The sequence below is a fragment of the Phyllobates terribilis genome, unplaced genomic scaffold (genome assembly GCF_046119375.1).
Source record: "Phyllobates terribilis strain yellow unplaced genomic scaffold, ASM4611937v1 Scaffold_5__5_contigs__length_657084704, whole genome shotgun sequence".
NCBI classification, from domain to species: domain Eukaryota; kingdom Metazoa; phylum Chordata; class Amphibia; order Anura; family Dendrobatidae; genus Phyllobates; species Phyllobates terribilis.
Window position 1 is genome coordinate 119,589,700 of NW_027362765.1, and position 72,089 is coordinate 119,661,788.

Here is a 72,089-nt window from a genome sequence, read left to right on the forward strand (position 1 = left end):
TCCCCTCCCAGGACTGGGCAGGAGGTGTGGCATGCATAGGATGTCTGACCAGGAAACCTCCCACCTGCTCACAGACGTAATATTGCTATTACTGTGGGAACCAGACCCCTGGGGTGCCACATTCCCCCCTAGTGAAATTTAGTACTCCGGGACTAAACATATTTTTGTAAAACATAACAAGTAAAAACAGAAACAGTACAATAAAGAAAAACACATTAAGATGGTCACGGCATGTCCGCAACCGGGTGCAGTCTTTGAAGAAAACAAAGGTGTCCATTTCACCATGAGTCCGGGAGCCGTAACCAGGTAGGGGTCTGTCCTACCCCGAGTCCTTAACAGTCTTAGTCCTTTCCTGGGTTACGCTCCAACATATGCACAAAGGATTCCGGATAATCCCTAAACGACACCTATAAACTAACTAGAAATACACAATTATTTACAAGTAACAGAAAACAGGTAAATACAAATAAACAGTCTAACCACTTAGATCCTCCAACGTACGGGTAACTGGCCTCTAGTGGCTCTAGTGGACCTACGGAGCTGACTGACTGGTCCTGAGCTACGGGGTGTAGGAGCTGTCAAAGGTAAACTGGGCAGCTGTCTACGGGCTCTTTGGCTCACTAGGGGTACGGCAGGCTCACTATAAGCAGAGGGTTGATCCTCCTGGTCTGCTTGTGTGGGGTCTCCTGCCTCCTGGACCGGCTGCTCTTCCAGCTCTACCTGTTTCTCCGTAGGTACTTGAGATGCTGGTTGGAGGAAGGTGAGGACGGGTACCACAACTGCGCCATTGACTTGAGTCCAAGACCGAGGGAAGTCTCCGAGCACAGTACTAACCATATCTTCCCTTTCCTCTGCGGGTTGAGGGTCTTCTTGTTCTTCTTCGGGGCTTCGTAGCTGTTCGGGACACTTCTTCAGGTGATCTCGGGATACAATGGCTGTGGTTTCTCCTCCATCCTTACTGATTATGCAGACTTTCGGGTTCTCATGGCTTGAGGGCAGTATGGTGTACGGGTCCTTCTCCCACTGGTCATCCAACTTGTGGAGGCGTCTCTTCCTCTTCAAGACCTGCTCTCCAGGTACCAGGTGAACAGCGGGAGCATACTGGTTGTAAGTCTTCTCCTGTCTTTCTCTAGCTTGACAGAGACTTCGCTCCACGCTCTCCTGTACTTTCCGGTACTGCTGCTGCCTTTCTGTGTCCCAGTCTGCTTCTGGTGAAGTGTCCTCGGGTGTCAGGACTCCCATCTCCAGATCAACAGGAAGCTTACCAGGTCTTGCTCTCATTAGGTAAGCCGGGGTACAGTTGGTAGAACCTACCGGGATGTGGTTGTATAGGTCCACCAGATCAGGCAGTTTCTCAGGCCACAGACTGCGTTCCTCCAGGGGCAATGTCTTCAGAAGATCTATCACCACCTGGTTCATTTTCTCGCAGAGCCCATTGGTTTGCGGATGATAGGGTGTTGTTCTTATCTTCCGGCAGCCATACAGAGTACAGAACTCCTGGAAGACTTCCGCTTCAAAGGCAGGTCCCTAGTCCGTCAGCACCTGCTCCGGGTATCCGTGTGGACGGCAGAAGTGCTGCTGGAAGGCTCTAGCTGCTGTTTGAGCCATTAAGTCCTTGACCGGGACCACCACCAGGAACCGGGAGTAATGATCTACGATTGTGAGGGCGTAGACATACCCAGATCTGCTTGGAGCCAGTTTCACATGGTCCAGGGCTACCAGTTCCAGTGGCTGTCGGGTGATGATGGGCTGCAAGGGAGTCTTCTGGCTGGCACGGTCCTTCCTTCTTAGGTGGCACGGTCCACAGTCTCTGCACCACTTCTCGATGGTTCCCCTCATGCCTACCCAGTGGAACCGCCCGCGCAGCAGGAACTCCAGCTTCTTCCACCCGAAGTGCCCAGCTCCGTCGTGGTATGCCTCCAGTACCATAGCCGCGTCTCTTCTTGGCACCACTACTTGCCAGATCAGTTCATGCGTCCGGGAGTTAACCATTCTGCGGCACAACTTCCCCTTGTAAAGGAACAGTCGACTCTTCTCAGCCCACAGTTGCTTGGTCTCCTCCGGAGCGTCTGGGTCAAGGCGGGCATCTGGCTGAGTCAGCATCTCCTTCACCAGTCGGACGGCGGGGTCACTGTCTTGCGTTTCCGCCCAGTTGTAATGAGGTAAGGGGTTGAACGTAGCGGATTGCTTACTCCTTACACGGTGGGAATACTGGATAGTCCCATGCCGGTGGAACGCGGGAAGTTCAACCTCCTCCAGTTCCTCTGGATCTTCCCCCACGTCCGGTAGGTTTGGCATTCTGGACAAGGCATCCGCGTTGGTATTGGATCGTCCTGCCCGGTATTTGATTGTGAACTCAAAGTTGGACAGGCGGGCCATCCATCTCTGCTCCAGGGCACCGAGTCTTGCTGTGTCCAGGTGTGTCAACGGGTTGTTATCCGTGTACACGGTGAACCGGGAAGAGGCGAGGTAGTGCTTAAAGCGTTCGGTGACTGCCCACACCACTGCCAGGAATTCTAGCTTGAATGAGCTGTAATTCTCAGGGTTTCTTTCGGTGGGTCGCAGTTTTCGGCTGGCGTAAGCAATTACTCGTTCTTTCCCCTGCTGGATCTGGGACAGTACGGCTCCTAGCCCGATGTTACTTGCGTCGGTGTAGAGGATAAAGGGCTGGCTGTAATCCGGGTACGCCAGGATTTCATCCCCCGTGAGGGCCATCTTCAGCTGGCGGAAGGACTCTTCTTCCAGCTTCTCCCATCTGAAGGGCGGCTTCTGGTTCTTGGCCTTCCTGGACTGGCCTATCAGGAGGTCCTGCATAGGAGCTGCCTTTTTGGTGAAACCGGGAATGAATCTTCGGTAGTAGCCTACCAACCCGAGGAACTGCCGCACTTCCTTTACGCTGGAGGGGCTTGGCCATTCCTTAATTGCGGTGATCTTATCAGGGTCGGGAGCCACTCCGTCAGCACTCACCACGTGTCCCAGGTACTGCACCTTTGGTTTCAGGAGGTGACACTTGGAGGGTTTCACCTTTAGGCCGTAGTTTGCCAGGGCTTCGAACACTTCTGCCAGGTGTTTCAGGTGGTCCTCGTAGGTCTTGGAGTAGACGATGACATCGTCCAGGTATAACAGGACCGTCTCGAAGTTTCGGTGTCCCAGACAGCATTCCATCAACCGTTGGAAGGTTCCTGGTGCGTTGCAGAGTCCGAACGGCATGCAGGTAAACTCGCTAAGTCCCATCGGGGTGGTGAATGCGGTCTTCTCCCGGTCCGCCTCTGCTACAGGAACCTGCCAGTACCCGCTAGTGAGATCCAAAGTAGAGAAGAAGTTAGCAGATTTTAAAGCAGCCAAAGACTCCTCTATCCTTGGTAAGGGGTACGCATATTTGTGTGTGATACGGTTGATTCTCCGGTAATCTACACACATTCTCATAGTGTTGTCTTTTTTTTTAACCAAGACTAGTGGAGCTGCCCAGGGGCTACAGCTATCCCTGATTACCCCAGCCTCCTTCATGTCTCTAAGCATCCCCTTGGCGTGTTGGTAGTGTGCAGGGGGTACGGGTCGGTATCTCTCCTTTATGGGAGGATGGTCTCCCGTGGGGATGTGGTGTTCTACCCCCTTTACTCGCCCGAAGTCTAACGGGTGTTTACTAAACACTCTCTCGTACTCTTGAACCACCCGATAGACTCCTTGTTTCTGGTGTGAGGGAGTGGAGTCAGTACCCAGATGTAGTTGCTGACACCAGTCCTCCATTGGTTTCTTAGAGCCGTTACCTTCCTCTGGTTGAGATGGAGGCAAGGGTTCCACGGCCTGTACAGAATTCTGATTGATGGTATACAATTTGGCTAGCGTAGCATACCGGGGCAGGTACACTTCCCTCTTCCCGATATTTATTATGCGAACGGGCACCCTCCCATGGCGTACATCAACCACCCCCCGTGCTGTCAAAATGGTGGGCCTACTGTCTGAGTAGACGGGTTCTACCATTGCTTGGTAGTCTCTACCTCTTAGACCAATAGCTGCCCGGCACCAAATCATCATTTCACTTTTTGGGGGCATGGCAATAGGGAAAGGGTCACACATTCTCACGCTTCCAATCTCACCACCGGAGAGTTCCACCTGTTGCCGCCGCATCAGTGCCCGGATCTCTTTTTGGAGCACTCGCTGCTGGCCGGAGCTGGCGTTCTTGGCAACCTGCTGTAAAATGAAAATCACCTCTGCAAGACAATTTTCAATCACATTAGTTCCTAGCGTTATCTTTGGGTGACTCTCGCGCTTGTCAATGTCTACAATGATCAGTCCCTGTGCTGCCAGTTCGACTCTACCGATTTTAATGGTCATCTCTTTGAATCCGATCTGTGGCACGGGTTGACCATTGCTGGCGATGATACTCAAGTCGTCGTCAGGGTAGCGGGTTATATCCGAGTCATTCCAGTACTGCTTGAAGAGCACGTACGGGATGGTGGTGACCTGTGACCCGGTGTCAAGTAGGGCACTCATAGGAATGCCATCCAGTACCACAGGCAAGACTGGACGTCCTCCCACATATTTGTCACGCCAGTTCGATGGGCCTGGTGATCTTATTCCTGGGGGTTGGCCCTCTACCCCAGGTTGTGCCAGTTTAAAGGACAGTACCTTGCCATATGTCCGGGTTGATTGCAGCGGCGGCAGATGGGTTGTCCGTCCTCGTTGTATCGGTCGCTGGGTCTTCCTCTGGCCGGTGGGGTCCTCCTTGGTCGACGCCACGGGATGTCCTCCGGTCCGGATGCCAGCTGGATCTTCCCTGGAGCAGAAACCTGTAACGACTGCACAGTTCGGGTTAGCGCAGCAACGCTTTTAGCTAGCTCTTGGACCTGATGGTGCAGGTCTGGAGCCGGGTCATTGTTCAAAGCCTGCGCATCAGCCCCCACAGGCCCTGCCGACAAGGGCGCCGCCTCCTGGTGGTAAGCGGTAGTAGGGCGCCTGTGGGTCACAACGCCACCCGGTGCCGGTTCTCGGAGCACCCGGATGGCTCTGTCCTTGAACTGTGCAAAGTCCAGATGAGGATCCTGTAAGGCCATTGCCCGCAACTGGGTTCGGTGGGCATTGCAATATAGTCCCTCTATAAATTGTTCGGTCAACAGCCTGTCCTCGTTTCCCACGCCGTCAGGGTCGGTCTGCTTAATGGCTCTCAGGGCCTCTTGTAGGTTTAAAGCATAGTCTCTTATACTCTCATGTGCTCGCTGTTTGCACCCGTAGAATCTAAGCCTAATCGCAGCTGAGGTGCGGGTATCAAAGGTGTCCTTCAGCCGGGTTAATATCCCTGCGACAGTCCTCCTCCCAGGTGGCCAGGACTTTACCTCCCTTTGGGCTGCCCCGGTTAGTTGGGCCACCAGGATGCTCACTTTTTGCTCTTCTGTGAGGGGGTACACCTGGAAGAGGCTATCCAGCTTTTCTCTAAAGTCATTCAGGGTATGTGACTCCCCTGAGTACTGGGGTAGCCAGGCTGCCCCCGGGATATAGGGCATCGTGAAAGGCATGACCGCAGCAGCGGTGGCGCTGGCGGTGGCTGCGGCAGTGAAGCTCTCCTCCGTATCCGATATCTTCCTCCCCCCTAGTGGACCGTGGCCTACCTTGCGATGATCCTCTTCCGTAGGCCGCGGCTCCGCAGTGGATCGTCAGGGTCGAGGACCTTCCGTCGCGCTCCTGTGACGTCGGCGTCTGCTGGGCTCCTTCCAGGACCTTACGCAACGTCCGGACGTGAGGCGGGGCTTCAGTTCTCACGGGCTTTTCGGAGTCCACGCCCCTCTTCTTCCCGCGCGGCGTCTTCAAGATGGCGTCCAACGGCGGGAAAACTCCACGGATGGCGGGAAGAAGGCAGAAGATGGCGTCCAACGGCGGGAAAACTCCATGGATGGCGGGAAGAAGGTAGAAGATGGCGTCGGATGGCGGGAATCTTCACCACAGGTAAGTTGAAAAGTCTCTTTTTCAGGCACGCAGTACCCGGTGGTTGCGGGCACGAAATCCTGCCGACTACGCCAAAGTTGACGCGCCCCTGGGCCTGAGTCGCGCAGCGTTGCGCACGCGGGAGCCTACCCGGAGCCGGATCTGATAGGGGTAGTAGTCTCGTGGCGGTGACCCGGTCCGTGCCCAGGGAGTCAAGCTGAGTGGCAGTCTTTAGCAGTAGATGTTAGAATGTTCGACTACGCCACCCGTTGAATGCGGTCAGGAGACCGCCGCTGCAGGGCAGACCGCTGAGGCCGGTGATACGGTTGTGCAGCGGGGATGGTATAACCCCCAACGGGAGGGGTATGGCCTCAGGGCAGCGGACGTGGATGATGAAACACTCAGAGACGGTGCGGTGTAGTTCAGGGTCTTTACTGGTGGCAAAGGTAGACCCTCCCGGAGTACTAGCGATCGGGGCCTGGTCAGTCCGCGAGCATATGGGATCTCCCCTGGCCAGGCGGAGTTGTAGGCCTCCCCAACTAATCGTACTCTTCTGGCTACCTTGCTAGAGGCTGATAAAAGTAGCCCACGTCCCTGAGTGTACCATGTGGTGCTCACCCGTATGGCCGGTGACTCGGGGCCTTTTGGTAGCTTCCGCTCCACGTCGCGGTGCTGGTCCCTTGCGTGTGACCGTGCCTTCGGGTTTCTTGGCCAGAGGACCTGAAATCCCCTGCCGGGCGGTTTCTGCTGCTGGGTAAGGATTAGTCCCCACAGCCTCGGACTCCGAGTCCGGTAAGAACTCTTTAATCAGGGCGAGCTCTACAGCTTCCAGCCCCTGATCTCTTTTTAGCACTGCTCCCACTGAGCTCCTGATCTTTCTTTCCTATTGCTGCTCCTCTCCAGACCAGACTGTGTCTCTGTCTGTGTTCTCTGCTCTTTCTCTCTCTAACCCTGCCTCAGCCCTAGTTTTATATAGGGGAAGTTCTTCCCCTGCCAGGACTGGGCAGGAGGTGTGGCATGCATAGGATGTCTGACCAGGAAACCTCCCACCTGCTCACAGACGTAATATTGCTATTACTGTGGGAACCAGACCCCTGGGGTGCCACATTATGTAAAATGTTCCCAATAAAAGCTTCAACTCAATCCACAAAAAAAGCCACCACTCAGGTTTGTCATCTGTTATCGGAAATATAGGGGGCTTCCACGTTACTGGTAGTACAAAAACTCTGGAAAAGCGCTATGGCTCCTTGCCCCCCCCCCCCCAAAAGAAATCCAGTGAATTCTGCGCTCCCAAATCAAAATGTTGCTCTTCCTTCTGAGCCCCAGTGTGCCTAAACCACATTTAGCGTCCACATGTTTGGCATTTCTGTAGCGATGAGAGCCCGACTGATTTACGGGTGCGTGTCCCCAGAAGCATGAGCTGGGCACTACAATGTACTGGTCAGTATAAAGTACCGGTTACAACAATGTACAGGTCACTACAATGACAGTTTGCAATTTTCACCCAGCAACATCCACTGCTGCTTGTTTCTGGAAAACACCCATGGTGTCATCGTCATTACACCTGTAGATAAGGTCCTAAAGGGGTATAATTTCCAAACTGGGGTCACTTGAGGGGGGATTCTGCTCGTCTAGCACTCATAGCGCTCATGTCCTCCCGAGTCTCGCAGTGTGGCTAAGCAGTACTGTATAGCCACAGATGGGTATTTCTACATTCAGCAGTAATTGGGGGACAGGTTTTGGTGCAATCTTTACCCATCTCCCGTGTGAAAATGTAAAATCTGGGGCTAAAACTAAATTTTGATAAAAATGTAATTATTTTTTCTTCACTGCCCAATGGTATAACATGCTGTGACACACCTGTGGTGTCAATATGATCACTATATCTTTAGATGAATTCATTGAGAGGTGCAGTTTGTAAAATAGGGTCATTTATGGGGGGGTTCGGCTGTTCTGGCACCTCAGGGGCTCTACCAATGTGACATGGCACCCTCATACCAGTCCAACAAAATCTGAACTCCAATATGGCGCTTCTTCCCTTCTGAGCTTTGCACTGTGCCTCAAAAGTAGTTTTCGACCACATATGGGGTATCTGCATACTCAGGATGAATTGCACAACAATTTTTGGGGTCCATTTTCTCATGTTACCCTTATGAAAATGCAAAATTTGAGGGCTAAAAAACATTTTTGTGATAAAAATTAGATTTTTTTTATTTTCACGGCAAAATGTTCTAAACTTCTGTGAAGCACCTGGGGGTCTAGATAAGTTCCCTGAGGGGACTAGTTTCCAAAATGGTGTCACTTGTGGGGGGTTTCCACTGTTTAGGCACATCAGGGGCTCTCCAAACGCGACATGGTGTACGCTAATTATTCCAGCAAATTTTGCATTCAAAAAGTCAAATGGCGCTCCTTGCCTTCCAAGCCCTAGCCGTGTGCCCAAACAGTGGGTTTCCTCCACATATTAGGTATCTGCATACTTAGGAGTAATTGCACAACAAATTGCATGGTGCAATTTCTCCTGTTACGCTAGTGAAAATGCAAAATTTAAAAAAAAAAAAACATCTTTGTGGAAAAATGTGATTTATTTATTTTCACAGCTCAACGTTCTAAACTTCTGTGAAGCACCTGGGGGTTCAAGGTGCTCACCACACATCTATACAAGTTTCCTGAGGGGTCTAGTTTCCAGAATGGTGTCACTTGTGGGGGGTTTCCACTGTTTAAGCACATGAGGGGCTCTCCAAACACTACATGGCGTCTGCTAATTATGCCAGAAAATTTTACATTCAAAAAGTCAAATGGCACTCCTTCCCTTCTGAGCCCTGCCGTGCACCAAAACAGCGGTTTTCCCCCACATATGGGGTATCGGTGTGCTCAGGAGAAATTGCACAACTAATTTTGTGGTCCATTTTCTCCTGTTACCCTTGTGAATGTAAAAAATTGGGTCTAAAGGAAAATTTGTGTGAAAAAAAGTTAAATGTTTATTTTTTCCTTCCACATTCCCTTAATTCCTGTGAAGCACCTGAAGGGTTAATAAACTTCTTGAATGTGGTTTTGAGCACCTTGAGTGGTTAAATTTTTAGAATGGTGTCACTTTTCGGTATTTTCTCTCATATAGACCCCTCAAAGTCACTTAAAATGTGATGTCGTCCCTAAAAAATGGTTTTGTAAATTTTGTTGTAAACATGAAAAATCGTTGGTGAACTTTCAGGCTGCGTGCCCACTATGCATTTTTCAAGTGTTTTTGCTGCGGAATTTCCGCAGCGGAAATGCTTTTAAAACGCTTGGTAATACGTGCCCCATGGTCCCCAATGAAAATCCGCATGTTCTGTGCACATGCTGTGGAATTTTCCGCTGCGGATTATCATTGCGGAAAAATCCGCAGCATGTCCATTATTTGTGCGTTTCCACATGAGGATTTGACTTCACAATGCATTTGAAAAACGCATGTCAAATCCGCATGTGAAAACGCTGCAAAAACGCTTAAAAACGCGTGTAAAATCTGCATGCGTTTTTACTGGCAAGGACAAACAGAAATGCTGCAGAAATTTTCTGCTTCAATTCTGCATCGTGGGCACATAGCCTAAATCAGAGAGTTATGTCACACAAAATACTTAATAAATAACATTTCCCACATGTTTACTTTACATTGCACAATTTTTGAAACATTCTTTTTTTTGTTAGAAAGTTTGAAGGGTTAAGGGTATGTGCCCACGATGCAGAATTGAAACAGAAAATTTCCGCAGCGTTTCTGCATGTCCTTGGCAGTAAAAACGCTTGCGGATTTTACATGCGTTTTTTAAGTGTTTATGCAGCGTTTTTACATGCGGATCAGAAAATCCGCATGTAAAAACGCTGCAAAAACGCTTAAAAAATAATCCGTAGCAGAAAATTCCGCAGCATGTGCACAGCACATGCAGATTATCATTGGGGACCATGGGGCTTGTATTACCAAGCGTTTTTAAAGCGTTTCCGCTGCGGAAATTCCGCATCAAAAACACTTAAAAAACGCATAGTGGGCACGCAGCTTTAAGGGCATAAAAATTAAAAGTTTGAAAATTGAAAAATTTTCTCAAAATTTCTGATTTTTTAGCAAATAAACGCAACTCATATCAAAGAAATTTTACCAACATCATGAAGTGCAATATGTCATGAAAAAAACAATCTCAAAATCACTGGTATCCGTTGAAGCGTTCCAGAGTTATTACCTCATAAAGTGACACTGGTCAGAATTCAAAAAATTGACCTGATCAGGAAGGTGAAAACTGGCTTCGGGGTGAAGGGGTTAATGATGTCACTTTTTTTCTAGTGAATGAATAGGCTGTATTCTCAGTGATATCTGTTTTCTCTAGTAGATGGACAGGCTGCATTTTTAGTGATGACACTGATCCCTGAGGAATGGGTAGGCAAAATTCTTAGCTATGTCTTTACTATTTATTGCATGGATAAGATGCATTCTCAGGGATATCACTGCTTCTTAGTGAATGGATTGCATTTTCGTTTATTTTACTACTCTTATTAAACAAGATAGTCTGCATTCTTGGTGATGTCACTGCTTTCTAGTGAATGGATAGTCTGCATTCTTGGTGATGTCACTGCTCTCTAGTGAATGGATAGTCTGCATTCTTGGTGATGTCACTGCTTTCTAGTGAATGGATAGTCTGCATTCTTGGTGATGTCACTGCTCTCTAGTGAATGGATAGTCTGCATTCTTGGTGATGTCACTGCTTTCTAGTGAAGGGATAGTCTGCATTCTTGGTGATGTCACTGCCCTCTAGTGAATGGATAGTCTGCATTCTTGGTGATGTCACTGCTTTCTAGTGAATGGATAGTCTGCATTCTTGGTGATGTCACTGCTCTCTAGTGAATGGATAGTCTGCATTCTTGGTGATGTCACTGCTCTCTAGTGAATGGATAGTCTGCATTCTTGGTGATGTCACTGCTTTCTAGTGAATGGATAGTCTGCATTCTTGATGATGTCACTCCTCTCTAGTGAAGGGATAGTCTGCATTCTTGGTGATGTCACTGCTCTCTAGTGAAGGGATAGTCCGCATTCTTGGTGATGTCACTGCTTTCTAGTGAATGGATAGTCTGCATTCTTGGTGATGTCACTGCTTTCTAGTGAATGGATAGTCTGCATTCTTGGTGATGTCACTGCTTTCTAGTGAATGGATAGTCTGCATTCTTGGTGATGTCACTGCTTTCTAGTGAATGGATAGTCTGCATTCTTGGTGATGTCACTGCTCTCTAGTGAATGGATAGTCTGCATTCTTGGTGATGTCACTGCTTTCTAGTGAATGGATAGTCTGCATTCTTGGTGATGTCACTGCTTTCTAGTGAATGGATAGTCTGCATTCTTGGTGATGTCACTGCTTTCTAGTGAATGGATAGTCTGCATTCTTGGTGATATCATTGCTCTCTAGTGAAGGGATAGTCTGCATTCTTGGTGATATCACTGCTCTCTAGTGAATGGATAGTCTGCATTCTTGGTGATGTCACTGCTCTCTAGTGAAGGGATAGTCTGCATTCTTGGTGATGTCGCTCCTCTCTAGTGAAGGGATAGTCTGCATTCTTGGTGATGTCACTCCTCTCTAGTGAAGGCATAGTCTGCATTCTTGGTGATGTCACTGCTCTCTAGTGAATGGATAGTCTGCATTCTTGGTGATGTCACTGCTCTCTAGTGAATGGATAGTCTGTATTCTTGGTGATGTCACTGCTCTCTAGTGAATGGATAGTCTGCATTCTTGGTGATGTCACTGCCCTCTAGTGAATGGATAGTCTGCATTCTTGGTGATGTCACTGCTTTCTAGTGAATGGATAGTCTGCATTCTTGGTGATGTCACTGCTTTCTAGTGAATGGATAGTCTGCATTCTTGGTGATATCATTGCTCTCTAGTGAAGGGATAGTCTGCATTCTTGGTGATATCACTGCTCTCTAGTGAATGGATAGTCTGCATTCTTGGTGATGTCACTGCTCTCTAGTGAAGGGATAGTCTGCATTCTTGGTGATGTCGCTCCTCTCTAGTGAAGGGATAGTCTGCATTCTTGGTGATGTCACTCCTCTCTAGTGAAGGCATAGTCTGCATTCTTGGTGATGTCACTGCTCTCTAGTGAATGGATAGTCTGCATTCTTGGTGATGTCACTGCTCTCTAGTGAATGGATAGTCTGTATTCTTGGTGATGTCACTGCTTTCTAGTGAAGGGATAGTCCGCATTCTTGGTGATGTCACTGCTTTCTAGTGAATGGATAGTCTGCATTCTTGGTGATGTCACTGCTCTCTAGTGAATGGATAGTCTGCATTCTTGGTGATGTCACTGCTTTCTAGTGAATGGATAGTCTGCATTCTTGGTGATGTCACTGCTCTCTAGTGAATGGATAGTCTGCATTCTTGGTGATGTCACTGCTCTCTAGTGAATGGATAGTCTGCATTCTTGGTGATGTCACTGCCCTCTAGTGAATGGATAGTCTGCATTCTTGGTGATGTCACTGCTCTCTAGTGAATGGATAGTCTGCATTCTTGGTGATGTCACTGCTTTCTAGTGAAGGGATAGTCTGCATTCTTGGTGATGTCACTGCCCTCTAGTGAATGGATAGTCTGCATTCTTGGTGATGTCACTGCTTTCTAGTGAATGGATAGTCTGCATTCTTGGTGATGTCACTGCTCTCTAGTGAATGGATAGTCTGCATTCTTGGTGATGTCACTGCTTTCTAGTGAATGGATAGTCTGCATTCTTGGTGATGTCACTGCTCTCTAGTGAATGGATAGTCTGCATTCTTGGTGATGTCACTGCTTTCTAGTGAAGGGATAGTCTGCATTCTTGGTGATGTCACTGCCCTCTAGTGAATGGATAGTCTGCATTCTTGGTGATGTCACTGCTTTCTAGTGAATGGATAGTCTGCATTCTTGGTGATGTCACTGCTCTCTAGTGAATGGATAGTCTGCATTCTTGGTGATGTCACTGCTCTCTAGTGAATGGATAGTCTGCATTCTTGGTGATGTCACTGCTTTCTAGTGAATGGATAGTCTGCATTCTTGATGATGTCACTCCTCTCTAGTGAAGGGATAGTCTGCATTCTTGGTGATGTCACTGCTCTCTAGTGAAGGGATAGTCCGCATTCTTGGTGATGTCACTGCTTTCTAGTGAATGGATAGTCTGCATTCTTGGTGATGTCACTGCTTTCTAGTGAATGGATAGTCTGCATTCTTGGTGATGTCACTGCTTTCTAGTGAATGGATAGTCTGCATTCTTGGTGATGTCACTGCTTTCTAGTGAATGGATAGTCTGCATTCTTGGTGATGTCACTGCTCTCTAGTGAATGGATAGTCTGCATTCTTGGTGATGTCACTGCTTTCTAGTGAATGGATAGTCTGCATTCTTGGTGATGTCACTGCTTTCTAGTGAATGGATAGTCTGCATTCTTGGTGATGTCACTGCTTTCTAGTGAATGGATAGTCTGCATTCTTGGTGATATCATTGCTCTCTAGTGAAGGGATAGTCTGCATTCTTGGTGATATCACTGCTCTCTAGTGAATGGATAGTCTGCATTCTTGGTGATGTCACTGCTCTCTAGTGAAGGGATAGTCTGCATTCTTGGTGATGTCGCTCCTCTCTAGTGAAGGGATAGTCTGCATTCTTGGTGATGTCACTCCTCTCTAGTGAAGGCATAGTCTGCATTCTTGGTGATGTCACTGCTCTCTAGTGAATGGATAGTCTGCATTCTTGGTGATGTCACTGCTCTCTAGTGAATGGATAGTCTGTATTCTTGGTGATGTCACTGCTCTCTAGTGAATGGATAGTCTGCATTCTTGGTGATGTCACTGCCCTCTAGTGAATGGATAGTCTGCATTCTTGGTGATGTCACTGCTTTCTAGTGAATGGATAGTCTGCATTCTTGGTGATGTCACTGCTTTCTAGTGAATGGATAGTCTGCATTCTTGGTGATATCATTGCTCTCTAGTGAAGGGATAGTCTGCATTCTTGGTGATATCACTGCTCTCTAGTGAATGGATAGTCTGCATTCTTGGTGATGTCACTGCTCTCTAGTGAAGGGATAGTCTGCATTCTTGGTGATGTCGCTCCTCTCTAGTGAAGGGATAGTCTGCATTCTTGGTGATGTCACTCCTCTCTAGTGAAGGCATAGTCTGCATTCTTGGTGATGTCACTGCTCTCTAGTGAATGGATAGTCTGCATTCTTGGTGATGTCACTGCTCTCTAGTGAATGGATAGTCTGTATTCTTGGTGATGTCACTGCTTTCTAGTGAAGGGATAGTCCGCATTCTTGGTGATGTCACTGCTTTCTAGTGAATGGATAGTCTGCATTCTTGGTGATGTCACTGCTCTCTAGTGAATGGATAGTCTGCATTCTTGGTGATGTCACTGCTTTCTAGTGAATGGATAGTCTGCATTCTTGGTGATGTCACTGCTCTCTAGTGAATGGATAGTCTGCATTCTTGGTGATGTCACTGCTCTCTAGTGAATGGATAGTCTGCATTCTTGGTGATGTCACTGCCCTCTAGTGAATGGATAGTCTGCATTCTTGGTGATGTCACTGCTTTCTAGTGAATGGATAGTCTGCATTCTTGGTGATGTCACTGCTCTCTAGTGAATGGATAGTCTGCATTCTTGGTGATGTCACTGCTTTCTAGTGAATGGATAGTCTGCATTCTTGATGATGTCACTCCTCTCTAGTGAAGGGATAGTCTGCATTCTTGGTGATGTCACTGCTCTCTAGTGAAGGGATAGTCCGCATTCTTGGTGATGTCACTGCTTTCTAGTGAATGGATAGTCTGCATTCTTGGTGATGTCACTGCTTTCTAGTGAATGGATAGTCTGCATTCTTGGTGATGTCACTGCTTTCTAGTGAATGGATAGTCTGCATTCTTGGTGATGTCACTGCTTTCTAGTGAATGGATAGTCTGCATTCTTGGTGATGTCACTGCTTTCTAGTGAATGTATAGTCTGCATTCTTGGTGATATCATTGCTCTCTAGTGAAGGGATAGTCTGCATTCTTGGTGATATCACTGCTCTCTAGTGAATGGATAGTCTGCATTCTTGGTGATGTCACTGCTCTCTAGTGAAGGGATAGTCTGCATTCTTGGTGATGTCGCTCCTCTCTAGTGAAGGGATAGTCTGCATTCTTGGTGATGTCACTCCTCTCTAGTGAAGGCATAGTCTGCATTCTTGGTGATGTCACTGCTCTCTAGTGAATGGATAGTCTGCATTCTTGGTGATGTCACTGCTCTCTAGTGAATGGATAGTCTGTATTCTTGGTGATGTCACTGCTTTCTAGTGAAGGGATAGTCCGCATTCTTGGTGATGTCACTGCTTTCTAGTGAATGGATAGTCTGCATTCTTGGTGATGTCACTGCTCTCTAGTGAATGGATAGTCTGCATTCTTGGTGATGTCACTGCTTTCTAGTGAATGGATAGTCTGCATTCTTGGTGATGTCACTGCTCTCTAGTGAATGGATAGTCTGCATTCTTGGTGATGTCACTGCCCTCTAGTGAATGGATAGTCTGCATTCTTGGTGATGTCACTGCTTTCTAGTGAATGGATAGTCTGCATTCTTGGTGATGTCACTGCTCTCTAGTGAATGGATAGTCTGCATTCTTGGTGATGTCACTGCTTTCTAGTGAATGGATAGTCTGCATTCTTGATGATGTCACTGCTCTCTAGTGAATGGATAGTCTGCATTCTTGGTGATGTCACTGCTTTCTAGTGAAGGGATAGTCTGCATTCTTGATGATGTCACTCCTCTCTAGTGAAGGGATAGTCTGCATTCTTGGTGATGTCACTGCTCTCTAGTGAAGGGATAGTCCGCATTCTTGGTGATGTCACTGCTTTCTAGTGAATGGATAGTCTGCATTCTTGGTGATGTCACTGCTTTCTAGTGAATGGATAGTCTGCATTCTTGGTGATGTCACTGCTTTCTAGTGAATGGATAGTCTGCATTCTTGGTGATGTCACTGCTTTCTAGTGAATGGATAGTCTGCATTCTTGGTGATGTCACTGCTCTCTAGTGAATGGATAGTCTGCATTCTTGGTGATGTCACTGCTCTCTAGTGAATGGATAGTCTGCATTCTTGGTGATGTCACTGCTTTCTAGTGAATGGATAGTCTGCATTCTTGATGATGTCACTCCTCTCTAGTGAAGGGATAGTCTGCATTCTTGGTGATGTCACTGCTTTCTAGTGAATGGATAGTCTGCATTCTTGATGATGTCACTCCTCTCTAGTGAAGGGATAGTCTGCATTCTTGGTGATGTCACTGCTCTCTAGTGAAGGGATAGTCCGCATTCTTGGTGATGTCACTGCTTTCTAGTGAATGGATAGTCTGCATTCTTGGTGATGTCACTGCTTTCTAGTGAATGGATAGTCTGCATTCTTGGTGATGTCACTGCTCTCTAGTGAATGGATAGTCTGCATTCTTGGTGATGTCACTGCTTTCTAGTGAATGGATAGTCTGCATTCTTGGTGATGTCACTGCTCTCTAGTGAATGGATAGTCTGCATTCTTGGTGATGTCACTGCTCTCTAGTGAATGGATAGTCTGTATTCTTGGTGATGTCACTGCTTTCTAGTGAAGGGATAGTCCGCATTCTTGGTGATGTCACTGCTTTCTAGTGAATGGATAGTCTGCATTCTTGGTGATGTCACTGCTCTCTAGTGAATGGATAGTCTGCATTCTTGGTGATGTCACTGCTCTCTAGTGAATGGATAGTCTGCATTCTTGGTGATGTCACTGCCCTCTAGTGAATGGATAGTCTGCATTCTTGGTGATGTCACTGCTTTCTAGTGAATGGATAGTCTGCATTCTTGGTGATGTCACTGCTCTCTAGTGAATGGATAGTCTGCATTCTTGGTGATGTCACTGCTTTCTAGTGAATGGATAGTCTGCATTCTTGGTGATGTCACTGCTTTCTAGTGAATGTATAGTCTGCATTCTTGGTGATATCATTGCTCTCTAGTGAAGGGATAGTCTGCATTCTTGGTGATATCACTGCTCTCTAGTGAATGGATAGTCTGCATTCTTGGTGATGTCACTGCTCTCTAGTGAAGGGATAGTCTGCATTCTTGGTGATGTCGCTCCTCTCTAGTGAAGGGATAGTCTGCATTCTTGGTGATGTCACTCCTCTCTAGTGAAGGCATAGTCTGCATTCTTGGTGATGTCACTCCTCTCTAGTGAAGGGATAGTCAGCATTCTTGGTGATGTCACTCCTCTCTAGTGAAGGGATAGTCTGCATTCTTGGTAATGTCACTGCTCTCTAGTGAAGGGATAGTCTGCATTCTTGGTAATGTCACTGCTCTCTAGTGAAGGGATAGTCTGCATTCTTGGTAATGTCACTGCTCTCTAGTGAAGGGATAGTCTGCATTCTCGGTGATGTCACTGCTCTCTAGTGAAGGGATAGTCTGCATTCTCGGTGATGTCACTGCTCTCTAGTAAATGGATAGTCTGCATTCTCGGTGACCTCATTGCTCTTTAGTGAATGGATAGTCTGCATTCTCGGTGATGTTACTGCTTTGTAGAGAATGGATAGTATGCATTCTCGGTGACCTCACTGCTCTTTAGTGAGTGGTAGGCTGCATTCTCAAGTCACGTCATCACTTTCTAATGAAAGTTCTTTCATGGGATATCTGAGCCCCTATTTGGCAGAGCTTTATAGTTACCTTGGAAAGGATTAGTTCAGCATTTTCAGACTCTTATATGTCTGAACGGACTCATCCAAGTGGTACCCATCCTCTCGAACTATGATGCTTGGATGTCCTCCACCTTCCTCTTCAAATATGGAATGCCAATATACAGCTCTTATGCCTCCTAAAGGCCATGTTTTCAAGAATTGTTTAGGAATCATTATAACGTCATAATAAAATATGAGCTGACCAAGGATGGTCTCCTTGAAGATTCCCAGGAACGAGAGCCACATCCCTTGTAGTGCACATACAATACATGGGTATGTAAGTTACTGTTCGCAGGGAGAAATAGTTTCAAGCCTCTTTGCTCTGAGAAGACAAGAATAGGATAAATGTACTACAGGACCTAGGCTCTACTGACTTCCTAGCTGAACCCAGTAACAAGGCAAACCTGCCATGATTTCTCTCATCTCATCTCATTGTAAGTGGTTTCCTGCGGGCAATGCAATGCAAGTCTCTGATTGATTCCAAGGAGAAGACAAGATCAAGCGTCAAAAGCTGTTTTGGAAACACAGCAGCTGCAGGCGAACAAAGGGGAAGGCAGATACTGGATGTACCCAGCCGCACATTTATATTTAGAGCCATGTTTTCATACTCGCACAATACATGCATGGGGATTCTCTTAACTAGATGTCTTAACAATACGAGAAGTATGTGCAGTCACAGTGATCTGCGAGGCTGCGGCAGAGCATCACTCACAAGGGATCCTATTAACTATTTGCAGACACAGCTCATTGTGTTCAGTGCAATCCTTGAGGTAGACAGCAGCTTAAATAATGATATTCTTTTACTGTCAACTTGAAGAGAGATCCTAGTTCACGGAGTATCTAGGACACAGTTTGCATTTGTCAAATCCAGACAAGACAGAATGATAACGCTCCAAACTCAAGATCCTCTGCACATTAAAGTTGACTGAATCTGCTAATTTCTTTGGTACTGGATGACCATCTAAAGTATATGGGGGTCTTCTGACCTTCACCAACAGATGATGTCGGAGGCAGTAGACGATCAGACAATTACAATGCCTTATTTCAATGAGGGATAAGCTACCTCCAAAAATGTCTGGCAGTGGCTTAAAGCCATCAAACACATTAAAGGGGTTGTCCGACCCTAGGCTACAAGTCTACAGTCACTCTATGTGACTGCAGGCTTGTGAATACAGCATGTGCACTGCGCGCTGTGATGATTCTCGTGTGTAGGGATCGGCAAGTGCGTGACCGCAAGTATGCAGTTTGCATACATGCGGTAAAATGCCGCCTAGACCTCCTTGAGCGAGGCTAGACACGTCTAGTCGGAATGTGGCTGGAAATCGCAAATCGCATACTTGCAATCACATGATCACCCGCTTCCGATGCCGGCACCAGAGAATCCTCACAGCACTCAGAGCATGTGATGTGAGGATTCTCAAGTCTGCAGTCACACAGAGAACTTCTGGCAGTGGCTTATTTCGAAAACAGAAGGATCGGGTGTTGAAATTCCAATCCTTCTCTTTCCTGTCATCACTTGTTGGAGGAGCATCATGAGGTTCCCATACAATCCCCACAGAAATCGGCAGGTTCAGCCAACTTTATTCTAATATGTATTGTGTAAGGCAGCGCTAGTCATCATACTGGGGGATACTCGCTGCACCGGGTCAATTAAAGCACACCAGCCACGTTTTCCAGTATTTCACAATCCAGCAGTTTATTACACTTCATAACTACTTATAACCGAGTCCAACTCAGTGGTTTGCCGACATATTAGACATATAATGTCCAAGAGCCTTTCCAGTGACAGATATTTTCACTTGGCTCCAGATACAGCCTTCAGCAAGGTAACAATATAAATGTCCACATAAATCAGTGTTTTTACCTTTGCCGGGTTTTAGCTGCTTCAGGTTTGTTCTGCCACAGCTGTGGCTTTACGGCTTCCCAGATGGGGGTCTCCAGCCCTCGTACCTTCAAAGGCTACTGGTATGTTTACACACCTAACATCCAGCCTCTTCCTTCCAGGACTCTTGTCTTCCAAGCCTCTTGCCCTCCAAGGCTACTGGTATGTTTACACACATAACATCCAGCGTCTGCCTTTCAGGCTTCACCAGGCCTCTCTAGGCCTCACTAAGCCTCTCCAGGCTAACGGTGTCCCACACAGGGAACAGGACTCGCGCCTTTCACACCTGTTTCAAAACTACCAGGGTTTATATATCTTCCAGTGCACACAGGACCTGTGCTGATGTCACAGTCATGTGATCAGACCTTCTGTGTGCACAGGCCCTGTGCTGATGTCACAGTCATGTGATCAGTCACCTGAGGGGGAGGTACATGGTCAGCCAAAACACACCCTGGACCATTACAGTAATGCCGCGAGCCGCTGCATTACAATTGGGACCTATAAAGTTTCCCACCCTGACAATTTTGGCTGGAGCTGCCAATAATCTGATTTATATAGAGGCTTCCCAATTGTCCCCCGACAGATGATAACAGGGTAGGGAATTGGGCATTTAGAATTTAAACATTTGATTCATTTGTTCCTTTTGCAACTTACTTTTCTCTCTTCATACAGGACACATGGCGGCTCATCCAAGAAAATATGTATATGGGGTGTTAGAATAAATTGCTGTCAGCTGAATGAGCGTTCAATTGACAGCTATTCTGGGTGTAGGGGCACATTTAAGAGCCAAGAAAGACAATATACAGAAACTTCAAGTGACTGCTTCTTTGACTTTGCCTCACTGAATTCACTTTTTTGGCTGAGTTCACACGATGCGTATTTAATGCGTTTCCGCGGCGTTTTTGCAGTTGCGGAAACGCCGCGGAAACGCATGAAAAACGCATGGTAGAAGGGCAGCAATGTTCCCCAATTGAAATCCGCATGTGCTGTGCCCATGATGCGGATTTTTCCGCAGCGTAAACGCTGCGCTCAAAAATCCGCAGCATGTCATTGACTTGCATTAGAACGCGCCAATCTGTACTTGCGTTATTGGCGCGTTCTAATGTGCGGATGGTACCCGGGGTGGAGGAGAGGAGAGTCTCCTCCACCCCCAGGTACCATTAAAAAAGCTGTAAAACAAGAATAAAATAAAAAATATATATATACTTACCATCTGTCGGCCCGCGCAGCGCTCCTGCTTGATTCCCGGCACTTGCAGTGAGTTGAAGGACCTGCGCTGATGTCAGAGTCATGTGACGCTGACGTCGGCAGGTCTTTCAATTCAAAGTTGCCGGGAGAACGGAGTGTAAAGCAGGACAGCGCGGGCCATCGGAGGTAAGTATATACACTCTCTCGGGTCACACTATATAAATCCATGCTGTTTGCATGGATTTATATAGTGTGACCTAGTTGTCAAGCACTTTCCAGGTGATGCTAAAATCGCCTGGAAAGCGCTTGTCAATCTGCATGCGGAAACGCATGTGAATCCGCATGTGGATCCGCATGTATTCTGCAGGAAAAACGCATGCACAATCTGCATGCGTTTTTTCTGCCAGGGGGATGCAGAAATGATGCAGAAATTTTCTGCTTCATTTCTGCATCGTGTGCACATACCCTTTCTGTAGTTCACAGCAGGCTTTTCAGGAATTCTAGCAAGATCTCAAGGCCTAATTAAGGGTATGTGCACACGATGCAGAAATGATTCTGCATCTCCCTGGCAGAAAAAATGCATGCAGATTGTGCATGCGTTTTTCCTGCGGAATACATGCGGATTCACATGCGTTTCCACATGCGTTTCCGCATGTGGATTGACAAGCGCTTTCCAGGCGATTTTAGCATCACCTGGAAAGTGCTTGACAACTAGGTCACACTATATAAATCCATGCAAACCGCATGGATTTATATAGTGTGACCCGAGAGAGTGTATATACTTACCTCCGATGGCCCGCGCTGTCCTGCTTTACACTCCGTTCTCCCGGCTGCCGGCAACTTTGAATTGTAAGACCTGCCGACGTCAGCGTCACGTGACCCGTCACATGACTCTGACGTCAGCGCAGGTCCTTCAACTCACTGCAAGTGCCGGGAAGCAAGCAGGAGCGGTGCGCGGGCCGACAGAAGGTAAGTATATATATATTTTTTATTTTATTCTTGTTTTACAGCTTTTTTAATGGTACCTGGGTGTGGATGAGAGTCTCCTCTCCTCCACACCCGGGTACCATCCGCACACTAGAACGCGCCAATAACGCAAGTACAGATGCAGTCTTGCGGAATTGGCGCGTTCTAATGCAAGTCAATGGCGGCGAAAACGCCGCGTTTACGCAAAATTAATTGACATGCTGCGGATTTTTGAGCGCAGCATTTACGCTGCGGAAAAATCCGCATCATGGGCACAGCACATGCGGATTTCAATTGGGGAACATTGCTGCCCTTCTACCATGCGTTTTTAATGCATTTCCGCAACTGCAAAAACGCCGCGGAAACGCATTAAATACGCATCGTGTGAGCTCAACCTTACACTTGGCCGCAGTGCTGCTTTGGGAAGCAATTAATCTTCTCCATAATCTGAGGTCATTGGTAGTTCTGTGCAGCATAGATGACCACCCACCTGGACCACCCAGAACAGAATAGTTGCAGGTTCTATAGATGTATTTACCATTTCCAAAAGTTAGATATTAGCGAAATATCAGAACCGATTTTGCCTGCACAATGGAGGACCTTTTTTTTTATGCTTTCAATCTTTTTTTTTTTAGTTAAAGCACCACTCCAGCATTTCTTTTATTGCACCTCTGGAGTGGTGCTTTAAATGTAAGTCGTCTGCCCCGTCTGATACTCACCTGCTGCCGCCTTCACCGTTTTCTAGCATCACTTCTGTTGGCGAAAAGTGACCTGCTGGGCAGCTCCAGTGTTTCATGGAGAGGTACGGAGGTCACTTTTCAATGCAAGTCTATGAGAGCCTCGTTCTAGCTTTCAAAGACTTGCATTGAGAGCTTGTGATGTAGCTTCTCATGAACAAGAACGTTTCCATTTAATGATAGCGAATAAATGGTTAGGAATTAAAAACTAAATGGTGAGCTGACTAACCTATTCATGCCCGTTTTGTGATAAAAACTTTTGCAAATTTTGGTGCACACCACAATTTGATAAAAAAATGTGTAACTTTTTGCAGTTGTAGGCTACTCTTGTCACTTTTCAAATGTGATGAGAAAAGTGTGTGGAGATTAACAGTGGGGTAGGTGCCTCCCATGGAATGACAGATTTACTACAATCGCTGATAAATGTGCAAATGCTGGGGGTCCGACCATTAGGACTGCCACCGTTCGAGCAGTATTATGCACTTGCGACCAGGGGGGTAATGATCGTGGTCACAGAGAGTGTGATAGCCACCGGGCCCGTGCATGTGGAGTGCTGCTGACATCGATATGCAAGTCACTGGAAGCACATCACAGTGACGTCATGCGTTGCCCGTCGCTTGCACACTGAAGTCAGCTGCCAGATTCTGCGCTGGCTATAGAATGGATGCTACACGTCGTGGGAGCGAAGGAAAGTAAGAAGAATCGACTAATTTTTTTCACATTTGTTGGAGAAGAGCCGCAGAACAAGGACATTATTACTGGGAGAAGCCCATGGTGGGGGACATTATACCAGGATGGGGAACATATATTACTGGAAGGGACTGTCACGCAAGGTGTGGGAAAGACTTAATGCAACACAAAGGGAAGAGGGAAAGGGAGCCCAGACTCTAGGGAAAGGGGGGAGTGGAGACCTCCTAGGCTGATCTAATATCACCCTGTCTCCACTAACGTCTCTATATTGGTTCTTCACCAATCGCCGCACGCGAAACTCGCCCTGTCTTTCCCTGGTGTTTGGCCCTGGCTAGGGAAGGGAGGGGGATGAGCGCTAGTCGATCCCCACTGACAACTAAAGACAACAAGGGGGAAGAAACAAATGAAGATAGCTTAGCTTTTAGTCAACTTCAGAGAGATGAACACCCGTTCTCATAGTTCCAGAGAGGATGAAGTAATGCACTTGCTCCAAGCCTTCACAAGGGGTACTGTGAGTATCGCCAGCACCTCCCTCTAGCAGACAGCAGTTATTTATACACCAAGGCCGCTGGGTCCTAGAGAGACAGCCTCTAAGTAGGTGTCTGTAATGCCAAACAAAGAGATCTCCTGCAATCAACTGCAGGTCAACTGTCTGTCACTTCCGACACACCTGTGACAGGGGCTCAGGAAGGGGGACATTATTACAAGAAGGGGCCAGGATGGAGAACATTATTAGAGGAAGGGGCACAGGATGGAGGACATTATTACAGGAAGGGGCACAAGATGGATGACATTATCACAGGAAGGGACACAGGATGGAGAACATTATTACAGGAAGGGGCTAAAATTGGGGACATTATTACAGGAAGGGGTCCAGGATGGAAGACATTATTACAGTAAGGGGCCAGGATTGGGGACATTATTATAGGATGGGAGACATGTTACATGGGGGGCGAACATGTATGTCTTCACAGGATCTGGAACACTACACACGCCCATACATCTGACGCACATGCAGGTGAGGGCACAGTGGACTCTAGTTGTGCCACTGTGTGCGACTACCGCATTATTCATCCATCAGCCTGATAAAAGTTATTGGAGAGGTGACCATGCATGTACGCTCTATTCACACAGGGGACTCCTTATGATTTTTGGGGGTCTCAGCGATCTTACCTCCAGTGATAATATATTTTTCATCTGTTCTATTAATAGGTGGCTAACCCCATTAACAGAGAATAAAGGTGCCGTGTCTTGTTATTCTGTGCCAAAATGTAGCAGCGACCAGCGGACCTGGCAGTTTAGAAATTGACTGTAGTAAGTGACATAAGTGATAGACAAAGTACATCAGTAGCTCCTGTCCTTTACCTTATGGTACTTTAACACACGTGCACACTCAGCCTAAGTAGTCGTGATGTGATATTAATGAGGGCGCAGCGCACTCGCCTACAGATCGCACTCATCAGCAGTGTCATTCACTCCTTGCAGTATTAATCACTTCCTGGCTTTGCTACTTTTTCAACAGCAGCAATTTGTTGCCTGCATCTGGGGAACTTTTGGAATTTGCATTTATATTGGCAACTTATGCTTTACCGTGTAGAGGGGGCAGCAGCGGCTGTTGATGCTGGAACGATGCCACCTGCTGTCACCTGTCTCTCAATATTCATAGCCCAAAACACACTGTGACTAGCCAGGAGACATGAGGTGTGTGCTGCTCTCCAGACTCCAGCACATTCCTGCACATTGCAGGGACACCACTCCCTGCTTATAAGGAACCATTAACCTGGCTAAGCAGATCCTAATAGGTGCAATAACCTTCCTTCCAGGGCAAGAGGGGTGATGGGCTAGATAAATAACCCTGACACAATAGCAATGTGTTACCCACTGATAAGTGACTATGTAATCCTTGTGAAAGGAGAGGAGCTCATTATACAAGGAGCCCAAGATTGCTATCAGTGCAGGCCACAACATGTAATCACCGCAGCTCAGAACTGCAGCACAGACCTGTACATGTTCACAATCAAATCCTCCTTCCCATGGGAGCAGAGGGGCATTTATAGACACAGACCCCCATATGTAAATGAAGCCACCATCTCCATCCAGCCTCAGTGTATAACACAAATTAGATCAATATGCAGCTGGCATTAGTTTGCCATTAGAAAATAATCTCCAGGGACTGTGTCTGCCGTATCTAAGCCTATCCTGTGTGATACCGTCTCAGAGAACCATACGACACTGCAACCCTCATTAGGTACTAACATGGAGCGTAACTACGATTTTAAGGTTCTTAGGGGCCATTAAATATCACTGCCTAATAAATATTATGGAAGATACTATTATATCAAGTTAACAGTTTTACATTGGTCAGTATTATAGTAGTTATATTCTTGTACATAGGGAGCAGTATTATAGTAGTTGTATTCTTGTACATAGAGGCAGCATTATAGTAGTTATATTCTTGTATATAGAGGCAGCATTATAGTAGTTATATTCTTGTACATAGGGAGCAGTATTATGGTAGTTATATTCTTGTACATAGGGGCAGTATTATAGTAGTTATATTCTTGTATATAGAGGCAAGTATTATGGTAGTTATATTCTTGTACATAGGGGCAGTATTATAGTAGTTATATTCTTGTACCTAGGGGGTAGTATTATAGTATTTATATTCTTGTACATAGTGGCAGTATTATAGTAGTTATATTCTTGTGCATAGAGGCAAGTATTATGGTAGTTATATTCTTGTACATAGTGGCAGTATTATAGTAGTTATATTCTTGTACGTAGGGGGTAGTATTATAGGAGTTATATGCTTGTATACAGGGGTAGTATTATAGTAGTTATATTCTTGTACATTGGATCAGTATTATAGTAGTTATATTCTTGTACATAGGGGGCAGTATTATAGTAGTTATATTCTTGTACATAGGAGCAGTATTATAGTAGTTATATTCTTGTACATAGGAGCAGTATTATAACAGGTATATTCTTGTACATAGCAGCAGTAATATATTAGTTATATTCTTGTACAAAGGGGTAGTAATATAGTGGTTATATTCTTATAAATGTGAGGCAGTATTATAGTAGTTATATTCTTGTACATTGAAGGCAGTATTATAGTAGTTATATTCGTGTACATAGAGGGCAGTATTATAGCAGTTATAGTCTTGTACAAAGGAGGCAGTATTATAGTAGTTATGTTCTTGTACATAGGAGGCAGTATTATAGTAGTTATATTCTTGTATATAGGGCATTATTAAAGTAGTTTATTTTTGTACATAGGGACAATATTATGGTAGTTATCTTCTTGTACATAGGGGGCAGTATTATAGTAGTTATATTCTTGTACATAGGAGCAGTATTATAGTAGTTATATTCTTGTACATAGGGGCAGTATTAGAGTAGTTATATTCTTGTACATAGGAGCAGTATTATAACAGGTATATTCTTGTACATAGCAGCAGTAATATAGTAGTTATATTCTTGTACAAAGGGGTAGTAATATAGTGGTTATATTCTTATAAATGTGAGGCAGTATTATAGTAGTTATATTCTTGTACATTGAAGGCAGTATTATAGTAGTTATATTCGTGTACATAGAGGGCAGTATTATAGCAGTTATAGTCTTGTACAAAGGAGGCAGTATTATAGTAGTTATATTCTTGTATATAGGGCATTATTAAAGTAGTTTATTTTTGTACATAGGGACAATATTATGGTAGCTATCTTCTTGTACATAGGGGGCAGTATTATAGTAGTTATATTCTTGTACATAGGAGCAGTATTATAGTAGTTATATTCTTGTACATAGGGGCAGTATTAAAGTAGTTATATTCTTGTACATAGGAGCAGTATTATAACAGGTATATTCTTGTACATAGCAGCAGTAATATAGTAGTTATATTCTTGTACAAAAGGTTAGTAATATAGTGGTTATATTCTTATAAATGTGAGGCAGTATTATAGTAGTTATATTCTTGTACATTGAAGGCAGTATTATAGTAGTTATATTCTTGTACATTGGATCAGTATTATAGTAGATATATTCTTGTACATGGGGCAGTATTATAGTAGTTACATTCTTGTACATAGGAGCAGTATTATAGTAGTTATATTCTTGTACATAGGGGCAGTATTATAGTAGTTATATTCTTGTACATAGGGGCAGGATTATAACAGGTATATTCTTGTACATAGCAGCAGTAATATAGTAGTTATATTCTTGTACAAAGGGGTAGTAATATAGTGGTTATATTCTTATAAATGTGAGGCAGTATTATAGTAGTTATATTCTTGTACATTGAAGGCAGTATTATAGTAGTTATATTCTTGTACATTGGATCAGTATTATAGTAGATATATTCTTGTACATGGGGCAGTATTATAGTAGTTATATTCTTGTACATAGGAGCAGTATTATAGTAGTTATATTCTTGTACATAGGGGCAGTATTATAGTAGTTATATTCTTGTACATAGTAGCAGGATTATAACAGGTATATTCTTGTACATAGCAGCAGTAATATAGTAGTTATATTCTTGTACAAAGGGGTAGTAATATAGTGGTTATATTCTTATAAATGTGAGGCAGTATTATAGTAGTTATATTCTTGTACATTGAAGGCAGTATTATAGTAGTTATATTCGTGTACATAGAGGGCAGTATTATAGTAGTTATAGTCTTGTACATAGGAGGCAGTATTATAGTAGTTATGTTCTTGTACATAGGAGGCAGTATTATAGTAGTTATATTCTTGTATATAGGGCATTATTAAAGTAGTTTATTTTTGTACATAGGGACAATATTATGGTAGTTATCTTCTTGTACATAGGGGCAGTATTATAGTAGTTATATTCTTGTACATAGCAGCAGTATTATAGTAGAGATATTCTTGTACATAGAGGGCAGTATTATAGTAGTTATAGTCTTGCACATAGGAGGCAGTATTATAGTAGTCATGTTCTTGTACATAGGAGGCAGTATTATAGTAATTATATTCTTGTACATAGGGGCAGTATTATAGTAGTTATATTCTTGTGCATAGGGGCAGTATTATAGTAGTTATATTCTTGTACATTGGATCAGTATTATAGTAGTTATATTCTTGTACATAGGGGGCAGTATTATAGTAGTTATATTCTTGTACATAGGAGCAGTATTATAGTAGTTATATTCTTGTACATAGGGGCAGCATTATAGTAGTTATATTCTTGTACATAGGAGCAGTATTATAACAGGTATATTCTTGTACATAGCAGCAGTAATATATTAGTTATATTCTTGTACAAAGGGGTAGTAATATAGTGGTTATATTCTTATAAATGTGAGGCAGTATTATAGTAGTTATATTCTTGTACATTGAAGGCAGTATTATAGTAGTTATATTCGTGTACATAGAGGGCAGTATTATAGCAGTTATAGTCTTGTACAAAGGAGGCAGTATTATAGTAGTTATGTTCTTGTACATAGGAGGCAGTATTATAGTAGTTATATTCTTGTATATAGGGCATTATTAAAGTAGTTTATTTTTGTACATAGGGACAATATTATGGTAGTTATCTTCTTGTACATAGGGGGCAGTATTATAGTAGTTATATTCTTGTACATAGGAGCAGTATTATAGTAGTTATATTCTTGTACATAGGGGCAGTATTAGAGTAGTTATATTCTTGTACATAGGAGCAGTATTATAACAGGTATATTCTTGTACATAGCAGCAGTAATATAGTAGTTATATTCTTGTACAAAAGGTTAGTAATATAGTGGTTATATTCTTATAAATGTGAGGCAGTATTATAGTAGTTATATTCTTGTATATTGAAGGCAGTATTATAGTAGTTATATTCTTGTACATTGGATCAGTATTATAGTAGATATATTCTTGTACATGGGGCAGTATTATAGTAGTTATATTCTTGTACATAGGAGCAGTATTATAGTAGTTATATTCTTGTACATAGGGGCAGTATTAGAGTAGTTATATTCTTGTACATAGCAGCAGTAATATAGTAGTTATATTCTTGTACAAAGGGGTAGTAATATAGTGGTTATATTCTTATAAATGTGAGGCAGTATTATAGTAGTTATATTCTTGTACATTGAAGGCAGTATTATAGTAGTTATATTCGTGTACATAGAGGGCAGTATTATAGTAGTTATAGTCTTGTACATAGGAGGCAGTATTATAGTAGTTATGTTCTTGTACATAGGAGGCAGTATTATAGTAGTTATATTCTTGTATATAGGGCATTATTAAAGTAGTTTATTTTTGTACATAGGGACAATATTATGGTAGTTATCTTCTTGTACATAGGGGCAGTATTATAGTAGTTATATTCTTGTACATAGCAGCAGTATTATAGTAGAGATATTCTTGTACATAGAGGGCAGTATTATAGTAGTTATAGTCTTGCACATAGGAGGCAGTATTATAGTAGTCATGTTCTTGTACATAGGAGGCAGTATTATAGTAATTATATTCTTGTACATAGGGGCAGTATTATAGTAGTTATATTCTTGTGCATAGGGGCAGTATTATAGTAGTTATATTCTTGTACATTGGATCAGTATTATAGTAGTTATATTCTTGTACATAGGGGGCAGTATTATAGTAGTTATATTCTTGTACATAGGAGCAGTATTATAGTAGTTATATTCTTGTACATAGGGGCAGCATTATAGTAGTTATATTCTTGTACATAGGAGCAGTATTATAACAGGTATATTCTTGTACATAGCAGCAGTAATATATTAGTTATATTCTTGTACAAAGGGGTAGTAATATAGTGGTTATATTCTTATAAATGTGAGGCAGTATTATAGTAGTTATATTCTTGTACATTGAAGGCAGTATTATAGTAGTTATATTCGTGTACATAGAGGGCAGTATTATAGCAGTTATAGTCTTGTACAAAGGAGGCAGTATTATAGTAGTTATGTTCTTGTACATAGGAGGCAGTATTATAGTAGTTATATTCTTGTATATAGGGCATTATTAAAGTAGTTTATTTTTGTACATAGGGACAATATTATGGTAGTTATCTTCTTGTACATAGGGGGCAGTATTATAGTAGTTATATTCTTGTACATAGGAGCAGTATTATAGTAGTTATATTCTTGTACATAGGGGCAGTATTAGAGTAGTTATATTCTTGTACATAGGAGCAGTATTATAACAGGTATATTCTTGTACATAGCAGCAGTAATATAGTAGTTATATTCTTGTACAAAAGGTTAGTAATATAGTGGTTATATTCTTATAAATGTGAGGCAGTATTATAGTAGTTATATTCTTGTATATTGAAGGCAGTATTATAGTAGTTATATTCTTGTACATTGGATCAGTATTATAGTAGATATATTCTTGTACATGGGGCAGTATTATAGTAGTTATATTCTTGTACATAGGAGCAGTATTATAGTAGTTATATTCTTGTACATAGGGGCAGTATTAGAGTAGTTATATTCTTGTACATAGCAGCAGTAATATAGTAGTTATATTCTTGTACAAAGGGGTAGTAATATAGTGGTTATATTCTTATAAATGTGAGGCAGTATTATAGTAGTTATATTCTTGTACATTGAAGGCAGTATTATAGTAGTTATATTCGTGTACATAGAGGGCAGTATTATAGTAGTTATAGTCTTGTACATAGGAGGCAGTATTATAGTAGTTATGTTCTTGTACATAGGAGGCAGTATTATAGTAGTTATATTCTTGTATATAGGGCATTATTAAAGTAGTTTATTTTTGTACATAGGGACAATATTATGGTAGTTATCTTCTTGTACATAGGGGCAGTATTATAGTAGTTATATTCTTGTACATAGCAGCAGTATTATAGTAGAGATATTCTTGTACATAGAGGGCAGTATTATAGTAGTTATAGTCTTGCACATAGGAGGCAGTATTATAGTAGTCATGTTCTTGTACATAGGAGGCAGTATTATAGTAATTATATTCTTGTACATAGGGGCAGTATTATAGTAGTTATATTCTTGTGCATAGGGGCAGTATTATAGTAGTTATATTCTTGTACATTGGATCAGTATTATAGTAGTTATATTCTTGTACATAGGGGGCAGTATTATAGTAGTTATATTCTTGTACATAGGAGCAGTATTATAGTAGTTATATTCTTGTACATAGGGGCAGTATTATAGTAGTTATATTCTTGTACATAGGAGCAGTATTATAACAGGTATATTCTTGTACATAGCAGCAGTAATATATTAGTTATATTCTTGTACAAAGGGGTAGTAATATAGTGGTTATATTCTTATAAATGTGAGGCAGTATTATAGTAGTTATATTCTTGTACATTGAAGGCAGTATTATAGTAGTTATATTCGTGTACATAGAGGGCAGTATTATAGCAGTTATAGTCTTGTACAAAGGAGGCAGTATTATAGTAGTTATGTTCTTGTACATAGGAGGCAGTATTATAGTAGTTATATTCTTGTATATAGGGCATTATTAAAGTAGTTTATTTTTGTACATAGGGACAATATTATGGTAGTTATCTTCTTGTACATAGGGGGCAGTATTATAGTAGTTATATTCTTGTACATAGGAGCAGTATTATAGTAGTTATATTCTTGTACATAGGGGCAGTATTAGAGTAGTTATATTCTTGTACATAGGAGCAGTATTATAACAGGTATATTCTTGTACATAGCAGCAGTAATATAGTAGTTATATTCTTGTACAAAAGGTTAGTAATATAGTGGTTATATTCTTATAAATGTGAGGCAGTATTATAGTAGTTATATTCTTGTACATTGAAGGCAGTATTATAGTAGTTATATTCTTGTACATTGGATCAGTATTATAGTAGATATATTCTTGTACATGGGGCAGTATTATAGTAGTTATATTCTTGTACATAGGAGCAGTATTATAGTAGTTATATTCTTGTACATAGGGGCAGTATTAGAGTAGTTATATTCTTGTACATAGCAGCAGTAATATAGTAGTTATATTCTTGTACAAAGGGGTAGTAATATAGTGGTTATATTCTTATAAATGTGAGGCAGTATTATAGTAGTTATATTCTTGTACATTGAAGGCAGTATTATAGTAGTTATATTCGTGTACATAGAGGGCAGTATTATAGCAGTTATAGTCTTGTACAAAGGAGGCAGTATTATAGTAGTTATGTTCTTGTACATAGGAGGCAGTATTATAGTAGTTATATTCTTGTATATAGGGCATTATTAAAGTAGTTTATTTTTGTACATAGGGACAATATTATGGTAGTTATCTTCTTGTACATAGGGGGCAGTATTATAGTAGTTATATTCTTGTACATAGGAGCAGTATTATAGTAGTTATATTCTTGTACATAGGGGCAGTATTAGAGTAGTTATATTCTTGTACATAGGAGCAGTATTATAACAGGTATATTCTTGTACATAGCAGCAGTAATATAGTAGTTATATTCTTGTACAAAAGGTTAGTAATATAGTGGTTATATTCTTATAAATGTGAGGCAGTATTATAGTAGTTATATTCTTGTACATTGGATCAGTATTATAGTAGATATATTCTTGTACATGGGGCAGTATTATAGTAGTTGTAACGGGTCCGGGAGGCGGAACCTCTGAGCTATTATACAAGGGGGCGGCCCTTGTAAGGGAGCGGGTGGCAGTCTCTGGGTGAACGGACAGGGAGTTACGGCAAGTGATCAGGGCAGTCTCTGGGTAAGGGGTAGGTACGACCTGTGATGGCAGAGCCTCCGGGTAGGCTAGCAGGCAGATGGTAGATGTGTGCTCCCAGGTGAGCAAGCGAGAGTCTCTGGAATAGCAGGTGGTCACGGCACGTGACGGCGGAACCTCCGGGCTGGCAGGCAGGTAGGTAACGGAGAAGCGCTCCCAGGTGAGCGGGCAAGAGTCTCTGGAATAGCTGGTGGTCACCGCACGTGACAACGGGACCTCCGGGCTGGCAAGTAGGCAGGTAACGGAGATGCGCTCCCAGGTGAGCGGGCAAGAGTCTCTGAGATAGCTGGTGGTCACAGCACGTGACAACGGAGCCTCCGGGCTGGCAAGCAGGCAGATAACGGAGAAGCGCTCCCAGGTGAGCGGGCAAGCTGGTCCATAGACAGACTGACCGGAGTAGTAAGGCAGACCGTCGGACCTCAGGCAAGCAGACAGGTAGCTGATATGCGCTCCCAGGTGAGCGGGCAGGCTGGTCCTTTAGACAGACTGACAGGAGTAGTAAGGCAGACCGTCGGACCTCAGACTGGCAGACAGGTAACAAGTATTCAGGCAGGAATCAGGCAGGTAACTAGCAGGAAACTGGCAGGAAACTGGCAGGTAACTGGCAGGTAACTGGCAACGGGACCTGAGGGCTGAAGCACAGGTGAGACACAGGTGCAAACAACATTGCTCGGGCACCTCCATATTGGAGGAGGTGCCTTATATATGATGAAGTCCTCCGGCCATTGGCCGGGGACTCCTTAGGACGACGCGCGCGGTCCCTTTAAGAGGAGGGGAGCGCGCGCGCGCGCGCCCTAAGCACAGGGGCCGGGAAGGAGCGCGCGCTGAGAGCAGAGCGGGAGGAGGACGCCGGGAAGGAGCGCGCGCTGACAGCAGAGCAGGAGGAGGACGCCGGGACGGAGCGCGCGCTGACAGCAGAGCGGGGAGAGGACGCCGGGCACGGAGCAGAGCGGTGAGGGGAGCAGCGTCCCTGCCTAGCAGAGGGCAGGGACGCCAGCGCTACAGTAGTTATATTCTTGTACATAGGAGCAGTATTATAGTAGTTATATTCTTGTACATAGGGGCAGTATTATAGTAGTTATATTCTTGTACATAGGGGCAGGATTATAACAGGTATATTCTTGTACATAGCAGCAGTAATATAGTAGTTATATTCTTGTACAAAGGGGTAGTAATATAGTGGTTATATTCTTATAAATGTGAGGCAGTATTATAGTAGTTATATTCTTGTACATTGAAGGCAGTATTATAGTAGTTATATTCTTGTACATTGGATCAGTATTATAGTAGATATATTCTTGTACATGGGGCAGTATTATAGTAGTTATATTCTTGTACATAGGAGCAGTATTATAGTAGTTATATTCTTGTACATAGGGGCAGTATTATAGTAGTTATATTCTTGTACATAGGAGCAGGATTATAACAGGTATATTCTTGTACATAGCAGCAGTAATATAGTAGTTATATTCTTGTACAAAGGGGTAGTAATATAGTGGTTATATTCTTATAAATGTGAGGCAGTATTATAGTAGTTATATTCTTGTACATTGAAGGCAGTATTATAGTAGTTATATTCGTGTACATAGAGGGCAGTATTATAGTAGTTATAGTCTTGTACATAGGAGGCAGTATTATAGTAGTTATGTTCTTGTACATAGGAGGCAGTATTATAGTAGTTATATTCTTGTATATAGGGCATTATTAAAGTAGTTTATTTTTGTACATAGGGACAATATTATGGTAGTTATCTTCTTGTACATAGGGGCAGTATTATAGTAGTTATATTCTTGTACATAGCAGCAGTATTATAGTAGAGATATTCTTGTACATAGAGGGCAGTATTATAGTAGTTATAGTCTTGCACATAGGAGGCAGTATTATAGTAGTCATGTTCTTGTACATAGGAGGCAGTATTATAGTAATTATATTCTTGTACATAGGGGCAGTATTATAGTAGTTATATTCTTGTGCATAGGGGCAGTATTATAGTAGTTATATTCTTGTACATAGTGGCAGTATTATAGTAATTGTATTCTTGTACATAGGAAGAGTATTATAGTAGTTATATTCTTGTACATAGAGGACAGCATTATAGTAGTTATATTCTTATACAGTACAGACCAAAAGTTTGGACACACCTTCTCATTTAAAGATTTTTCTCTATTTTCATGAAAATTGTACATTCACACTGAAGGCATCAAAACTATGAATTAACACATGTGGAATTATATACTTATTAACAAAAAAGTGTGAAACAACTGAAAATATGTCTTATATTCTAGGTTCTTCAAAGTAGCCACCTTTTGCTTTGATGACTGCTTTGCACACTCTTGGCATTCTCTTGATGAGCTTCAAGAGGTAGTCACCGGAAATGGTTTTCACTTCACAGGTGTGCCCTGTCAGGTTTAATAAGTGGGATTTCTTGCCTTATAAATGGGGTTGGGACCATCAGTTGTGTTGTGCAGAAGTCTGGTGGATACACAGCTGATAGTCCTACTGAATAGACTGTTAGAATTTGTATTATGGAAAGAAAAAAAGCAGCTAAGTAAAGAAAAACGAGTGGCCATCATTACTTTAAGAAATGAAGGTCAGTCAGTCCGAAAAATTGGGCAAACTTTGAAAGTGTCCCCAAGTGCAGTTGCAAAAACCATCAAGCGCTACAAAGAAACTGGCTCACATGAGGACCGCCCCAGGAAAGGAAGACCAAGAGTCACCTCTGCTTCTGAGGATAAGTTTATCCGAGTCACCAGCCTCAGAAATCGCAGGTTAACAGCAGCTCAGATTAGAGACCAGGTCAATGCCACACAGAGTTCTAGCAGCAGACACATCTCTACAACAACTGTTAAGAGGAGACTTTGTGCAGCAGGCCTTCATGGTAAAATAGCTGCTAGGAAACCACTGCTAAGGACAAGCAACAAGCAGAAGAGACTTGTCTGGGCTAAATAACACAAGGAATGGACATTAGACCAGTGGAAATCTGTGCTTTGGTTTGATGAGTCCAAATTTGAGATCTTTGGTTCCAACCACCGTGTCTTTGTGTGACGCAGAAAAGGTGAACGGATGGACTCTACATGCCTGGTTCCCACCGTGAAGCATGGAGGAGGAGGTGTGATGTTGTGGGGGTGCTTTGCTGGTGACACTGTTGGGGATTTATTCAAAATTGAAGGCATACTGAACCAGCATGGCTACCACAGCATCTTGCAGCGGCATGCTATTCCATCCGGTTTGCGTTTAGTTGGACCATCATTTATTTTTCAACAGGGCAATGACCCCAAACACACCTCCAGGCTGTGTAAGGGCTATTTGACCAAGAAGGAGAGTGATGGGGTGCTACGCCAGATGACCTGGCCCCCACAGTCACCAGACCTGAACCCAATCGAGATGGTTTGGGGTGAGCTGGACCGCAGAGTGAAGGCAAAAAGGCCAACAAGTGCTAAGCATCTCTGGAACTCCTTCAAGATTGTTGGAAGACCATTTCCGGTGACTACCTCTTGAAGCTCATCAAGAGAATGCCAAGAGTGTGCAAAGCAGTCATCAAAGCAAACGGTGTCTACTTTGAAGAACCTAGAATATAAGACATATTTTCAGTTGTTTCACACTTTTTTGTTAAGTATATAATTCCACATGTGTTAATTCATAGTTTTGATGCCTTCAGTGTGAATGTACAATTTTCATAGTTATGAAAATACAGAAAAATCTTTAAATGAGGAGGTGTGTCCAAACTTTTGGTCTGTACTGTACATAGGGGCAGTATTATAGTAGTTATGTTTTTGTACATAAGAGCAGTATTATAGTAGTTATATTCTTGTGCATAGGGGCAGTATTATAGTAGCTATATTCTTGTATATAGGGCATTATTAAAGTAGTTTATTCTTGTACAAAGGGACAATATTATGGTAGTTATATTCTTGTACATAGGGGACAGTATTATAGTAGTTATATTCTTGTACATAGTGGCAGTACTATAGTAATTGTATTCTTGTACATAGGAACAGTATTATAGTAGTTATATTCTAGTACATAGAGGACAGTATTATAGTAGTTATATTCTTATACATAGGGGCAGTATTATAGTAGTTATATTTTTGTACATAAGAGCAGTATTATAGTAGTTATATTCTTTTATGCAGGGGGAAGTATTATAGTAGTTTTATTCTTGTATATAGGGCATTATTAAAGTAGTTTATTCTTGTACAAAGGGACAATATTATGGTAGTTATATTCTTGTACATAGGGGGCAGTATTATAGTAGTTATATTCTTGTACATAGTGGCAGTATTATAGTAATTGTATTCTTGTACATAGGAGTAGTATTATAGTAGTTATATTCATGTACATAGAGGGCAGTATTATAGTAGTTATAGTCTTGTACACAGGAGGCAGTATTATAGTAGTTATGTTCTTGTACATAGGAGGCAGTATTATAGTAGTATTATTCTTGTACATAGGAGGCAGTATTATAGTAGATATATTCTTGTACATGGGGCAGTATTATAGTAGTTATATTCTTGTACATAAGAGCGGTATTATAGTAGTTATATTCTTTTATGTAGGGGGAAGTATTATAGTAGTTATATTCTTGTATATAGGGCATTATTAAAGTAGTTTATTCTTGTACAAAGGGACAATATTATGGTAGTTATATTCTTGTACATAGGGGGCAGTATTATAGAAATTGTATTCTTGTACATAGGAGCAGTATTATAGTAGTAATATTCTTGTACATAGGGGACAGTATTATAGTAGATATATTCTTGTACATGGGGCAGTATTATAATAGTTATATTCTTGTACATAGTGGCAGTATTATAGTAGTTATATTCTTGTACATAGGAGCAGTATTATAACAGGTATATTCTTGTACATAGCAGCAGTAATATAGTAGTTATATTCTTGTACAAAGGGGTAGTAATATAGTGGTTATATTCTTATAAATGTGAGGCAGTATTATAGTAGTTATATTCTTGTACATTGAAGGCAGTATTATAGTAGTTATATTCGTGTACATAGAGGGCAGTATTATAGTAATTATAATCTTGTACATAGGAGCAGTATTATAGTAGTTATATTCTTATACATAGGGGCAGTATTATAGTAGTTATATTTTTGTACATAAGAGCAATATTATAGTAGTTATATTCTTTTATGTAGGCGGAAGTATTATAGTAGTTATATTCTTGTATGTAGGGCATTATTAAAGTAGTTTATTCTTGTACAAAGAGACAATGTTATGGTAGTTATATTCTTGTACATGGGAGCAGTATTATAGTAGTTGTATTCTTGTACATAGGAGGCAGTATTATAGTAGTTATATTCTTGTACATAGAGGACAGTATTATAGCTGTTATATTCTTGTACATAGGAGCAGTATTATAGTAGTTATAGTCTTGTACATAGGGGACAGTATTATAGTAGTTATATTCTTGTACATAGGGGCAGTATTATAGTAGTTATATTCTTTTATGTAGGGGGAAGTATTATAGTAGTTATATTCTTGTACAGAAAGGGCTGTAGTATAGTAGTTTTTCTCTGTACAGCAGAGACTTTCCTTCCACACGCCTTGTATGTTGGTTCAACATGTATGTTCTTATGTATTGGATTTTTATACTTCTGCCCTCAATTAAGGTTTTCCTCAGCGCTTTATAGCATTCATAGACCTGGTAATTCAGGACAAGTTGTGTGTGAGCTGCAGCGTAATGTGCACTGGTGTCACTGAAATTGTCAAACAAGATTCTCTCCTATAAATGTGTTTGTTTTAGCGGTACTGATCTAAACTGTAGATTTTTCCTTGTTTTCTGGAGGGTCACACCATATTGATTGCACGCTCTTCACGCCCTATCTCTTGGGTGCCAGTGACAAATGGCTTCATTATAGACATTGCTTTATTCTACTTACAAGCATGAAATGAAACACAGAAAGGCCAGGCGTGCACAGCGCCCGCTAACATTGCACCTGTTTTGTAGCCACTCACCCAGGACCTTCATCCAATAATGAGCCAATGAGAAACCTTCTCCAAACCTGGGAAACCTTTGTTATGCAAGGAAAAAGAAAAACATGGGATGAAAATGCTGATGTGTCTGATGTGTTGCAAGTAGTCAGTGCCTTTGATGGATAAAATCTGTCATTTTTAGGTGGGACTAGTGGTTGGCTTTGGAGGGGACTATCATCTATATTTAAGAATGCAGGACCCCTGATCTTACCATATATGATGTTCCGGCACATGGTGGCCTCACACAGTGTAGGATCTCCTTTCCATAGTAAGATCCATACAGATGTATTACATCATAGTCCAGTTTTTCTTGTATATCATTAGATGTGAACACTTTATGGTTTGCAAATGTGTGGGGTTTCCTTTTCGTACAAGATGCCAAAATTAACTACTATCACCCGCATCTCTCCTAGCTATGCCACTTGCATTTTTTTCAAAGCTGGCACTACTTCCCAATTAGTGATACTATTAGGGAAAGATATCTGACTTATTCAGTCCTTTGTTTCCCCCAAGATAAGTTGCTGCCAGATTCACCTGGCAGTTACTTATCTATTTTCATCCAAAGAAAGAGGCAATTTTGTAAAACCAATTGGGCTTGTTAAAACGGGAAATGGGAATGGATTGTTTGACTGCAAGGCCCCCATATCTTTTCGATAACTGACATCTTACTCTCCCATACACAGGAGCGCTCGCTTGGACGAGCGCTCCTGTATTCTCTATGAAAGAGCCGCTGCGAGACATCTCTGGCAGTTGTTTATTGCTAGAAAACGAAAGGATTGGCAGTCTGAAATTGTGAAATTGGACATACCGGATCCATAACTTTCCCGAAAATCATCTGACAGATTAGAATGTAGGCAGAACGCACTGATGTTGGCTGGTTTTGCCGAAGACATTAGTCTAATGTGTATGGGGGCCTTTAGGACAGGTTCGGACGAACGTACTTAAGGACCTGTGCACACGTTGCAGATCTGTCGCCCTTTTTTGCCACATAATCTGAAGAGTTTTCTGATGCCAGAAAAGTGAATGAGAAGCCTGAAGTCTCATGCACATGTTGCTTATTTGTGACTTGCAGCTTTGGTGTCAATTCTTTCAGAGTTTTTGCTGCAGATTTCACTCATACTAAAGAGTGAGGAAAAATCTGAACCAAATGAGCATGTAAAAACGTGACAAAAACACACCTATTTTACACAGCGTTTTTCCTGATAAAAGATATAGAAATGGTGTAAAAATGTTTCCACCAAATACTTCACGTATGCACATACCCATCGGTCCTTATACGGGCCGCAATCTCCCGACTCAAACCTACTGCCTGATAGACAAATGTGAGGGTGTAAGCTCTGACCAAGAGACCTGCGGTCAGTCTGGGCATTGCAGTCCATATACGGACTGTGAAATACTCCTGACTGAACCCGGTCTTACCATATACGGACTGTGAAATACTCCTGTCTGAACCCGGCCTTACCATATACGGACTGTGAAATACTCCTGTCTGAACCCGGCCTTACCCTATATGGACTGTGAAATACTCCTGGCTGTACCCGGCTTTACCCCATACGGACTGTGAAATACTCTTGTTTGAACCCGGCCTTACTATATACGGACTGTGAAATACTCTTGTCTGAACCCGGCCTTACCCTATACGGACTGTGAAATACTCTTGTTTGAACCCGGCCTTACCCTATACGGACTGTGAAATACTCTTGTTTGAACCCAGCCTTACCCTATACGGACTGTGAAATACTCTTGTCTGAACCCGGCCTTACCATATACGGACTGTGAAATACTCCTGTCTGAACCCGGCCTTACCATATACGGACTGTGAAATACTCCTGTCTGAACCCGGCCTTAGGCTGCTTTCACACGTTTTGTTTTTTTGTCTATGATCGTGATAGAACCACCAATGTCTATTTGCCGCAATTTGAGAAAACTGTAGCAAAACAATGCATTTTTGCTGCGACAGAACAGCAACGCGGCCACAACACGTGAATGTAGCCTCAGAGTATATTCACTTAGAATATTTTGATATGTTTTTTTCCTGCTACAATTGATTCAGGAGTCACAATTGGAGCATTTTTGCAACCACAAAAGCCTCAGGAATTGACATGTTGCTTGTTTTTCCAAAGAAATATGGAAAAAAAACACCACCATGTGCGCTGTAGGCAAGTTTACCCATCGTAATGAACAAGAAGCTTACGCAAAGAGTATTTGAAATTGTTTCTTCATGTGGATTTTGCAGCAAAATCTGCTTTAAAATCCACTTTATAATACTGTGTGTGAAAGTAACCTTATGTCTGAGACCAACATAAAGGGGTGATGTAGGGTTGACATCACTACGGAAATCACAGAACAGGTTGTTACCTGGGTATCTGATATATCGGATGAATCTGCTCTGGATCAGTCCAACAATATATATTTTTTTATTTTTGGTGGAAATTGTCTGACTTTAATATGATCATTGATTGTCCATTAACGATTCAGTTATTTCATGAAATATCCCTGTGATCCCTTTATGTGAGGGCAAGTGGAGCACAAAACTCAGTGACGCGTTTCACACTAGGCATAGGGAAAAATTCTCATCCTTGTGGTCCTTTCTTGTTTCTTCTGCCATTGTCACCGTTTTGTATCTGAGGGACATGAAAAGTCTCCCCCCGGTTGGCATCTCGTTGTTTCGCTTTATTCTGCTTATTTGATCTTTAAAGTCACCAGATGAAGCAACGTGTCGGCTGTGCAGACCCTATCTCTAACCGGGATCAAAAGGAATGGTTAGGCTGGTGTCGAGGGAGCCTGGAATATTTATCTCTCGAGCACAACCAGCTGTATACCACGTAATGATCTCACCGCTCCAGTGCTTCACCGGGAATTGCTGCTTCATTTTTTTTTTTTTGTGCTGAGGTAATTTTATGTACATTTTATTTCAGGCCGTATAGAGCTTAGTATCGGCGGGATTGTCTGCACTGGCCCTTTAAAATTGGCAATCAAACATAATGGAACATTTCCCGTATTTATGGGGTACAAAAATTAACTTTATTATTTCAGGTTTTTATTATTTCTTTTATCAGTAGATGTCATGATTGGTAATGGTAAGGTAAAAGCAGAAGGTCCCTCTCACCAGTGGTGAATGTAAAGGGGATTGCATTCATATAAACAGACCCCTATGCTGGCACGTAAGAGCCATAGCCCCATAAGTAAGTAGAATATGGCTACTAAATGCTGGCTAATGTATTCCTAATTGAATGAATATAGATCTTGTCCCTTATACAGAGCAGTGGTCGCCATTAGTGATTAGGTAGAAGGGTAGGGATAGCAGCAGTCCATGAGCCCAGAGCTTCAGCCTTTGCAGGACAGTTGCACTGTATAGTGCCAAAGTTACATTATGCAACTTAGTCCTGATAAGACCCAAAGTAAATGCCAGATTGCAATATTAGGTGAATTTATTAATGCCATTATGCCAATCTCTTGGTCAGAGATGAAAAAGCAAGAATATTTGAGGTCCAACAGAGAAGATCATGGTGGTCCCTTCTAATAGCGAGATGCCATGTGTGTGCGGTCACTCTCCAATAAAATAAACGAGACTTAATGAAACCTCCACATGCTCTTTCCTTCATTGTTGCGCTTTCTGGCAGCTGGGATCCTTTTACTAATGTCCTTAATATGTTTGAGTGATCCTCCTGACTACTGGACCCCCAACAATTAATTGTCATGCCGTAAGAGTCTGTTGTCAGTAAAACCCTTAGGCCCTGATTCATTAAGACTTGCGTTTCGTACCCCAGTCTTAATGAGGCGCATGTATTAATAAGATGCACCTAATATATTAAAAGGCGACAATAAATGAATCAGGCGAATTTCATTAGTGAGGTGCGCCGTGCCAAAAATGTTACTCCATTCAGAGAGTGGAGTAACTTCTCTGGTGTAAGGAACAGCGCCACTTTTACTGAGTTTGCGGAACCTTGTTCTGGTTTCTCCCCAGCTATGCTCATTTTGTCAGAGCTGCCTGAAACTGGTGGAAAATGCCAAAAGTCGCAAAAATTCTGCAACATTTTCTGGTGTATACACCATGATGAATAGGGTCTGTAAAGGGTATTTGGTTGCGCACTGAAATGGGGACAAATGCGTACATAGGGTGATACCTTAAAAATAAAGAAGATGGAAAAGGGAGTGTGCTCACCTATAGGGGTTGTGACACGCACAACTGCTTTAAAAGTGTGTAAATCCCAGTGAGGATGATCCCCAGCAGATAATTGACGTGGCTAAAGAAGTGTTCACAGTAGGATGGCTGCACTGCTGGATGTAGATAATACTGCATATGTGTTGATCATTCAATACAATTGTGCAGTTTAAGACAATTGTGATTTTTGTCTTAAAAAATGATCTGGTGCGGCTCCGAAATGTGGCGGCCAATAAATTGCACAAAAGCATTAAATGATCACCACGTATGAAGTTTTAGCTAAATCCAGCAGTGCAGCTTTCCTCACGTGAACACTTTTTCATATATATAAAGGGTAATTAGCAGATTTTAAAACCCTCATACACATCAGCCTAAAGTTGGTCGAACTGCCAATATCAGTGGGATTGGTTGATAGCATATGTATGGGGGTATCCTGCCTATCTTATGACAGGTGATGTCAAAGGAGAAAAGAATTCTGCACGTTGGATTTTCAATGGATGATATTTTTAATCTGTGAGATAAGTCGCTGCCAGATAAGTCTGACAGCGGCTTTTTCATGGAGAACACACATTGCTGTGTATGGAGGACTCTAAGGGGATGTATCAGAACACGTGTATAAATAGGGGCAGGAAATTGTTCTGGACCAATAAGTCTGGAGTCGGCTTTATGAGATTATTAGTTGGTGCAGTTTTGCTTGCTATGACAATTTTACCCCAAGAAAGTCCATGGCGAGCTGCATGAAAATAACACAAGTGACCACTGATGTCAGTGAGGGCCAAATAGAAAATATATCCTACTACCTGAGTGAATCCATTACATTATTTTATGGCAGTGACCTAAGAATAGAAGCATTTAGAATGACGTGAGACGGGGATGATGACTACCACCAAGGACGTCTCATCTCAGGATGAGTTGTTTGCTTGCCAAGTATTACAGAACACAATAAATAGGATAATAGAGCTGTAGATTAATGGAATTTGTCTACAGCTCATCAATACTACATGCCGCGTGTCTGGGAAAGGTATACAGCCAGGAACATGCCTGTTAGCCTTATTAATGTCATCACAAGCTGCGGCATATTCTATATATTCTATATATTAGGCTCGTTGTGTGCCGCACACATTGCACCATTTACTATCCATTTTGCTTTGCAATGTTGCCATAAGATTTAATCATGTTACAGAGGCCGAGCACAGAGCGTAACCCTCTCAATTATACTGATGAGGAGAAGGCTCATTGTTTGCCCCTTCAACAAACAACGAGTCAAGGATCAAATTAACTTTTGCACACTTCATTATGGGATCCCCCTCGACTCCCTCTTCCCCCTCCTCACCCTTAGGGCAAAGCTGTCTGTGCAGGCTGAATCAAGATTTCTGGTTATTGGGCAATTAATCTCAACACTTTACAAGCCAACTGGCCTTTGTGTGCCTGTGAATGGGGAAATCATTTGGTGGAAGAGCAGGCAGCTCCAACTCTGGGTCTGTGAAACCTGATAAGGAAGGACGACGTGAAAACCCATTCAGTGCCCAAGCACAGACCTGCTTTTGTGATGATATCACAGTGACTGGGCCATTCGTTCTTACTCACATTTTTTTTTTTGTCTCACACTAGAACGCCTCACCCCATGTGTCGCCCGTATCCATCTGTTTGCACCAGACAACCCCCCCAGAGATGTAGAAAAGAAGGGGGTCGCAGGTCTTCTCCTTGCCTATTGTTTAACATGTGATGTCTCTTCCGTCCTTACGTTGCGACCATGGTATTAATCTGTAGCAATATTTACATTATTGGAATAATTGCAGATTTTTCACTGCATGCTGCCTAAGGAAAGTGCCTTCTGGGCACCATCACTCCTTTATATTGTCCTTGCATCAAAATATACCCTATAAAAATGACTGATTGAAAGATGCGTTGACCTGAAATTACTGTCGGATTTCCACATTTCAACACCTGAAGTCACATGGAGAACCACGTAATAAAAGTTGCAAAAATGTGAAATGGTTTTGGCTAAAAGAGTGAGGTCCGAATTATTGGACCATATCGCTGTTACCTCCATGCTCTAAAATTGTACCTGGAATATAACCCGTTGAAGATAATTATTTGGCCCAATTCTGTAGAAGAGGTAAAGATGAATCGTTTCCAGATGCCCCTGGTGGTGCCACTTATTTTGAGTAACCACAAACTGGGCCAGCAATAGTCCAACCTTCATCATATCTCTATTATTGACAGCTTCTGACATTGGGTTAGGGTCATGCTGACGTCATTCATATTAAGTGGTTGGTGCATTCGATATTAGACATCCCCAACAAATTATATGACCAACTTACAAGAGCGAAAGCCACCAAAAATATAACTTACAATTTAGGAGAATATAGCAGTATCCATAAGTATTGAATTGATTGCATTAATAAGAAAAATGTCTAACAGGCTTTAAAATTTGGTTTCTTCACTGAGGTCTACTCCCGCTTCAGGAAAGCTATTAATGGGGTCCTAGTTCTCCTTGACATGTGAGAGAATGATTGTAGTACAGTTCTACGTTATTATGAAGTGTTCATGTATTAATGAACATTTCAGTAGGCGCAGGTCAAGGTATAGGGGAGATGTTAGAAATTATTTAGAAGATGTAGGACATATTCTTTTTTTTTTTCTTGCTTGAGTTTTTTTTTTCAAATAAAAAATATATATAATTTTTTTTTATTTTAAGAAAATACTCAATTGATTACTATGCCGCATTCTTCATTTCTGGTCACTTTGTGTAAATTAAATACAAAATAACCATTTTCATTTTGTACCTGATCAAAGAGCCTCCGGGGATGATACGAGGCCCCTGTATGGGGACACAGAGTAGAATAGTTTAAGATGCTATTGATTTTCTTGCAAACTGGGAACATTCGGCTTAGAAGTGCTCGCCAAAAACTCAATAATCAATGGATTAACAAGTATCACAATCTGACTCTGGGGAAGGGAAATCAGACACTTTCCCAAGGAGGATGAAATTAGAAAAATACATACTGACTGTAGAAGAAAATAGTAATAAATATAAGCGAGGCCGTTCACACATGGGACTTGTAGCTTTTTGTTTGCTTTTAAGTCATTTCTCTCTTTTTTTTAGTCCTGTGTAACAATTTGTTCCCATTTTGAGGTTTGTTGGACGTTATTCTTTTTTGCTTATTAGGGTAGTTTTTCGCAGCCACATGACAGCCACAGCGACTTACTAATGGATTATTAGAAACTATTAGAAATTATTGGAAAATGAGAATAAATTAATTGTACGTCCATACGGCTATATGGGTCCATAGCTAAAGGGTGAGACAAGTTGGTGGAGCCAAACAAGGTCCACATGTGGTGGTGAATAGCTACATGGTTTACCAGTAGAATTGTGTGCCCATTCTCCTCTGACTGTTTGAAGACAGGTCTATTCATGATCTTTAATAAGAATAGGCCATCAATATTAGACCGGTGGGGGTCCGACCCTCAGTAGCCCCCAATGATGTGCTGTTTGCAAGGGCCTCAGAGCTCATATATGTGCTGTAGCCTTGCCGATGCTTACATTGCATTGTATAACTTCACATCATACTCTGGCAGATACTGAAGTGTTGTCCCATTCCATTCAATGTGACAATTCTGCACTGCCATTACTTAGGAAATGGTGTGAAGGCAGACGGCACAACATAATCAACGAGGCTGAAACATCATGGTCCCTTCAAACAAGGGGACCCCAACCAATCTGATATTTATGGCCTATCCTAACAATAGTCCATCTGATTCCAGATAACCCCTTAAGGAGCTAAATCCATACTGTTCATTCATTGAAGCTAAAGAGGTTGTCCATTTTTTATTTTTTTCTTTGTGGCCAGAGAGTGATGGTTGTGATAAAATTACAAAATAATATATATTCACTGGATAAATCCCTGCCGCTCTGGTGCTGAGACAGTGATTGGCTGCAGCGGTCACATAGAAGTATTCAGATTGCCATTAGTTGACTAAGACCAATGTGACCACAGTAATCACAGATCTGGATCGGTGAGTATGTTATTTTATCTCAACCCTTCGCTTAAAGCCATTTTTAAAAATCTTGGACAACCCCTTTAATAAGAAGCCAGGATGCAATAAACGTTTGAGCTCCCTCTAGTGGTCGCAGTTGGCAGCCCAAACTGTTTTTTTTTTATATGCCGAAGAATTGGTGCTCTGTATGCGAAAAAACGGAACTCTGACCACTATAATAAAAAAAAAATGAATCAGCTCAGAATATTAGTCATAAAGAAATGGATTATTTCACATCATCCAATGTATAGAATAAATTTACCTAATGTGCATTGCCTTCCTGGAAAATGCAACGGACTTATTAATAACTTGCTTTGTTTCATGGGAACATGAAATGTATCCTATAGTGGGAAATCTGCAAAACCTAAATGGTGAATGCTTGCTTGTCCTTGGTCACTGGCTGATTGACCTTGACACCCTACGGTCCGTTCCTTACACCCTATACTACGTACGGTTGGACCTCCAGCTTTCATATGTGTTTGTAGCCCCAACCAGGATTGTTTCACACTTGGTTTGCTATTATCCATCAGCCTTCTCCATAATTCCTGTCACTCTGGGATAAGAGATAAGGATCTTCCTATTTCAAGAGCGACAGAAATTTAAGAGGATATCTCCTTCTTCAGATCAGATCCGGCCCGTGGGGACCTGCAATAAATGAATTCAGCCTCCGTATTAGACAATTGTGCTGCTCTGTGACAACACGCAGTGAGGTTTTCATGTTTACCCCTAGACTCCTGTTAGTATTTTCAGTCATTGGATAATTCCAGCCTCATAAAAGAAGCAAGGAGTCATTAACACCATGTGCTGCGTCAGCAGGCTCCATCCTCTCCCAGAAGCTGACTCAATACTCAGGATTCAGGTATCTCATATGAAGGAGAGCTGTGGGGATTATCTGCCCACCGTCTCATTTTTTCGCTCCATTCTGCAAATTCCTTAATAAACCTTTGTTGTTTTATTATTTATAAGCCCGTTCTTGTAAACCGGTGATTTGGCCGCCTTACTGAATGTATTTACCAGGACCTGCAACTGATGATGAGTAGGGGGCTTCTCTCACCTCCGTACAGACCCTTCTTCTGAGGTAATGATCCAGTAGGAGGTCTGCGTATGCGGCTCTGGAGAGGAACTCAAGGTCGGCCCTTCACAAGGACACATTTGGACCCTTTATTGTTTGACTCTCTCTATTGACATGAACCTATTTAAGGTACCGTCACACTTAGCGACGCTACAGCGATCCCGACTACGGTACGACCTGGCAGGGATCGTTGCTGCGTCGCTGTGTGATCGCTGGTGAGATGTCAAACAGTCAGATCTTCCCAACGACGCAGCAACGATGCGGCGACCCGTAGCGACCTATATAACGATGCAACGCAAATGCACGCCTATATGTCTCAGTTCTGAGTCGCCAACGAGGTCGTTGGTAAGGTGTCAAACACACCGATGCATGCTACCCAGCGGGACCTCAACAATCAAAAAATGGTCCAGGCCATTTCGACACGACCAGCGATCTCACAGCAGGGGCCTGGTCGCTGCTAAGTGTCAAACGTAGAGAGATCGCTACTGAGGTCGCTGTTGCGTCACAAAACTTGTGACTCAGCAGCGATCTCGCTTAGTGTGACGGGGGCTTTAGACTTCGGTATCATGGCTCCATCTGAGGGAATTATTCTGGTGGCCTATTGTAACATGACACAAGTGCCTGCACCCTGTTACTAGCGCACCCACAGCCCAATTAGGATTAATACATTATTTACTAAAAAAAAAACTCATAAAGGCCTCATTCAGACATCTGGAATTTTTCTTGTCCCAAAAAAACACAGTGTTCATCTGTGTTTCAGATCCCATTTTCATCAGTGTTTGCTCTGTGTCTCGGTTTTCTCCATCTGTGTTTCACTGGGGATTTTTCACTAATGAAAAAAATATATATATGATGCAAAGCTTTTCCTATACATTACAATGTTAAAGAAGCAATGCCATCAAAGTTTTTATCCTCTTGATATATTGCAATCATTATATTATATAGCACTGTGTACTTACAGATGCTAATATCTACATGTCTACATGGGAAGAACTGTTCATTTTTCTGGATTCCAATCCCTATTCCTCCCATATCAGGTGGTATGGCCATTACAAAATGCCCATGTAACTTCTCCCCACATGGGCTGACACTAACTGTTAACCCTGTCCTAGGCTAACAAGTTGCTTACAGACTAATGACTAAAACCACATAACTATGTCACATAGAACAGCAAATCCATACAATAACATCAGAGAAGTCTTCAGAGTGGGGGTTTGGATGACTTCTTCACCTTTACACCCCCCCCCCCCCCACACACACACACACACACTTTAATGATCGTTGTCCTCTGCAATTGCAAGACGTAAAAGCGGCATGACAGTATAAACAAATTCTTGGACTGGTGATGCCTGGATCTCTTCTTCAAACTGGCACAGAATCTGGTCCTTCTTGGTTAAGTACCCCGGAACAGGAATAATCAAAGTCCCTGGATGCAGATGGATCCAGTCCTTCACAGTTAAGGACCCTAGAATAAGGTAGCACACAGTCCAGCACATCACCAACAGTCCATCGCTGAGGGCACAACAGCTGCAACAAAAAATAAAGCAAAAATAAAAGTTCAGCCTACTCGGCTATTGCATGCCCACCTGGCCTCGAGGGTATCCAGGAACAGTCTCTCATTTATCTTCTTAACACACAGACCTTCACACAGCCACGAGGGTAACTCACACAAACCCTCAACTGGTCTCAAATCTTTTAAAGTAAAAGAGTACTCTAGAACTTGCCCCTCACAACAACATGACCACTGGCCAAATGGAACTTTAGGCTGTAGAAAAGCTGAATCCCATTTCACTTAATTTCTCTGGATCACTCCAAGCTTTCAGATCTGAATGTGGATCTTCTACACCTCTAGGGTTGTTCTGTCGGCAGTGGTGTGGCCTAGGGCTGGATGATGCACACATGCAGCAAAAATTGGGATTATGTAAAATATAACTTTCAATTAAATACCATTAAAAAATAAAGTGCAAACATAACGCCACAAGACAAACAAACACACAACAGGTTGTTAGATAACCAGTATCTCAGAAAGCACACTAAGGGATAGATGATTCAGTTGAACCATACAGATAAGGGTCTTATATAATAAATAGTATTCCCTCCTGGAGTATTGGCCAATCACGTTTCGTGTGTCTAACTAAAATTTTCAGTTTTCAGAAAACCTTGCATGGATCTATTCTGACCCTATATGTAGCGATATCACCTTTATCCCACTTTTTTAGTACAAGTGATTAGTGGAGAATGTGACTGTCACTCAGTCTAAACTAAGTCAGAAATAGGTGATACCAAATATTGGGTACATAAACAAGTTTTAATGATCCTCCTGGGTATCTGTAGAAAGTCTACTGCCCATTGGTCATTCCTACCTTATACCAGATTTTCATAGCTTGGGATCATGCAAAACAAGCAGTCATGCCTCAAGGACATGCAGCTTTATACAGCAGAGGTATATACATACTGCAATAAACCAGAGATAATACTGATTGCATTCAAATGGATTTCATAGTTTTATCCTGCTTCAAACCTAATTCTTATGGATATCATGTTTTGAAGAACATATGGATATCGTACTGCGAACCACATATGGGTATAATAGCGTAATAGAAAAGGATTGATCTCACCCAATATTCCAGAGATTCTTTTAGGAGCCAAGTATGTCTAGCTCTGTCCACACTGGAAGGGGGATATCATCCTTAAGTGTTCTCCCAAAGCGTTTCCTCAAGACCATTGATTCATCAGGGGAGCTTTTTAGGCAAACAGTCCCTCACTTAAGGATCTATCATATTTGTAGCTGATCAGAACCTCATGTATGTCTTCTTCTGGAACTGTCCCTTCCAGGGCCGTACTTCTGACACGTGCTCAGCATCACATATCACTTCACAGATCTCCACCCTCGGCCACTCCTTAAGAGCTCTCCAGTCATTTCCCAGTGGACAGGCCTTTTTCCTCCAGCACACCTCTCGCCAATGCGCTCCTCAAACTTCAGGCTTAGTCCTTGCTTCAGGGCATTCGCTCTTGCAGGCCGTATTTCTAGTTGGTTGGGCATTTCTTTGCGCTCTTCTGCGCCCTCCACTTCCATGATGGGCAGTCTTCGCTTTTCCTATTACGACACCCGTCGCCATTTTAATACACATGCCTTCAAGTGCCATCTTAGTTGCGCCACGCAGCCGTTCCTCCTGTGTTCGCCCTTTACCTCCTGATGGGCAAGACTTCTCCTTACATTGCACCTTTCAACAGCGTGTTCCTCCCACAGCATATTGGGCTTTCTTCACAGGGCATTTTCTTCCTTGGGCTGCACTTCTAACGGGGTGAATAAATCTTTGCGCTCTTCCGCATCCTCCACTCCCACGATAGGCAGTACTCTCCTTTTTTCTCACAACACTATCTGCCATCTTGGCACTGTACTCGGGTGCCATCTTCACTGTGCTATATGTCTTCACCCAAAAAAATTACTACATGGCTTCCAGATCCTGCAGACTACACCAATTCAAGTGTACGTGAAGGATTTTGCCGACATCACTTCCTGCCTCCCAAAACACCCTGCTACAGTATCCCTGAGTGTGCATGTGCTTTGTGGGTACTTGTTGCTTACCCCTTTTCAGGCCACAAGGGTTATGATGGAATGGGGATCTCAACTTTATGTGATGTATCAGGGAGGCCAACAACTGTTTTAAAAAGTCAAAAGCAGCTTTACTAGAGTTCTTGAAAACATTCTCCAAGATCTGGTAAACAGCATGCATTTCTGTTAATGTTAACATTTCTTCCACATAAGGCAGAGGCTCATAGCTTGGTTTCATGGTAAATGGCATAAAGATGGTGTTCAGTATAGATTGCATTGTAACAGAGTATTTCTTCTCCCACTCAGTATCTCTCACTATGGTGCAGTACCCCGTGTTGCTTTCTGGTCAGATAAAGATTCATGTAGACCTCCAAGACCGGTTTTACACGTTGTCAGTAGCCCACTCCTCACTAGCTGCCTACGGGAATCATGCCTCCATCAGCTCTATTTAATGCCACTTCAGCTTCTCATTGACAATAAAGAATCCCCTTGTACACTAGTCGCACGGGTCAATTTGTGTCGCTGTGACTTCCTTTCTTGTCTCTGTACTCTGGCCCTTAGATGGTAACTGGCTTATGTTACACCATTCTGCAATTTAACCCTTCGATTCTTTATCACAGCACACTTTCCACTTGTGGCCTGTAGCTAACTGATGCTTCTTTTTACTTCAGTAGCGCAACCATAACTCCCAACAGGAATTAGCTTACTGTACAAAATGCCCATTTAACTCCTCCCCACCTGGGCTGACACTAGCTGTTAACCCTGTCCTAGGCTAACAAGTTGCTTGCAGACTAATGACTGTAAAACCACATAACTATGTCACATAGAACAGCAAATCCATACAATAACATTAGAAAAGTCTTCAGATAGGGTGTTTGGATGACTTCTCCACCTTTACAATCCTTGCTAATGTTCACTGCGATTATTCCTATATAGAAACTCCTAATCTTTCTATCTATTGGTGTACAGTAGCGCCACACAAAATCAATACCGCCAGACATATAACACCACAGACTTCTGTAGTAAAACTGTGTGAAGATTTCTCAAAATTTTTACACCTAACCCAACCAGCATTGACAACTTTTTGCAAAGTTCACAAAGCTTATCGGAGATGACACGTGACATAAACTACAGAACTGTATACCAATTCCAGACTTTCAGTGACACCTGAAATTTCTTGTGTTTGCACAAGAAAAACTATGGCGTAAGATGCATTAAATTAAGAAGCACATAAATCTTAATGCATTTGGCACACCTTACTGCACTTTTTTTTCTTGGCTTGACAAAGGCCCTGCATGGCCGAAATGTTGCTAACTTTCTTTTGTGTACACTGTTGTCAATAAAATTATTTTTGTGGAAGGAAGATACCCAGTGTCTTGGATTCTTGGAGTACGTGCAATTTGTACAAATTAGTGGAGGGGCTGTACCAAGTCTGCACGGAATACGGAGTGGTGCATGAGATACACCTTGCTTGATGTTGCTCATACTGGCACAATGTCAACGAATTTGGCCAACAGTCTAATGTGTATGGAGGGGCATCCCGACTCCCTTCCGACAAATGATCTCTGGGGAAATAAGGTTTCAGCATGTCCGAGTTCAGACTGTCGATCCTTTTATTCTCTTAAAGGTAAGATGCCGCCAGAGATGTCTGCCAGTGGCTCTCATAAAATCACAGCAAAGAGAGTATTCCTGTTCATGGGAGAGCCAGGCAAGATAGCTGCCAGCCAAGTGATCAGCCAAACGTTCATTTGCCAACAGATATGTCAAAGTATGAGGGGCTTGTTGTAAAGTCTTTATGTAGAAGATCAGTCACACAACTGTAGGTGATGCAGAGGTTGCCGTAAGGACTAGTTCTGGTGCTCGATAGAGTCCGGACTTCTCAGGACATAAGCTTTTATATAATGGAGCCCAGGAGCTCCATTCTATAAAAGCTTTTAGAAGTTACTCCTCTATACAAAGAAACCAACAACTTGAGATCACCACTATCAATGCCTTCAATACCTTCAACGATCAACTAGAGCATTGACTATCTCTGCTGGCCATTAGACATAAAAACATTTGTAATATTTATCAGTCAGGTCAGAAATTTTTAGCCATCATCAAAATTGAGATGTATAATTGGACAGAGGGAAAATGAATGACCTAGGTACATACAGCAGAGCATATACAGCAGATGGGTCTTCTCTGTCTATGGGGTCAGCCAAGTTGTGGTGTACTGGGAATACACATCATTAATTCCTGATATGGACCAGACTCTCCGCACATATTGTGTTGTGGCCATCTCTGTGATCCTGTGCAGGGAATGGGCCATGTACTTCCACCACGAGGTCAGGGGGACTATTGAGGTTACGGCTTTTTGAATCGCTGAGACTCTTTTGTCCTTTTGCTTCCAGGTTAGGATTTGGGGGGCGAAGGGCAGCAGTCTGTGAGCAGATGGGAGAGGATTGCTGTGTCCACCCCTCCAGGCTGATGCAGGAGCTCGTGAGAACATTCGTTGACCAGGTGGTGGCAGTCCCCTGACCAGCTGCAACTCAGGATCCATCTGACAGGCAGAGGGAAGGAAGCATTGTCACACAGCACTTTGCATCTCAATGCAGCCTGCTGCAGTGCTACAAAGGAGCAAAATGAGCATTTTATTGTCTTTGAGTTCATTATCCGAGGCCATCATAATAGAGAGGAGAAAGGGAAACTCCCATGTGACTGGTGGAGAGGACACCCGGTGGTAAATAGCTATTTATATTCACATTACCCCCGTGTCTCTGCTCACATTGCTCCTTACAACGTCTCTGGGTCTTTCCACTCCAAGGACAGGTCAGAATAACCTAAAACCCTTTATGGGGGGTTATACGAGGGCAGGGTGCATGACACCATATGGAAAGTGGACCTTTGAAGAACACCCCAACAGATAAAGGAAAGGGTTACTTTATCGACTAGAGCAATACAAGGGATGGGCGACATTACTAAGACACGTGGCAGTAAATGCCTTATGCTTCAGTGACGTTACTACTTGGCTTTTATGCTATTTATTGTCAATATTCAGCTAGATCTATCAAATTACCCAAGAACTGTGTGCCTATGGGCATTATAAAATATTGGAGCCAAGTCAATGAGGATATCTCTTTGATTCTTGGTGACACTTTGGTTCCCCTATAAAAAAAGAAGTGATCACTCCTGGTGCAATGTGTTTGGCCAAATGCAGGACCTTGCTCACACATCTTTTTTATCTATGTGCTGTCCAAGTTTTCAACAGAAAGTACACTGGTACCACGTATAGGGCTGTTCACAAATCTATATTTTTTATTTTTTCCAGACAAATGGTCCATATGAAAAAAAAGGACATGTCATACTCTGGACCGATTTGCGGACCAAAGTCACTCATGCAAAGCCTATTTGAAAAAAAATGGACAGCTCATGATTGAAAGGACTAGTTGTTATGAGAACAGGACAGGGGCCAAGTCTTGCTGGAGAATGAAATTTACATCTCCAAAAAGCTTGTCGGCAGAGGGAAGCATGAAGTGCGCTAACATTTTCTGGTAGATGGCTGCGCTGACTTTGGTCTTGATAAAACACAGTGGACCTACACCAGCAGATGACATGGTTCTCCAAACCATCAGTGATTGTGGAAATTTCACACTAGACCTCAAGCAGCTTGGATTGTGTGCCTGTCCACTCTTCCTCCAGACTCTGGGACCTTGATTTCCAAATGAAATGTAAAATTTACTTTGCATTTACTTAGTGTGTCAATGACTGCCTTCTGGACATCTGTCAAGTCAGCAGTCTTCCCCATGATTGTGGAGCCTACGGAAACAGACTAAGGAACCTTTTTAAATGCTTGGGAAGCTTTTGCAGGTGTTTTTTGTTAATTATTTTAATTTACTGAGATAATGACTTTTGTGTTTTCATTGGCTGTAAGCCATAATCATCAACATTAACAGAAATAAACACTTGAAATACATCACTCTGGTTGTAATGACTCTATATAATATATCAGTTTCACTTTTTGTATGGAAGAACTGAAATAAATTAACTTTTTGATGATATTCTAATTTAGTGAGATGTACCTATATTTACCCTGTGGGTAATATGTTGTTTTGAAATGTTCATACCTAAAGGGTTGCTCGGACCTTTGTTTATTGACATTGTAGGGGGTACATAGTGCCGACATTGGAGGGGGCACACAGTGCCATCATCAGAGGGGAGACACAGTGCCAACATTGTAGAGGATACCCAGAGCCGACATTGGAGGAGGGACACCGTGCCAACATCGGAGTGGGGACACAGAGCCGACATTGGAGGGGGCACACAGTGCTGACATTGGAGTGAGGACACAATGCCAACATTGGAGGAGGGACACAATGCCAACATTGGAGGAGGAACACAATGCCGACATTGGAAGGGTAACACACTGACGACATTGGAAGGGTAACACAGTGACGACATTGGATGAGGGACACAGTGCCGACATTGGAGGGGGGCACAATGCCGACATTGGAAGGGTAACACAGTGACAGCATTGGAGGGGGGACACAATGCCGACATTGGAGGGGGGGACACAGTGCCAACATTGGAGGGGGGACACAGTGCCGACATTGGAGGGGGGACACAGTGCCGACATTGGAGGGGGGACACAGTGCTGACATCGGAGGGGAGACACAGTGCCAACATTGTAAGGGATACACAGTGCCGACAGTGGAGGGGGGACACCATGCCAACATAGGAGGGGGGAAACTGTGCCGACATTGTGGGGGGCACACAGTGCTTGCTGACATTAGAGGGGGGACACAAGCCGACCTTGGAAGGGGGACACAATGCCGACATTGGAAGGGTAACACAGTGACAACATTGGAAGGGTAACACAGTGACAACATTGGAGGAGGGACACAGTGCCGACATTGAAGGGGGGGGGAGTGCCGACATTTGAGAGGGGACACAATGCCGACATTGGAAGGGTAACACAGTGACAATATTGGAGGGCGGACACAATGCCGACATTGAAGGGGGGACACAATGTCGACATTGGAGGAGGGACACAGTGTCGACATTAGAGGTGGAACACAGTGCCGACATTGAAGGTAAAGCACCAGGTTTTTCAATTTTAGGCTGCATAGACAATGCCAACATTGGAAGGGTAACACAGTGACAACATTGGAAGGGTAACACAGTGACAACTTTGGAAGGGTAACACAGTCCTGACATTGGACTGGGGAAACAGTGCCGACATTGTAGTGGGGGACACAGTGCCAATATTGGAGAAGGGACACAGTGCCGACATTAGAGGTGGAACATGTTACGCTCGCGCCCGGACTGACTGGCGTGAGCATGATTAGTGATCCCACTGTACCATGAACCGAGGAGTGCCTGGAGGGGCGTAACTAAGTATCTACCCGATCCGACCAAGGTCGCACGGCGGCTAACGACTCCGTGAACCAAGGAGGAACCGAGCAGAGGGACCAGGTGCTACTCCAGGTCAGACCCCGGTCACAGCTGTTAACCCACACCGGGGAATGCAGGAACAAGCAGGTTAGGCTGGCATACAGACAGGTGGGTATTGGCAGGCTCGGCTGGTATGCAGACAGGTGGGTACTGGAAGCACGGCTGGTATGCAGACAGGTGGGTATTGGCAGGCACAGCAGGAGTGCAGACAGGAGAATACTGGCAAGCACGGCTGGTATGCAGACAGGGGGGTACTGGCAAGCACGGCTGGAGTGCAGACAGGGAGGCACTAGCAGGTTGGAGCGCAGGCTGGATAGAGTCCAGTGCAGACTGGGATTCAGGAACAGAACCGCAGATGCGGTAGACAAGCAGAGCAGAGAGGAACCGCTGGAGCGGTGGGCAAGGCAGAGCAGGGCGAAACCGCCGGAGCGGTGGGCAAGGCAGAGCAGGAGGAACCGCCAGAGCGGTGAGCAAGGCAGAGCAGGGCGAAACCACCGGAGCGGTGAGCAAGGCAGAGCAGAGAAGAACCGCCGGAGCGGTGAGCAAGGCAGAGCAGAGAGGAATCGCCGGAGCGGTGAGCAAGGCAGAGCAGAGAGGAACCGCCGGAGCAGTGAGCAAGGCAGAGCAGAGAGGAACCGCCGGAGTGGTGAGCAAGGCAGAGAAGAGAGGAACCGCCGGGAGCGGTGAGCAAGGCAGAGCAGGAAGGAACCGCCAGAGCGGTGAGCAAGGCAGAGCAGAGCGAAACCGCCGGAGCGGTGAACAAGGCAGAGCAGAGAGGACAGGGCTCTGTTCACACTGAACAGACTGGAAGGGACAAGCAGAACCAGATACACACAAGGTACTTGCAGTGAAGTAGCGAGTGGACTCTAAACTCACAACAGAAGTACAGAGACAAGAAGTAGGAGTCAGGTGCAGGTTCAGAAACTGCAGGAAAAGGGAAGTTACGGACACAGAGACAAACAGGCTAGGAGAGTGTTCAGACAGGAACTGACCCTGCAACAAGATACAGGAGCGAGTCTGGGTATACGGCCCCCAGAATGGCGGACAAACAGGCTAGGGGAGAGTGTTCAGACAGGAACTGACACTGCAACAAGATACAGGAGCAAGTCTGGGTATACGGCCCCCAGAGTGGCGGAAACAGGCTAGAAGACACAGATGACAGGTCTGGGAATACAGCCCCCAGAGAGGCGGAAACAGACTAGAAGTCACAGGTAACAGGTCTGGGAATACAGCCCCCAGAGAGGCAGAAAAAGACTAGAAGTCACAGTTAACAGGTCTGGGAATGCAGCCCCCAGAGAGGCAGAAACAGACTAGAAGTCAGAGGTAACAGGACAGGACCTGGCAATACAGTTGCAAAGATAAACTGAGTGAAGGTGTTGCTCAGGCCCCTCCTACTGGGTGGAGGGGTTTTAAATATCCAATGACTCACAGCAATAGGCTGGAGACGCATTAGGGGTGCGCCCACAGCAGCTATAAGAATCATGAAGTAACAGGGCCGCCACCCTAAGCAGTCAGTCAAGGGACATGCACACAGCATGCACTGGAGCAGGAATAGCAGACTGGACAGACAGGTAAGAGTGCGGTCTTGCATAGTGGGAGGTCGTGCACTATGCAAGTGTGTCACCCTGGCCTGGATGCCACAAATATAATAAAGCTGTGTCTGAGAGCAAGGGGGAGGTTCTCTGGTCAGGGGAACATTAGCATGCAATACCTCCTGTCTCAGGACAGTAGGGGGAGCAGGCTGCCCCTATAAAAGCTGGAACTGGGGGCAGGGTTAGGGAGAACTGGACGACCTGTCTCTGGATTGAGAGGTGTCCTAGAGCAGAGAGAGACAGTTGTATTGCACCCTAAGAGGACGTGTGACGGTAGGAGAGCCACAAGCCAGGGACAAGAGGTAAAGTGCGCCTGTCCTGGCAGACAAAGAACCCAATTTACCAGACTTTGGCGTCTGAGGCTGTGAGGACTCCACGTCCTACAGCAGATAACCAGTCCGCAGGGGACTGTATGTTCCTTGGCCTAAGAAGCCCGGAGGTTCCGCCACACCAGAAGGGACCAGCAACGCCGTACCAGGCCGGGAATAGAAAGGGACCCAAGTTGCAGGCCATACGGGCGAGAAGACACGGTGAGCTCGGGAACGTGGGCTGTTACCCTATAAGGAGGAAATAGCCAGAAAGAGCGCAGAGAGCACGGTAGGCCTACACCCTCACCCTGACCAGGGCCAATTTCCCGTTTGCTCTCAGACGTCCAGGCCCCCCCCTCCTAGCCGGGCCTGTTTGTGGGTCAGTTAACCTGTTCTAGTAAAGACCCTGGACTGCAACCTGTTGTCTGTGTGCTCCTTGCTCCTCCAGCACTAACGGCGCTGGGACGCCCTACACCATCACCCCCATCTTCTACTATACTGCCCTGGGGCCGCACTCTTCCCGTGGGGAGTCACACTACCCCAGCTGCATACACCATCAGCCCCAGCGGTCTGCCTTGCAGCGGCGGTTCGCACTGACCGCAATCCACGGGTGGCGTAGTCGGACATTACCAACAGCGCATGGCAGACTACCATTGGTCTGACCACCCTGATCCACGGAACCGGGTTGCCACTACTACCCCCATCGTTTCCCGATTGCCCTGCTCCGAGTGCCCCACGGCCCAGGGGGTGAGTCAGCTTTGGCGTAGTCGGCAGGATAGTAACCAAGCCACCACAAACGGGTATTGCGTGCCTGAAAAAGACTGTACACGTACCTGAAGAAGAGGTTTCCCGCCATCCGGAGACGTTTCTCGCCATTTTCAGCCGTCTCCCGCCATCTTCTGTCGGTTCCCGCCATCTTCAGCCGTTTTCCCGCCATCGGACGCCATCTTCAGGACGCCGCGCGGGAAGAAGAGGGGCATGGACGTCCAAACCGCGTGAGACCCGAAGCTCCACCCCACGCACCGACGCTGCGCAAGGTCCTGGAAGGGAGAGAGAGCGACGCTGAAGTCACCAGGACGCGACGAAAGGTCCTCGTCCAGAGCAGCACCAGCGGAGCCGCGGCCTACAGAAGAGGATCGTCGGAAGGTAGGCCACGCTTAACTAGGGGGGAGGAAGATGTTGGACACGGAGGCGCCCACTACCACCAGCGCAGCTGCAGCAGCGGTTTTGCCATTTTCCCTGCACTACATCCCTGCAGCGGCCTGGCTGCCTAAGTATTCGGGGGAGCCCCATGCCCTAACTGACATTAAGGAAAGGCTGTACAGTTTGTTCCAAGTTTACCCCCTGACAGAGGAACAGAAGGTTAGCATACTAACAGGGCAGTTAACTGTCGCAGCCCAGCGGGAGGTAAAGTCATGGCCTGCTGAGGAGAAAAGAACTGTGAAGGGTATTCTGGCCCAGCTGCGGGGTTCCCTGTGACACACGTACCACCGCTGAAATTAAAATGAGGTTCTATGGATGTAAGCAGCGGACACAGGACAGCATCAGAGACTATGCCCTAAATTTGCAGGAAGCCTTGAGGGCCATCCAACAAGCTGACCCTGGCAGCGTGCAGGATACGGATAAGCTACTAACAGAACAGTTTATAGAAGGTCTGCTGTCTAGCGCCCACAGGACCCAGCTGCGCCTCATGTTCTTTCAGAACCCTGATCTGACCTTTGCCCAATTTAAGGACAGGGCCATAAGGGTGCTCCGTGAACCCACAACAAGTGGCGCTATAAACCCCCGGCGCCCTGCTCTCACCTACCACCAGGAGGCGGCGCCCTCCTCTATGGACTCTGTGGGGGCCGATGCACAGGCCCTGAACCAAGCCCCGTCGAAAGATCTGCATCACCAAGTCCAGGAGCTGACCAGGAGCGTCGCGGCGTTGACCAGGACCGTCCAGGCGTTACAAGTGGACCCGTCAAGACCCATCGAGCTGGCTTCAAGTCTGGAGGATGTCCCGTGGCGTCGACAGAGGAGGATCCCGTCGTTCCGAGGGAGGCCCACAGACCGCTACGCAGAGGATGGACAGCCCATTTGCCGTCGATGCAACCAGCCCTGACACATTTCCAGGTACTGTAATTTAAACGGGTCCAACCTGGGGCAGAGGGCCAACCCCCAGGCATAAGATCACCAGGCCCTTACAATTGGCGTAATAAGTACGTTGGGGGGCGCCCGGTTTTACCCGTGGCGCTGGACGGTATCCCCATGAGCGCCTTGCTGGACACCGGGTCGCAAGTAACCACTATCCCTTATGTACTTTTTAAGCAGTATTGGACTGATGCTGATATAACACGGTATCCAGACAGTGACTTGAGCATCATCGCCAGTAATGGCTTGCCCGTGCCGCAGATGGGGTTCAAAGAGATGACCATTAAGATTGGTAAAGTTGAACTACCGGCACAGGGAGTGATTATTGTGGACATTGACCGTCGTGAAAGTCACCCTAAAATAACTGTGGGTACTAACGTGATTGAAAATTGTCTTTCAGAGGTAATTGTAATTCTACAACAGGTGGCGGTGAATGCTAGTTCCAGCCAACAGAGAGTCCTCAACAAAGAGCTAAAAGCCCTGATGAGACGGCAGCAGGTAGAACTGTCTGGTGGTGAGATCGGTAGCGTAAGAATGAGTGACCTATTCCCCATTTCCATGCCTCCCAAAAGTGAAATGATGATCTGGTGTCGGACTGCAATCGGGTTGAGAGGTAAAGACTACCAAGCCATGGTAGAACACGTGTACTCGGACAGCAGGCTCACCATTTTGACAGCCCGGGGGGTGGTTGATGTCCGTCATGGGAGGGTGCCCGTCCGCATCCTCAACATTAGGGAGAGGGAGGTACATTTACCCAGGTACGCTACACTTGCCAAACTGTTTGCTGTTGAGCACAAAGCTATCAGGGCCGTGGAACCCTTGCCTCCATCTCCACAGGCGGAGGGTAATGGCTCCCAGAAACAAAAGGAGGATTGGTGCCAGAAACTCCATGTGGGTGCTGACTCCACTCCCCTGCACCAAAAACAAGGAGTCTACCGGGTGGTACAGGAGTACGAGAGAGTCTTTAGTAAGAACCCGCTAGACTTCGGCAGAGTAAAAGGGATAGAACACCACATCCCCACAGGGAGCCACCCACCAATAAAAGAGAGACACAGACCTGTACCCCCTGCACATTATCAGAACGCAAAGGGCATGCTAAGAGAAATGAAAGACGCTGGGGTCATTAGAGATAGCTGTAGCCCCTGGGCAGCCCCCTTGGTTCTGGTGAAAAAGAAAGACGGTACCATGAGAATGTGCGTAGACTATAGACAAATCAACCGTATCACCCACAAAGACGCATATCCGCTGCCTAGAATAGAGGAGTCTTTAGCCGCACTAAAATCAGCTAACTTCTTTTCTACTTTGGACCTTACCAGCGGGTACTGGCAGGTTCCTGTGGCAGAGGCTGACAAGGAGAAGACCGCCTTCACCACCCCGATGGGACTGAGCGAGTTCAACTGTATGCCCTTCGGGCTCTGCAACGCACCGGGGACCTTCCAGAGGCTGATGGAATGCTGTCTAGGGCACCGAAACTTCGAGACGGTCCTCCTTTACCTGGACGACGTGATCGTCTATTCGAAGACTTACGAGGACCATCTAAAGCACCTGACCGAGGTGTTCGAAGCCCTGGCAGGCTATGGCCTGAAGGTGAAACCATCGAAGTGTCACCTGTTGAAACCGAAAGTCCAGTACCTAGGGCACGTGGTAAGTGCGGAAGGAGTAGCCCCCGACCCTGACAAGGTAACAGCAATCAAGAGCTGGCCAAGCCCCTCGAACATCAAAGAAGTGAGGCAATTCCTCGGATTGGTAGGCTGCTACCGAAGGTTCATCCCCGGGTTCACTGAGATGGCAGCTCCTATGCAGGACCTCCTGATAGGACAGTCTAAGTCCAGAAGCCAAAAGCCACCCTTCAAGTGGGATAAACCGGAAGAGTCCTTCCGCCAGTTGAAGATGGCCCTCACAGGGGATGAGATCCTGGCCTACCCTGATTATGGCCAGCCTTTTATTCTCCACACAGACGCCAGTAATGTGGGACTGGGAGCCGTACTGTCACAAAACCAACAGGGCAGAGAAAGAGTGATCGCGTACGCCAGCCGGAAGCTGAGGCCCACCGAGAGGAACCCGGAGAATTACAGCTCCTTCAAGCTAGAATTCTTGGCGGTGGTGTGGGCCGTAACGGAATGCTTCAAGCATTACCTGGCCTCTGCAAAGTTCACTGTGTATACGGATAACAACCCGTTAACACACCTAGACAGTGCAAGACTTGGTGCCCTGGAACAGCGGTGGATGGCCCGTCTCTCCAATTATGACTTCGTGATCAAGTGCCGGGCAGGCAAAACCAATGCCAACACTGATGCCCTATCGAGAATGCCTCACTTACCTGAAGGGGACGAAGACCCAGAAGAGCTGGAGGAGGTAGAACTCCCCGCGTTTCACCGGTACGGAGCCGTTCAATACTCCCACCGCGTGAAGGAGGAAGATTTAACAACCGTTATGATCAATCCCCTACCTCACCACAGCTGGGCCGAGACCCAAGATAGTGACCCTGCAATCCGCCTGGTGAAAGATCTGCTGACCCAGGAAGACGCCCGCTTATATCCGGATGCTCCAGAGGAAGCCAAGCAGCTATGGAAAGGGAAGAGCAAGCTGTTCCTCTATGAAGGCAAGCTGTGCAGAAGACTTGTCAACCACCGGACACACGAGCTGAACTGGCAAGTCGTGGTCCCAAGGCGGGATGCAGCTATGGTCCTGGGGGCTTACTATGACAGAGCGGGGCACTTTGGTTGGAAGAAACTGGAGTTCCTGCTAAGAGGACGGTTCTTTTGGGTCGGCATGAGAGGGGCTGTAGAGAAGTGGTGCAGGGACTGTGGCCCTTGTAACTTAAGGAGGAAGGATCGTGCCAGCCAGAAGACACCCTTGAGGCCCATCATCACCACGCAGTCTCTTGAGCTGGTAGCTCTGGACCACGTCAAATTGGCTCCAAGCCGGTCAGGATACATCTACGCCCTGACAATCGTGGACCACTATTCCCGTTTTCTAGTGGTGGTCCCGGTAAAAGACTTGACAGCCCAAACGGCGGCCAGAGCCTTCCAGCAATACTTCTGCCGTCCACACGGGTATCCGGAACAGGTCCTGACGGACCAGGGTCCAGCGTTCGAAGCTGAAATCTTCCAAGAATTCTGCAACCTCTATGGCTGTAAGAAGATTCGGACAACGCCTTACCACCCACAAACCAACGGGATGTGTGAGAAAATGAACAATATAGTCATTGATCTCCTGAAGACGTTGCCCCTGGAGGAACGCAGCCTGTGGCCAGAAAAACTGCCGGATCTAATAGACTTATACAACCATATCCCGGTGAATGCTACAAACTGCACCCCGGCTTTCCTGATGCGAGCTAGACCAGGTAAGCTGCCCGTAGACCTGGAGATGGGAGTCCTAACACCTGAGGACACCTCCCCAGATGCCGACTGGGATACGGAAAGGCAACTGCTGTACAAGAAGGTACAGGAGAGTGTGGAGAAGAGCCTGGCCCAGGTGAGAGAGAGGCAAGAAAAACTCTTCAACCAACACGCCCCTGCTGGTCCCCTAGAACCTGGTGAGCAGGTCCTGAAGCGAAAGAGAAGGCTACATAAGTTGGACGACCAGTGGGAAAAGGAACCCTACACCGTACTGCAGTCTGACCACGACAACCCGAAGTTGTGCATGATCACCAAGGACGGAGGAGAAACCACTAGTACCGTCTCCAGAGACCACCTCAAAAGATGCCCCGAGCAACTCCGTAGTGCAGAAGAGGATCAAAATGACCTTGAACCCGCAGAGGACAAGGAAGAAATGATCAGCACCGTTCTCGGAGAGTTCCCTCAGTCCTGGACTCGAATAAACGATGCTATAGTGGTACCCGTCCTGCATTTCCTGCAACCGGCTCAGCAACAACCTACACCAGAGCCGGAAGGTGAAGAAGAGCAAGCAGTTCCAGAGGCGGAAGAGCCAGTACCAGCAGCCCAGGAGAATCAACCCTCTGCTGACAGTGAGCCTGCCATGCCTGCGGTAAGCCAAAGGACCCGCAGACAGCTGCCTGCCCTGCCTGTAAGTCCAGCTGGTAGCTGTACCCCTAACGCTAGTGGGGAAAGCCAGGTCGGTCCACCACCAGACAGTGGGTTACGCAGGTCAACCAGGAGCACAAAGGGGCAGATACCGGCTCGCTGGAGAATATAGGGTGCACTAAAATTATAAATAACCCTGTTGCCAAGTGTTGAAATGTTTGCAAAGTTACATGCATGATTGGAAATTCTGTGTTTCAGTTTCTTACAGTTACCTTACGGACTCAAAGGTTGTGGACTTTTAATAACCGGGACTTTGTATGGACTGCGTTCGGAGCCTGACCAAGGAATGAACTAAGACTGTAAAGGACTTGGGGCTAGGACAGACCCCCACCTGGTTAAGGCTCCCCGTTGTGTTGGTGAGATGGACACCTGGTCACAGACCACACTGTGACCTTAAGAACTCAATCTGTGCGTCGTTTGTCTACTAATGTTTTATAGTCAGGTATATTATCTTTGTTTACTGTTTAGTCCCGGAGTACTAAATTCTACTAGGGGGGAATGTGTCACCCTGGCCTGGATGCCACAAATATAATAAAGCTGTGTCTGAGAGCAAGGGGGAGGTTCTCTGTTCAGGGGAATATTAGCATGCAATACCTCCTGTCTCAGGCCAGTAGGGGGAGCAGTCTGCCCCTATAAAAGCTGGAACTGGGGGCAGCGTTAGGGAGAACTGGACCACCTTGAGAGGTGTCCTAGAGCAGAGAGAGACAGTTGTATTGCACCCTAAGAGGACGTGTGGCGGTAGGAGAGCCACAAGCCAGGGACAAGAGGTGAAGTGCACCTTTCCTGGCAGACAAAGAACCCAATTTACCAGACTTTGGCGTCTGAGGCTGTGAGGACTCCACATCCTACAGCAGATAACCAGTCCGCAGGGGACTGTATGTTCCTTGGCCTAAGAAGCCCGGAGGTTCCGCCACACCAGAAGGGACCAGCAAAGCCGTACCAGGCCGGGAATAGAAAGGGACCCAAGTTGCAGGCCATACGGGCGAGAAGACACGGTGAGCTCGGGAACGTGGACTGTTACCCTATAAGGAGGAAATAGCCAGAAGGAGCGCAGAGAGCACGGTAGGCCTACACCCTCACCCTGACCAGGGCCAATTTCCCGTTTGCTCTCAGACGTCCAGGCCCCCCCCTCCTAGCCGGGCCTGTTTGTGGGTCAGTTCACCTGTTCTAGTAAAGATCCTGGACTGCAACCTGTTGTCTGTGTGCTCCTTGCTCCTCCAGCACTAACGGCGCTGGGACGCCCTACACCATCACCCCCATCTTCTACTATACTGCCCTGGGGCCGCACTCTTCCCGTGGGGAGTCACACTACCCCAGCTGCATACACCATCAGCCCCAGCGGTCTGCCTTGCAGCGGCGGTTCGCACTGACCGCAATCCACGGGTGGCGTAGTCGGACATTACCAACAGCGCATGGCAGACTACAAATGGTCTGACCACCTTGAGCCATGGAGCCGGGTTGCCACTACTACCCCCATCGTTTCCCGATTGCCCGGCTCCGAGTGCCCCACGGCCCAGGGGGTGAGTCACAAGCACGCCGCAAGGGATGTTACAGAACACAGTGCCTACATTGAAGGTAAGAAATATTTTTTATTTCTGTGTACATGAATATTTTCTGATGTTTCTGTAATTTTGCAAAAAGGCTTTACGGAAAAATTCCATATCTAGAGCATATTACAGTTAAAATGTAAAATAATCAACCGACTATAGAAAAGTTATAAAAAGGGCAAAAAAAACCCACAACTCATTGGAGTAAATTCATCAAGTAGTTAAAATTATGTTAAATGCTGAAAAATTTGTGCGATTTTTTTACACTAAATCCTGGACCAGCTCTGCAAACTTTTTGAAAAGTGGTCAAAGCTCGGCCAGGAAGGGGTATGCCTGAGTGTGGCTGATGAACTCGCAATAATTTATGGCACAAAGGTGGCATAAATTACAACAGAAATGTACTCCAGCCCCTGCTTGACATACAATTCTTGCGATAACGGCAGCTAAAGGATGAACGCCTATAAATGAATTTGGCGTATCTTACTCCCTTCATCAATCCTGGCATACAAAACCCAATTGTTGATGTATGGTGGCCATTGTATTTTGCAACAGGCTTCAAGCTAAATTAGAGCAAAAAAAAAGAACATTAAAGAAAATGCGACAAAACAAGTAATATAAGACAATGGTAGATTTATCACAGTTTTATATCAGCGCCCCCTAGTGGCCACAGAGGGTCATGCATTTTTTGCACTTTTTGTTCCTTGGTACAATAAAACTAACTAAAAATGATAGATTGGAAAGAAATCAGTCCTTTACCGATTTTTCCCGGAGAATGTTCTTTATTCTGCCTTCAACTGCAGGACGGACTCAGAAACCCAGAAAGACATTTAATTACACATCTAATAATTGTCATGGAAGGCTGCATATCACTTCACTGCAGTTGTAATTGATAAACAGGGGCCTGCAGCTGACGCTCTCATATATTCTGATTAGGGACAAGGTGCAGACACAGATCCCCTATTGTCTCCCCTTTGATCCCATTTCAGAGGAAGGCCACCTCGCACAGGGGGGACTCAGCTGCACCTTGAATTTTAATGGCCAGACACTTGTCACTCTCCAGAGAATTGCAAATGCTTCCTGCCAGGTCCGTGAGGGTTAACGTCTGTTCTCCAGCTACTTAATGAGAAAACTACACACACAGCAGATGAGACACAAAGACAAGTTTATTTATCACTATTTGAAGAAATTCACAAAGGTGAGAGCTTGATGTACTGCAGTGTCCCGGGGGAGTATACTGTTCTCAAGGAAATATTCCCTGCCATGGGAAACCCCTTAAGAGGGTTGCAATGCATTTTTCAAAATTTTCTATCCCAAATATCATGATCACTTAAAGGGGTTGTCCAGCCTTTTGCTGCAATTCTGCAGTCGTTCTATATGACTGTGACGCTCCCCCGGGGCAATGGGGTACTCGGCAGCCGGGCCTATGGACGCCGGTGGGGGATATCACGGTGGCTGGCCCGGTCCGTGGCCCAGGGCGGTCAACAAAAAGAAAGGGGGTTTTGGGTTTATATGGGATTTTTGGAATAGTTCGTGACGTCACCTGTGGTGCCTGGAGCGGGCCTCAGGGCAGCGTGGGGAAATGGATGGTGGTACAGTTGAGAGACGGCCAGCACGGTTCAGGGAGAAATGACAGACACTCACACGGGGGTTCGCTTCGGTACCTTTACTGGTGTAGATGCAGTTATGGTCCAGGGTACTCGGTACGAAGGGTGCACTTCTGGACTCTCCCCAGTGAGCGGGTATAGGGCCTCCTGATCCGTTGCTTTCACTTGCTAAGCTTCTGACCTGCCTGGAGCTAGGCCTGGCTTAATTACTGTCTCTCTCTCACTTGCACCTGCTGACCTGGTGGTAGGGCCTTCTCTTGGAGATCACTCTCCCTGGAAGCTGAGGGGCTCCGTGACTCCTAGCCCTGGTACGGTAGTCAGCGTTGGTCAACCTAGGACTTGTAGTCCTCCAGGTATCCGGTGGTCCCTACTGGGTATAAAGGGACCCTGTAGGCGCGGACCCGGTGTCCGGTGTATAGTTCGGGGTGAGCCTGGTGCGCTCCTCTGTCCCCTCGGTGCTTCTTCTCGTCTTCGGCCACACTCAGGGCCCTCACTAGGCTTCAGTGTGCGCTGTAGGCCTGAACTTGCCTCACACAGCAGCCTGCGTGCTGCTCTCTCTCTGAGCACACACTCTGAACTAACTCTCAAACTGCCTGTCTCCACCCTCCCTACATATATCCCTATCAGGGCTCCCTCTGGTGGTCGGAGGTGGTAGGGTGGTGGTGTGTGTATGTGTGAGGGCCTCTTGTGGAGAAGTCCATCCATGCACCCTACTGGGTTCTGTGGCACCCGTGCGCAGCAGGGCGCCACATTCCCCCCTAGTACAATTCAGTACTCCTGGACTGAAGCATTTTGTAACAGGTTACAACAATAATAATAACAATAACAACAACAATAATTATAACAATAATAACGTTAATAAAGTTACAGTAAGTCCCATAACCTGGTGTCCATTTCACCGAAGAAAGAACATGAGGGACCTGCCTGAAAACCCTCAACGTAGGCCCTGATCGTGGCTACAGGGCATAAGTGATCCAGGTGTTGGACCACGTCTTCGGCCACGCCAAACGGGTTTTTGTTCCGTGGTCACTTACGGGGCACTCCAGGGAGTGCAACTATGTATAGGAACAGTTTTTGGGCTGCTCACAGTCCTCAACCAACAAGTCTTTATACCCTCACGGGTAACTAAATAAACACATATATTTAATTTCAGTTTACACGATAAACAATAGTAGGCAATACCCAACTGGGTAACTATTTACACTGCAGGTATTTCTAACTTATTCCTTGTACCTGGCAGGGATCTGGCCTTTTGTACTGCGTGTTGACCTACGTAGTACTGGGGTGTTCTTGATGTCTGTGTTTGCACTGTCTGCTACCCTGTCAGATCCTCGTGTGGGCAAATTGTAGAACTGTCTTAATCTCTCGATGGGACTGGCAAGTACACTGTTTACTGGGCCTTCTGGCTCTGCTTCTACTATTGATCCTTCTTCCAGGGATTCTTCCTGAGCAGGCTCTTCTGGGGCACTTACAGGTCTTACTTGCAGGGGAGGGTCTTCTGGCTGTTGGTAGAAGTGCATCACAGGTATTATTACGGCTCCATCCAGTTGAGGCCAATCTGCCGGGAAACCTCCTAAGACAGTATGGAGTACATCTTCTTTGGGTTCTTCAGTCACTATAAGAGGTACTTCTTCCCGTGGCTTCAATAGACCTGGGTACAATTTCTGTCTTACCTCCATCTTTACTGATTAGACAGGTTTTTCTATTGTCGAGCCTGGAATCCAACACAGTGTAAGGCTCTCTTTCCCACTGGTCGTCAAGCTTGTGGTTTCTTCTCTTTCGCTTCAGCACAACTTCTCCAGGTGTTAAGGGTTCTGCGGGTGCACTCTTATTGTACTGTGCTACCTGCTTATCTCTCACCCTATTTAGACTGTCTTCCACACAGGCCTGTACTCTCTTGTATTGCTCCTGTCGAGTCGTATCCCAGTCTTCAGTGGACATATCTGCTTCTGGCTCTACCACTCCAAGCTCCAGGTCCATGGGCAATTTTCCGGGTCTTGCTCTCATGAGGTATGCTGGAGTACAATTGGTGGAACTCACAGGTATGTGATTGTACAGATCTACCAGATCAGGTAGTTTGTCTAGCCACTGATTCCTTTCTTCTAGAGGTAAGGTCTTCAGCAGGTCTATGACGATATTGTTCATCTTTTCACATAGACCATTGGTTTGAGGGTGGTACGGCGTAGTCCGAATCTTCTTACACCCGTACAGATGGCAAAACTCTTTGAACAGCTCGGCTTCAGAGGCAGGGCCTTGATCCGTCAGCACCTTATCCGGGTATCCATGGGGCCTGCAGAAGAATGCTTGAAACGTCCTTGCTTCAGTTTCTGCCGTCAGATCCTTGACGGGGGCAACCACCAGGAACCGGGAGTAGTGATCCACCATGGTCAGGGCATAGGAGTAGCCTGACCTGCTGCGCGACAGCTTGACGTGATCCTGAGCGACGATCTCCAGGGGCTGGGTTGTCTTGATGGACTGCAAGGGTGCTTTCTGGCTGCTGTAGTCTTTTCTTCTGAGGCTACAGGGTCCACAATCCCGGCACCACCTCTCTATGGAACTCCGCATTCCAACCCAATAAAACCGACTCTTCAGGAGGGTTTCCAGCTTCTTCCAGCCAAAGTTCCCTGCTTGATCGTGGTAGGCCTCCAACACCATCTGGATGTCTGTCCTGGGCACTACTATCTGCCATACCATCTCATGGGTCCTAGGGTTGACATACCTTCGGCACAGCTTCTCTCTATAGATGAACAGCCAGCTTCTCTCATTCCACAGTAGCTTGGCTTGTGGAGGAGCGTCCTTCTCCAGGGAGGAACCTTCCTGGGTTATCAGTTCTTTGATACAGCTGACAACCGGGTCGCTGTCCTGGGTCTCCTTCCAATTGTGATGAGGTAAAGGGTTTAGTGTCTTACCACGATACCTCCTGGAGGTGCGCTGCTCGTGGACCATCCCATTTCTGTGGAAGGCAGGTAGCTCAACCTCCTCCAGGTCATCCACTTCGTCTTCAGTGTCCGACTGGTGAGGCATTCTGGATAGGGCATCGGCGTTGGCGTTCTTGTGGCCTGCCCGGTACTTGATGGTGAACTGATAGTTTGACAGTCGGGCCATCCAACGCTGTTCCATGGCTCCCAACTTGGCTGTCTCTAGATGTGTCAAGGGGTTGTTGTCAGTATAGGCCGTAAACTTAGTGGAGGCTAGGTAGTGCTTGAATCGTTCAGTGATGGCCCAGACCAAGGCCAGGAGCTCCAACTTGAAGGAGCTATAGTTTTCTGGATTCCTCTCGGTAGGACGAAGCTTCCTGCTGGAATAGGCAATCACCTTCTCTTTGCCATACTGCTTCTGACTTAACCCAGCTCCAAGTCCCTTGTTGCTGGCATCAGTGTACAGCAGGAAAGGTTGGCTGTAGTCAGGGTAGGCCAGGATTTCTTCGCCAGTCAGGATCTCTTTCATCAATGCAAAGGACTCAGCCTGCTCTTTACCCCACTGGAAGGGGGGTGGGTTTGCCTCTGTTGGACTGTCCTACCAGGAGGTCTTGTAGAGGTGCTACCTTTTTGGTATAGTCCTTTATGAACCTCCTGTAGTACCTGACCAGTCCCAGGAACAGACGAACCTCCTTGAGATTCTTTGGTTCCGGACATTTGTGGATGTCAGTGACCTTCTCCGGGTCTGGTGCTACTCCCTCCGAGCTGACTACGTGCCCCAGGTACTGAACCTTCTGCTTGAGCAAGTGGCATTTAGAAGGCTTTAATTTCATCCCATACCGGGACAATGCTTCAAATACCTCCGCCAGGTGCTTCAGATGATCCTCATATGTCCTCGAGTACACGAT